Source organism: Bacillus rossius, chromosome 13 (genome assembly GCF_032445375.1).
Source record: "Bacillus rossius redtenbacheri isolate Brsri chromosome 13, Brsri_v3, whole genome shotgun sequence".
NCBI classification, from domain to species: domain Eukaryota; kingdom Metazoa; phylum Arthropoda; class Insecta; order Phasmatodea; family Bacillidae; genus Bacillus; species Bacillus rossius.
The window spans coordinates 41644873-41716961 of record NC_086340.1 but is presented as its reverse complement, the minus strand read 5'-3'; the positions used below and the strand labels follow the sequence as shown (position 1 = coordinate 41716961).

Below are 72089 nucleotides of genomic sequence, written 5' to 3'. Positions count from 1 at the left end.
AAGTCTTGGTTTCCTGGACTATCATGTTGAAGTATTTTCCTTTGAAACCATTTTTATTTTATTTATCTGTACTGTGTGTAGTACCTACACTAAGAAATCAGATAACATCATTGTACTGATACTTGCTTTTCAATTTTTCAATACGTCACAAATGCGTTTAAATAGATTTTTACAAAATATTTTAGGTTCTGATAGAACTATTACTATTTATGTTGCTGATAGAATGAAACTTAAAATTTTATTAAATCTGATTAAATAGCATTCGATTTTTAAACGTTTTGAATTTTGAAGGTACGTAACTAAATTGGTATTTTTTTAATTAACGAAGTAATTTTAAGCAGATATCTGTGGTTGAAAAAAATACTGGCTAATCTCATCTAAAACTCATTACACAATTAAAATTATACGAGTAGTGTTTCAGTTGTAGTCCAGCAGGCTATAAGAGTTTGAAGAACTTACAACATCAGTTTCCAGGGATTAATCCAAGACACCATTCTAGACCTTCATGAACGTTCGTATACAGCTTCCGAGGTTGGTTAACGCCATCCCTGTTTCGATGATTTTAACCCTGTTTTAAACAACAACCAACATTTGGAACTTAATTATAAAAAGTGAATTTTCTTAAATCATCACACACTTAAAATGTTTGTATAAGGACTGTAAATTCTTATCTTGTTTTCTACAGTTAACTCTAACTGTTAAATTACGTTATGTGAATATTAATCCCTGTAAAATTTAGTAGTTACTACAGGTGGAATTGTTTTAGTAACACAATATTAAAATCAGGTCATTATTTAATAACCTTCATTAGTATTTTATCTGTGTATTTCTTGTTTCACAAACTCAGAGGTCCAAACTTTCCGACCGTGAGCTTAGCTGGCAATTAAGTATTTTCTTGAACCCATAAATATTGTAACTTATTTGTCATTAATTGATACATAATATTTCTTATTAAATAGAATATTGAGAAAAATGATATCAATCTTAAAGATCAAACTAAACGTAAAAAATAATTGAATGGTTAAGTGACAGAAAACTAAACGAATTCCGTCTGGTTTAGATATTAAGTAATGATTTAAACTAGTTAAGCAAGTTAACATTATTTGTTTAACAGAATATATTGTTCAATTGTACTTGATCAACGTACACACAAAACTAAACCTGAAAATACACGAACTATTACATGGAAATTTAAGTCATTTCAGGGTATAATTATCACTATAAAGCATGAACATACTAGTTTAACTTAAGACTAAATCTGTCAACACTATTCATTCACAAACACTGTGAGATTAAAACTAGTGTGTAGAAAGTTATTAAACTCAAATTAATAACGTTTATTGGGTACACTAGTTAGCTTCTACAGTGTAAGTAAGGGAGATAACTAGGCATTTAAATTGAAAAAAAAAAATCTAAAAAAAGGAATTTCTTTTGTAAAACTTTACCAATTGATACTCTTTCATATACAATATCAACAAAAGTAAAATTTCTAAAAATGTGGAGGGCTATACTATCATTTGAATTTTTCAAAACTATGTATTTATGAAACCATTATTGATTAAATGGTACTTTTGGTTGATCAAACTTAAACAAATTATACTATTTCAGATTAAATATTAAAAAAGTGATTTTGAAATGTGAGGGGCGGGGGGCGTCTGGGGCTAACATCCAGTTTTGATTTTTTTTTTTAATTTGATATATTTATGAATCTATGATTGATCAAATGGTAATTTTCGTTTATCAAACTTGAACAAATTATCCTCTTTCAGATTCAATAATAAAAGTTGCGATTTTTAATTGTTGGTGGGGGGGGGGGGGGGAGGTTTGTCACCTTCGCGTTTTCTTTTTTTTTTAATTATATAGATTTATTAAAAAATGATTGATCAAATGGTAATTATGGTTAAACAAACTTTACAAATGATCCTCTTTCAGATTCATTAATATAAGTTGCGATTTTTAAATTTGGGGGGGGGGGGGGCTAACTTCGCACTTTTTTTGACGGGCTGGATCTGTTTAAATTAATAAGATCAAATGATAATTGTATGTGATCAAATGATGATAAAACAATTCTATTTATAAAGTATGTCATTTTCATACTTGGGGGGTTAACTACGCACACAGGTTGACGACCTGTAGCGCCGACGTTGTACAGAGCTGCTGTAATTAATGATGTCGCTGTTGAACAAAGTAATATAATTAAAGATTGTTTTTTCCTTTTTAGTTCATACAATTAAAGCGTGTGTTTTTAGTTTTTAAAAATATAATTTTATTCTTGATTACCTTTTGATGTATAACATCTTAGTTCTTGGTATACGGATTTTGATAAGAGTAGGTACTAACTTTTTAGTGTATTATAACAAGATGGGCAGTATTTTATTTAATTCCTTGTCGAAAACAGGTCCAAAACCGGGTTTACTATTTTTCCAGGTCTTTTTTGCTTTAATCGGAGCATTAATCTGCAAATAGCTTTATTCGATAGTTGATGTTCTTTTTTTCTTGAATGTAGAAAGAGAGTTAATGCAGCTTGTCGTCCTACATCGACAATTTGTAATTGTTTTACTTGCAGCTGGCTTTTTGTAGAATGATGTACAATAATGATTATTGACAGAACAATATAAGCATTATGTGTTCTTACGCCTGTATCAGCAGCAGTGTTGCACTGATTGTACAAAATTTATTTTACTCTTTAGACAACTAATAGCAGTCTTGAAATTTTCTGCAAATTTGCAGCAAAACCAATTTGATAGTATAATAATTTGAGTCATACTTACTACAAGCATATGAAAGCACACTTGTTATAAGCTTGTTTCAAGCACATCACTACTAGCTTGCTGCATAGCAAGCATCTCATGACATCTAGTGTCAAGCCATTTACAGCTTGTCATGGCAAGCCTGTTGCAAGCTTATGGCAAGCCTGCTGCAAGCTTGTCAAGGCAAGCCTGCTGCAAGCTGGTCAAGGCAAGCCTGCTGCAAGCTTGTCACGGCAAACCAGCTGCAAGCTTGTCACGGCAAACCAACTGCAAGCTTGGCACGGCAAACCAACTGCAAGCTTGTCATGGCAAACCAGCAGCAAACATGCCATGGCTAACTAGCTGCAAGCTTGTCGCGGCAAGCCTGCTGCAAGCTTGTCATGGCAAACCAGCAGCAAACATGTCATGGCAAACCAGCTGCAAGCTTGTAGCGGCAAGCTTGCTGTAAGCTTGTCACGATAAGCCAGCTGCAATTTTGTCAAGGCAAGCCTGCTGCAAGATTGTCATGGCAACCAGCTGCAAGCTTGTCGCGGCAAGCCTGCTGCAAGCTTGATTCAATCACATTATGGCAAGCTTACTGCAAGCTTGTCATGGCAGGCTTGTTGCTGCAAGCTTGTCGAGTGTAAACTAGTTAGCTTGAATCAAGCTTGATTCAAGCTAACACACTTGCCATGACAAGCTTGATTCAAGCTTGTAGGCTTGTCATGGCAAGCTTGATTCAAGCTCGATTCAAGTCTATTTTACTATCTAGGTAGTTAGTGGCTTGACCTAATCGTCACCTCTAATTCTAACAAAGTTGTGTGCCATGGGTATCTCCCTGCACCGGGTCTATCGCACCACAATCTTATTTACCATGCTTTTCCATTCGCGCACCTAAGTTTATAGCTACAGAAATATCAAAATGTTTGATAAAACTGATTTGCTTAACAAAGTGGTCTAGTTATTCTTATAAACCCGGCGTGTGGCGCGTCCTCCGTCTGCACAGATGACACCGGCATCTTGTTATTGATGGCTCGAGGGGAAACTGCTTTCAGAAATTATAAGGGAGCTATTAAATGCGACGATGAAGTGTCAAATACAGTTTTTGAATCCTAGCGTGTTCTAAGAAACAGTTGTATCCAAGATGTACGCAAGTCTAAATTGCTTACACGAGCCGGCTCACGGCTCAAATAAGGCGTGATTTAAGAAATAATGTTATTGCAAAGAAAGCTCCAACTGCGAAAAATGTATTAACTCTAACGATTTCAATTCTTATTTCCTAATAAATTTCATTCCTGTGGCTCCTGACATTCAAAATAAGGCAACAAAAGTCATGTTCATAATTCAGAAAGTCATTTGTAAAAAACATAATGATACAGTTCTTTTTAAGGCCCTTTCTACAATGGCACTCACGGAAACGGAGACGGATCACGTAATCAGAGACGGATCTCACGGAACAGAACTTCTATGGTAACACGCAGACGTAGATGGACCCGTACAGATTAGCTCGGCACGCCGCCGTTTCCTCATATGCTCGGCCGGGAGCGTGTGACAGCGATACCAGGAACTATTATGAGTAGGTGTATTTGGTTCATATGGTGGCGGGGAGGGGGGAGGGGGAGCCGGGGAGCCACGGCGGCCATCTTGGATACGTCACTTCCGGCGGCCATCTTGGATTACGTCACTTCCGGCGGCCATCTTGGATTTGACATTGACCTTTGGCCCCCGGCGGCCATTTTGTTTTTATCAACCATTTTGTTTTCTAGAACATCCCGACATTTCGAGTTTCATCCGCCATCTTGAAAATCTTTATTTATTATCCGATTTTATTGAAAAAAAATTATAAAAAAAATAAATAATCAAAATTTTAAAATAAAATAAAAAATATATTATTTAATAGAATTTTAATTAAAAACCTACGCATCGAACACCCCACACCTCTAAATTACGAATACACCATCTAGCACCCCACTCCTCTGTTACAATGACATCATCATCGAACACCCCACTCATTCCTGTTACAATTTTTCGTTACACCACATTCTTTAAAATAAATTTATTATCAAAATAAAAAATATATATCATCGTTGTCTGCGGAGGCAGCCATCTTATTTAGTGGAGACCGCCATCTTGATTTCATCTGATGGACGTCGTCATCAGGTGTAGGTTTATAAAGTACGTTAGTGTATATAAGGCCGAGTTTCAACTCTAAACCAACATTTTTATGAACCTTATAAGCCAAAATCCACAAAAATCCAGTAATTTTTGTTGTAACCATTATTTTTTCATAAAGTCTTATCATTTATAAGTTTTAACTAAAACTTATGTTATCAATACTGTCGTTGTGGATGCGATAGTTAAAGTAATGATAATTTTAAAAACATTTATCACTCCATCTTAGCGGACCAGAAATTTTTCAGAGTCCTAACTCACAAGTAATATACTCTTCTCATGTTTGCGTACTCGTGTTTTAAAAGCTGCATGGAAGCAGATATTTTAATGTTTGTGTATAATTGCATTTCACCATTCTGTAAGACATTTATAAGTATCAGTACCTCGTGGGATATTGGTTCTATATTAAAAATAATAAACAATATGTAGGTAAAATTGTATTTACTAAATTAAGAACATATTTTACACAACCAAAATGGAGCAAAAACATTAACTACACATCAAAAAACTGAAACTTCACAACAAAAATGGAAACTATACATCAAAAACATAACCTGTACAACTAAAATGGAAAACTGTACAACAAAAATGGAAACTGTACAGCAAAAACATAAACTGTACAACAAAATGAAAACTATAAAACACAAAACAGAAAAACTATACAACAAATGGAAACAACTACCAAACTGCCAAACTATTTAAATCAAAAACTATTTTACAAAAAAAAATTATTCGTCGCCTCCAACATATCCGTGGGGGACTGTGTGGATACCATCTTCGCAGATCAGTCGTTTGTCGTCCTCCCACGTTATGGCCAGCTTATTACTGTACTCAGTATAGAGTATGTGCTGACGGGAGCGAATTGCTCTAACGCCTGCCCTCATTGTGCGGTGGTCTTGCAGAGCATCCAGGTAATCATCGAATGTTATGTGGTTTTTGACCACACATCGCTGGATGCCCTTGGCCTTTTTCTCGCTCTTACCACCACACCTGTAGGCGTACAGTTTGGCCCGTAGGCTTACAAACTCCTCCATCACTTCTCCCCCACATTCATCTTTGAATTTACCGACAACTTTCTCGTTGATGGGGGAGAAGCATGGGTGGCCGGAAGGGTAGCAGCTGGTGTTGAATTTAGCCATCAGTGTAGGGTCGGCTTTGAGGTCTGAGTAAAAGTCTGTTGTCTGGATCTCATACACAAAACTGTCTGTATCCATATACATCAGGTGAATATTGTCATGGTAACGGGGTTTCATGGTATTGTAGTGGAAGTCGTACATGAGAGTCTTTGAAAGATCTAGTACGGCCAGTCCGGCATAAATCGGCTTGTCGAAAATGATGGTCTCGTGATTAAGGTGGACTAGAGACAAATTCGGTTCGTACATTGTGCGGTCCTTGAAGGACGGACGACACACCAACTTCTTGAACCTCTTCTCAGAACACACCAACTCCATTTTGAGCCTCCGCCTTTTATTTTCTATCAGTTTACCAAATGTAGAGTTCACAGCGAGCTTAAAGAACTCCTTCTCGAACTCGTTGGCTGCTGCTTTCCGCTTGTTGGTATTCAGCCGAATATAGGGCTCCAACCATGCCGACTGCTCAAACTGCAGGACTCGGTGTATCTTAGTCACTCTCAGCCCATGAGATACCGCTTGCTGTAGGTTTTTGTAGTGGACAATGTAGTGCTCTTTATTTTCAAGTGTTGTCATCAGCTATAATTGATTTTAGCCGGGCGGACACTGATTTACGGGGAGAAATGGCAGGTCTTTATGACTTTCGTGGAGCTCGGGAGGGTACTCCACATCACACTCAATAATGTAGCCTGTAGGAGAATCATCTGGGACAGACACGACATCAATTGATGTGTCTGCCCATTGGAAATGCCGAATGGGGAGCGGCAGAGACATCGCCCACCCGTACAAATTATTTGCATCAATGTACTCCAGGAATGTGGATGGCTTGGATGCATCATGTGTTTCTGGTACGTAGGAGTTATTGGCTACGCAATGACGTTTAATGCTTTGCGCTACTCCCCCCCTAATACCGGCCTCCACAAACATGTACATATCATAATCGGTAAGAAGCTCTAGCTGTACACCTGTGGTTCGAAGCATCGCATCGAAAGCGAACCCTGGACAAGAAATATAGTGAGACGGATCTAGGCTGTATGTCTCCAAACATATGGAACGGAAATTCTCGAATACATCCGCCAAAATCAGAACATCCGTCTTTAGGTACAAGTCAGCGTACTCCCCCAAAGTAGCACACTGAAACTTGTCCCAGACTTTCACCGCATGTGCGTACTCCATCTCTGAAATCATGGAATCAGTCAGACTATTGTAGAAATCATCGATGAATGGAAGACTAGTATCATCTAGTCGAGCAAAAGAATCCACAAAATCATACGGGAAGACACCCTTGCGGGTAACCAACTCCAACTCATCAGGCGCGAAAAACTCAGTAGTACTGACAAACTTGTCTGCAGGCAAGAACTCAGCGAGCGAAGCAAGACCCCGACTCATAAAACGGAAGGTATCGACAAATTGAATGCTGAACTTATCATGTAACTTCTTGGAAAAAGTTATCAGCTTCTCTTCCGAATTCGGAATGATGAAGATGTCTTTACTATCATACCCCAACTTCCTGATAATGAAGTTCTGATCGTATGCCAGGTTGTGGAAGAACACAATCAACTTTTTCGGTCTGCGCCTGAGAAGGTTGCAGTCATTACATGCAGGTCCAATAAATTCGCCGGTGAAGTGATTGTGGTCACGAACTTTCTTTACAGCCCCTCCAAACTTTCCTCCACAATAGCAACAACACCTTGCTTGCAGAAAAGCAATGTTCTGTGCATGTGTGAGCGGAGTCATAGGAACAGACGTAGAAAATATTTTCTGAACATCATGTCCAATCTCCACAATGCGGGATATGAATTTATCTTCTGCGTCACAACCGCGATACAATTCAGGCTGTGAAGGAAGTGAAGAAGTGAGGTGTGCAGGAATGATGGAGTTATCTGCTTTCATGTAAATGCAGTAGCTGTATGCCTTATGCTTTTGGTACTGCAGCGTGTATGCTTCATCAGGATTCGGGTGACACGTATGGATTTTCTCCAGAATAGCTTCAAAGTCGCAATATACCACGATGGGCATCTTGTCACTGTGATGAAAGTTTTTGAACTGAAGTACAGGTGGCTGGCAGTTTTCATCAAGCTGTGGCATCTCCATTCGAACAGCAGCATGTTGTTTGCAGAGCTCACTGTGTTTTTCCAAACACTGAAGACCGGTGAGCCCGCTAACCCTATCCCGATCATCATAATGCTTGAAGCATCTTTTACATACGTGGATAGCGTCATGATGTGCAGTGAGTTGGGACCGAACCAGGGAAGAAAAATTTTTAATGTAGGTGAAATGGGACGAATTGTCATTGACCAAGAGCAGCAGATCGAAATGATGTTCTTTCTCTTCAGGAGCGACTCGTGCAGGAACAACATTCAGATTTTCGTCGATACTGTAAATGTTGATGGAGACTCCGGGGTTCTGTTTTTCAAACAGCGGTATTTGCCTGATTGGAGTAGGAAACTCGATGTTATTGAAGTTGAACTTCCCCTCCAAGTCATGGTAGCGCTGGTTGACACGTTCAGGATTCCATCCTTCCACATACTTGACAAGAATTGACCACTTAAAGCACATGTGGTCTTCAAGATTTTGCGGATTGATCACTGCGTATTTGTCTTTGATGGAAGTAGGTAGTTCGATGTAGGAGCTGGCACGGAGTGGATAGAGCTTGTTTATTCGTAGTTGAAGTCGCTTAACGGCCGACAATGTCCATCCGGACCCCTTCCCCATGTAGTCTTCCTCCTCCTTGCAGATCTTGGAGATGGACTCGGCAACTGCTTCCTCCACCTCGTGAACTGCGTAGAGGGGACATTCATGGTTTTGAAGGCCCTCTTGTCTTCACTGACATCTACTGGTTTTTCATAGTTGCACTCGAGCACGATATTAAACTTCAGTGGTCCGTTCTCTTCAATATCCTCCACAAGTTGGTTTATTATTTTGTTCTTGATGGAGTCCAGGTACGTACAGATGTCCTTGGAAGAACTTGACGTATTTACTGCGACATATGTCTTCAAGTTACCCTTGAATCCCACTTCGGCGGTGATGAAGCCGTGGGTATTGGCCAAACCCGCGCCGGTCACCACCTTTGTTCGGCTGGTCGATGGTTTAGGCAGTACTGCTGGCTTAACTGCTGAAATTCTCTGCTTCTTTGTTGGAGGTGGAGCAGGCCCCTTGCATACCTTGATGTGGGCTTTCAATTTGTCAGCCCTGGCGAACTCCTTAGCACAGTTGTCGCAGGTATGTGCTATGCGGTTTGGGTTGAGACCGCAAGCCGACTTCTCATGTCGTCTAGCAAAATTAGCACGGGCGAAGGCCTTATAGCAGAAGCTACACCGCATGCCTGATGTCGTAGCAACAGCTACAGCACATGATGCAAGGTGCTGCTGCATCTTATCGCCGTTCGCGACCATATTTCCACATAGGTGGCACTGCTGGTAGTCACGATGCTGGTTCTCGGCACACTGTCGCTCGTGCCGGTAGCAATTCTTAGATGCCGTGAAGGAGGCAGAGCAGAAACGGCATTTCTGAACAGTAGACGCCATCATCACGACAATCGGTAGACTGGTCTCAACGTACGGAACACGCAACGGTAGCTCGACGCACGGAGAACTATAACAAAAGAATTAAGAATACAATGTAGCTAGATGTCAACACGAAAAAGTTGCAAACATAACCTCAAAACTCTAGCCCTTAAGCCTACTAACCTAAACTGATAGCAATGTAACTAAATAAAAAAGTTGCAAAACATAACCTCAAAACTCTAGCCCTCAAGCTTACTAACCTAAACTGTTAGCAATGTTACTAAATAAAAAAGTTGCCTACATAACCTTAAAACTCTAGCCCTCAAGCTTACTAACCTAAACTACTAGCATTGTTACTAAATAAAAAAGTTGCAAACATAACCTCAAGGCTACTCCTTCATGAAAAATCCTAAAAATGGTAGAATACTTAAAGTACTGATAAAAGTTAAAGCTGAAAAATATTCAATGCTAACTAAAAATGATTGATTACATAACCTCAAAACTACTCTAATTCACACCCCAAAAATGCTAGAATATTTTAAGTAGATACTGATAAAAGTTTAAACTGAAAAAATTTCTGGTTACCTACATATAAGTGTACAGAGAAAAAAACTAGCTAGCTGATAACCTACAAAAAAGCTGAGAAACATTCAATGTTAACGAAACATGTAACATACCTCAGAAAAATATGAAGTGGAGCTGTAGAACACGAAGTAGCGTTGGCGGTAGAAATCGTGGTAGCAGCGAAACTCACACACGAACTAGCTCACTCAAACTCTAAGAACACACTGAAGCTCCGACAGCTAATCCCGGCCTTTTATAGCCTCGGACCTGCCTGTTCTTGGAAAAACCATTAGGAACAGAGTATTTTTGTTGTATCCGCCAATAGGAATGTAGTACATGGAAGTGCCATTGTCTTCGGAAAAACCCAGCATGACTCATGTGCATGTCGTAGCAGGTCTGTGAGGGGTGGTGTTAGAAATGTAACCTGACAGCCAAACATGGGAAACGACTCTCGCATAAAACCACTAATGACCTAGGTGATTAGAGATTAGGGCGCGAGGCACTGCCTGCACCATGACTCATCACTCAGGAATGTCGTCTCGCAGTGCTGAGAGGGCCCGAACAATATACTTGACCGTGCATGTCGTAGCAGGTACATTAGTCCGCGACTTTGTGGCATCATGAGGTGCTCAGGAATGTCTGAGTCTGCCACAAACAGCTCGTCAAAGTGTCATCACGAAGCACTCGAGCTGCAGTCATGACGCGCATGCTACAACAGGCCCGCTAGTCACCGACTTCATGGCGCCAAGCTGACACTCGGGTAGACAGGTAGCTAAATGATAATACTAGTAATGCAAGGAAATAAATAATCGGGTATGTTTAATACATTTATTTAAAAGTAAGAACACATTACAAAACTAAAACATTAAAAATTTATTCTACATTTATTATGACCAACTTTCGTTTAAAAAATTTTAGCATTTCATTTCGAACAATCAGTTGAACATCCACAGTATGACACAATTTGCTGATGTTCCAGGAACAACCCTTTTCACAACCATTTAAGGAGACATTCCTTAAGCTCTCTTTTCATTGGTCAAATAAAACAAATCACTCTCTTCCCCTTTTACAATGATGCTGCTTCACCATCATTCTAAAATTCTGTAAGACCAAAAAAAAAAATTTCTTCCCTTAAACCTTACGGTAGAAATTTCATCCTAGGTTGCTGTTACTACATCTAGAAATTAAAAATTATTTTATCTCATACAGGTTTTATTTACATGTTAGACTTAACCATCCTCTCACACACACACACACACATGCACACACTTACACACATGTGTGCACATGCGTGCACTGGGATGAAATACATACTTGTCCACATAATGTACTTTTATTTACAAAGGCAACATATTAAAACACATAATATTTAAATTTTGTTTAGATTGGATGGTACCAGACACCATACGGCAAAACGAGCGGACAACACTCGAGTCTTTACTAGGATTGGGCTGACGGATTTCCTCTGGAATGCCCCTGTTACCTTCAACGACTCAGAATTAATACTTTTATCAAGGAAGCCCAACGTATGGAGAACTATAACAGAAGTCTTAAGAAAACAATGTAGCTAGCCATTACATGAAAATGTTTGCATACATAACTTCAAACCTACAAACTACAGTTTCAACAAACCAATCCTTAAGTCAGCACTACCTTGCGCGAAAATAATCTAAAAGATCACTAAAATGTTAAAGTACTGAAACTGACAAGTTACACAGAAGTAGTCAAAAAATATTCAAAGTCCTGCTAGGTAACTGGTAACTTTTACAAAATTTTAAGTACAGAGAAGCATTTAGCTGAAAAAAAGTCAAAGTCCACACAACCCCCTCTCCAAACAAATGTTTAAGCACAGAGAAGCATTAAACTGAAAAATATTCAAAAGCCCTCACAGCTACATTTTCACACAAAAGTTTAAGTACACAGAAGACGCTAGCAGAAAAAAAATGTTCAAAGTACTGATAGCTAAGAAAATTATTTAAAAGATCATATAGATAGCTATTTACAAAAGGAAAAAAAAAATGAATACACAGCCTCAAATCCACTCATTTACACGAAATCCAAAAATTTCACCCACAAACTACAACTAATCACACTACCCCTCAATATAACAAAGAAGCCACTTGCTTGAAACCAACCAAATCTAAAAATTGTTACAATTTTAGCACAATACTTAGCTCATGTGCAGGTTTTCAAAACAACTCCTGAGTTTCGGTAGGTCTGTGATGTGTGAAGTGGCATGGGGTAAAAAACATGTAGCAACCATGCAACAAGTATGATTAACCTCTAAAGCTTGGACCAAGTACAACCACTATTGGCTTTACCAATTAGAGATGGGGTCGCAAGGTACTTTCACAATCATGATTCAATAATGTCTGAGAGCCTGAGTTATCCACAACAGTCTCAAGCAATTCACGACATCGTGGACCCAAGAGTCCCTCAGCACACAGACATTATCTACACACACAGTTAAACTTCTACATGACAATACTTGAAATGGTAAATGTTATAGTTATGAAAGGAAATAGTTAGAAAAATTGAAATCTAATACTTTTTGGATTCAGAACATACACATACATGTGTGATACTAAGCATGAGACTTGAGCGAAAACATTAGTTGCTCACGAGACATCTTGTGTAAATAACTTCATACCTACAAACCCACATTAAATCCATAATTCAAAGTGATAAATTAACAAACCAACCCACAACACCATCAAATTAATCCGCACAATAGCATATTGCAGCTACCCCCACCACCCTTTGAATTCAATCTAACATAAAAATCACTCAAATACCACCTGTTTGATATTGTATGTTAAGAAATTTTGTTTTCTAATTTTTGTGGTGTGGCCACCCTGGTCAGATGTAACAAACAACAAAAGAACCTAGTGTGTGATTCAGTGCATCAAGATGGCCGACAATTGGTGGTGTATGCGCGCGTGGTCCTCCGGAACTTTTTGCCTCGTGGAACATGAATTTGTGTAACATTTTTTGGTCCTCCGGGCCGGATTTATCACCCCCTAGTAGCCAGAGTTTCTGTACTCACGTAATTTTGTGTTTTTGTTTGTTCATCGTCTCGTTTTGTGTTCGCGCGTTTACGTGTGTGTGAAACTATCCTGCGTCGGCATCTTAAGTCATGTCTCGTCACATTGCGGACTAAGGAGGAATGGAGAAATTGTAAGGTCGTTTCTTTTCTTATTTTTGGTTTTGAATCATGAGGGCAGGTTACAATACATTCGTTAAGTCCAGTGTTTTCGTGCTTGTCTTTGTGGTTCGCTCTCTTCTGCCGGAACCTACGTTGTTGTTACCGTTTGTTGAATCGTGAAGTTCTTTTCTTTGTTTTTTTGTTTTGTTGCTGTTTTGTTTTCTACCGCCAGCACGATGAGGTTTACGATGTTTTCGGTCAGCGCTAAGCTGCACGAATCTAAGGTTAAGCACATACAGTCCCGAGTGAAAGTTATTGCTACCACTTCGGATGTTACAATGGCTATGGTCCATGAAATGCAAGTTTTCGCGGAACAAATTTGTGAGATTGAAAAGGCTACAATGACTTTGTACGATCGGTTTCTTCAACAAGAACAAATGCCGCCAGACTATGACGAAAATGTGTTTTTTGCATTCCATAATGATTTTTCTGACTTAGTGTCAGATACCCGTTCGGTGACTCTTGCATTCCTAGCTAACCATGTTGACCTTGTGGCCCCCACTGCTGTTGTGTCCCACATGAATGTGAAATTGCCAAAACTCAATCTGCCTATGTTCTCTGGCAAGTGGGAGGATTGGCCTACATTTTCACAGTTGTATCAGGCAACAATACACGATAATCAGGCATTAGCCGATGTTGAAAAATTTCAATACCTTGTGGGATGCCTCACAAGTGATGCTGCTCAACTTGTAAAGAATCTACCCATTACTGGCGAAAACTACGCTATTGCATGGGAATTGTTGACATCTCAATATCAAAATAACAGAAAGCTGGCCACCATGTACATAAATAGGATTCTTGAATTACCCACTGTCAATTCTTCACATTTAAAATCACTGTTTAACTTTGTCACTGTTTTCAATGAAAATGCACGAGCATTGGATGCACTAGGCCATAGTATCACTCAGAAAAATCCTGTTCTGTTAATTATCTTGATGAAAAAAATGGATTTATCCCTGCGTACAAAATTTGAACATGCTATTAACAAGGATAATGACTCTCTCCCTGAAGTGATAGAATTGATGGAGTTTCTGAAAACGGAATCAATTAAAATGGACTCTGCCCTTGATGTTGGGTCGAAATATTTGCAACCTGGTACGTCACATAAGACAACTGTCGCACAAAATAAGCCACCTAACATTAATGCTCAGAAGTCAGTCTTTGTTGCAAATTCATCCAGCTCAGCCAGATCATGCATTCTATGCAAACAAACCACACACACAATCTATACCTGTCCTCACTTTTTGGATGCCTCATCAAAGGAAAGACAGCAAATAGCTAGGGATAAGAGGTTATGTTTTAATTGCCTGGGTATCGCTCATAGGCTGGCAGAATGTTCATCACCGAATACGTGTGCAAAGTGTGCACAAAGGCATCACACGCTGCTACATTTTCAGGGCTCTGATGTTTTAGATCAACCTCAAATGTCATCTAACAAAGAATTGACAGATACACAATTTGTAGGTATTTCGGCTGATGAATATCGGACAACGGTCCTCCTTGCCACTGCATTGGTTAGGGTCTATGGTGCTGATGGTAAATCTCATGTCATGAGGTGCCTGTTAGATAATGCAGCACAAGCATCGTTCATCACTGAATCAGCATCTCAACTGTTGTTGTTACCCAGGCGAAAGGTTGTTGAACGCATTTCTGGCTTGTCCACCAGTGCTGTACATTTAAAGGGCGTGATAGATTGCAGGATGATGTCGGTAGCACAGCCACAATTTGAGATAAATCATTCATTGTTCATTGTGTCAAAGATTACTAATGACTTGCCCCGTGTTGCAATTAGCTCAAGTATTCGTACCAAGTTGGGATCTCTCCCCCTAGTAGATCCTAACTTTGACATGCCTGCACCTATTGATATCCTTCTTGGAGCTGATGTCTACTCCCGCAGTTGTATGAGTGGACGCTTAGAGCTGGGAGCTGAATTGCCAGTGGCATTGGAATCTAAGTTTGGTTGGGTACTTATTGGCGAATGCCCAGAATCTCATCCCGTTGGAACCTCAGCCCAAGACTGCATCTCAATGTTTGTAGGAATGGAACCAGCTCTTGATTCCACCCTTAAGAGATTCTGGGAATGTGAAGAACCTCCTCATGCCCATGTGAAGTCACCTGATGATGATTATTGTGAAAATTATTTTGTGAACACCCATTCTCGTGAAACCTCGGGTAGATACAAGGTTAGATTACCCCTATCACCTCATTCTCAGAGTCTTGGGGACTCTCGTGTTCATGCAGAGCAAAGATTTTACGCGTTGGAAAAAAGGCTGGCAGGCCACTCATCTCTTAACGATTTGTACAGGACCTTCATGCAAGATTATGTAGACTCTGGTCATATGGAGCGTTATGAGTCGTCTCACAGTACTGTTGCTGTTGCCACAAGTTCAGAATGCTATATCCCTCACCATGGGGTAATTAAAACCTCCAGCTCTACTACAAAGTTAAGAGTTGTATTTGATGGCAGTGCCAAAACGTCAAATGGTTTGGCATTAAATGACATTCTTCTGCCAGGACCTAAACTCCAAAATGAAATCACTGATGTTGTTCTCCGTTTTAGGCTTTACTGTGTTGTGTTTACTTGTGACATAAAACAAATGTATAGACAAATCTTAGTACATGAAAATGATCGTCCCTATCAGCTCATCCTGTGGCGTGACCATCCGTCGGAACCCCTTTCAGTCTATCAATTGAACACCGTCACATATGGATTGTCACCATCTCCATTCCTAGCAATTCGTACGTTGCAGCAGTTAGCAGATGATGATGGCCACTTGTATCCACTAGCTGCGGATGTTTTGAAGCACCACATTTTTGTTGATGATATTATCACAGGAACCACGACTGTGGAAGAAGCATGCTTGTTGAAGGATCAGCTCATCAATCTCTTACATTCTGGCGGTTTTGAGCTCCGGAAATGGTCAAGTAACCAACCTAAGGTCTTGGCAGACCTACCTCCTAGCCATTGTGAAAACCCTCAGGTGTTAGAATTCTCCCAAGGATCTGTCATAAACGTCCTGGGCCTAAAATGGGACCCAACCAATGACACCTTTTCATATGATTTGAATATTCTTAGTGGTCAACCCACTAAACGTTTTGTATTGTCGCAGATTGCCCGCATCTATGATCCATTGGGTTGGTTATCTCCTATGGTGATATGGGCGAAAATCCTGATGCAATGGATCTGGGTTCAAGGGTTGGATTGGGACGAACTTTTACCTTCTCAAGTGTTGACCCCTTGGAACAAATTCCTAGAGAACCTCTACTTGGTGAAACAGCTTCAATTGCCCCGTTATGTATGTCCAGGGGCTACGATTGTAGAACTGCATGGATTCTCAGATGCCTCTGAAAAGGCATATGCAGCTGTTGTATATGTCAAATCAGTTGATATGGGGGGTAAGGTTTCTGTCCATCTGATAATGGCCAAGTCTAAGGTCTCTCCTCTGAAACAAGTGTCGCTACCTAGACTTGAGTTGTGTGGTGCTCATCTGTTGGCAAAATTGCTGGACTACTGCCTAAAGTTTCTTTCCCAGTATGTAGATATTCTTTCAGTCCTGGCCTGGTCCGATTCAAGCGTCACTTTAGCTTGGATAAAAACTCCACCCTATTTATTAAAGACATTTGTTGCAAATCGAGTGGCTCAAATTCAAGAATGGGTACCTCCCCAACGATGGAGACATGTCAGGTCCAAGGACAATCCGGCTGATTGTGCTAGTCGTGGCATACTCCCACATGAGCTTGTATCTCATCATCTGTGGTGGCATGGACCGCAATGGCTTGCTAGCCCACCAGATGATTGGCCTCAGTCTAGTGTCCCATTGATTCCAGATGAGTTACCTGATTTAAAGTCTTCTACTGTCACGTTACTCGCAGAGCAAGCGGCTTGTGAAGAATTGCAAATCCTGCAAAACCCCCCTGCATGGCCTAAACTTGTAAGGATAATGGCTTACGTGTTACGGTTTGTCAAATGTGCTCGACAAAAGGCTCGCACTCACGGACCTCTGTCCTCCTGTGAACTCCAGCAGTCAACAAAGGTTATTTGCCGAAATATCCAAGGTCTACATTTTCAGTCTGATGTGCACGCTCTAAGAAAAAAGGGAATGTGTTCGACAAGGCTGCAACGACTCTCTCCATTTTTGGATGATGATGGTTTGCTCAGGGTGGGCGGTCGATTAAAGAACTCCACCCTAGATTTTTGTACCAAACATCCAATTTTATTACCTAAAGACCATCCTGTGGTTGCAACTCTTGTAGATTATTACCACCTAAAGTATCTTCATGCTGCACCCCAACTTCTTCACTCTCTTATCTCCCAACACTTCTGGATTTTGTCTGCAAGGTGTTTGATTCGCTCTAGAATATTCAGATGTGTTCGGTGTTTTCGATGCAAACCTGTTAACCAATTACCACTAATGGGTGAGCTGCCATCAACTAGAGTTACTCATACTCGGCCATTTGAGCAAACAGGAGTAGATTATGCAGGGCCAATTTCAATCCGATTGAATGGACTGCGCCGTTGTCCAATTCAAAAGGCATATGTTTGCATTTTCATTTGTTTTGTGACAAAAGCTGTCCACATCGAAATCGTGACTGATTTGACTGCCGATAGCTTCATTGCAGCCCTCTCACGTTTCGTGTCGAGGAGAGGATTATGTACTGCTCTTTACTCAGATTGTGGCACTAATTTTGTGGGAGCATCCAGACAGCTGACTCGAATTTTCCAACATCTTCTGAAATCCACAGAATTACAAGAATTTGCATTGTCACAGTCCATTGTCTTCCATTTTCTTCCACCTGCAAGTCCTCACCAAGGAGGTCTGTGGGAGGCTGCAGTAAAATCTGCCAAATACCATCTTCGTCGAGTTATTGGTGAACAGGTCCTCACTCTTGAAGAGTTGATGACACTTTGTGCCAGAGTGGAGGCTGTTCTGAACTCCAGACCACTGACTCCTTTATCGTCAGATCCATGTGACATCGCTGCATTGACTCCAGGTCATTTTTTGATTGGAGCTCCACTTGTAGCCATACCCGAACCCAATGAGGACGACCAGACGCTGTGTCTTTCCAGAAGATGGAAGATGGTGTGCACGCTCGCTACCCAGTTCTGGAGACGCTGGTATAGAGAATATTTGCAACAGATGCAGCCTCGAGGGAAGTGGACCACTCAGACACCTGGACTCACTGTGGGTGACCTTGTCCTTATTGGCGAGGAACGTGTGCCTCCTCAAGGGTGGTGCTTGGCCAGAGTGACTAAGGTGCACCCAGGCAAAGACGGAGTCGTCAGAGTTGCCACTGTTCGCACACAGACGGGAGAACTTACTCGCCCTGTGCATAAGCTATACAGACTTCCAACTCAATAAATCCATGTGGGGGAACTGATTAGTGTTGTCTGTAGCTGGCTTGGCTTCAGATTAGAATAGAGGTGTGTGTCAGACATTTGTGAACTAGACAAATTTTTAATATGTTGTGGAGTGTGTGCCCTTCATGTATAAATCTGTTTGGAGACCTCATGTATGTCTCGGTGGGCGGTATGTTTGATATTGTATGTTAAGAAATTTTGTTTTCTAACTTTTGTGGTGTGGCCACCCTGGTCAGATGTAACAAACAACAAAAGAACCTAGTGTGTGATTCAGTGCATCAAGATGGCCGACAATTGGTGGTGTATGCGCGCGTGGTCCTCCGGAACTTTTTGCCTCGTGGAACATGAATTTGTGTAACACCACCAATGTAAAAATTACAAGTCAAAAAATTATGCATGAGTTCAAGTATGGAGATGATCTCATCCATGCCAGTATAGGTAGAAATAATCTGACTATGGTGGATTATTACCCCAGGATTCACTGAAAAATGCTATGTGAGAATCAATTTTATTTCTAAATAAGGTCACATTCGTCAGTTCTAAGAGTGAACATTATGGAGGATGTATACTTAGTGTTCGCAAGAGAAGTAAGGATTCGATAGGTCTCAAGAGAAAAGCATCAAATTATTGTCAGGTAAAAAAGCAGAACACACAAAAATAAATTCTGACACAGTAAAGTTGAAGAAAAAGTAGAAATTCATCGAAATTTCACGTGAAAAAATAGGAGGACTCAGAGAAAACCATCTGGGAAAGATGTCGTTTATAAACATCATATATTATCAATTTTTTTAAAAAAGTTCAAATTTAATCCTGCTTAAGCAACATGAGAGTTCTAGCACAAGCTGACTTGTGCCAGAAATCTCATGTTGCTTAAGCAAAGAGTTCACAAGCTGACTTGTGCCGGAACTCTCATGTTGCTTAAGCAAAGAGTTCACAAGCTGACTTGTGCCAGAACTCTCATGTTGCTTAAGCAAAGAGTTCACAAGCTGACTTGTGCCAGAACTCTCATGTTGCTTAAGCAAAGAGTTCACAAGCTGACTTGTGCCAGAACTCTCATGTTGCTTAAGCAAAGAGTTCACAAGCTGACTTGTGCCGGAACTCTCATGTTGCTTAAGCAAAGAGTTCACAAGCTGACTTGTGCCAGAACTCTCATGTTGCTTAAGCAAAGAGTTCGCAAGCTGACTTGTGCCAGAACTCTCATGTTGCTTAAGCAAAGAGTTCGCAAGCTGACTTGTGCCAGAACTCTCATGTTGCTTAAGCAAAGAGTTCACAAGCTGACTTGTGCCGGAACTCTCATGTTGCTTAAGCAGTATTAAATTTGAACTTTTTTAAAAAAATAGATAATATATGATGTTTATAAACGACATCTTTCCCTGATGGTTTTCTCTGAGTCCTCCTATTTTTTCACGTGAAATTTCGATGAATTTCTACTTTTTCTTCAACTTTACTGTGTCAGAATTTATTTTTGTGTGTTCTGCTTTTTTACCTGACAATAATTTGATGCTTTTCTCTTGAGACCTATCGAATCCTTACTTCTCTTGCGAACACTAAGTATACATCCTCCATAATGTTCACTCTTAGAACTGACGAATGTGACCTTATTTAGAAATAAAATTGATTCTCACATAGCATTTTTCAGTGAATCCTGGGGTAATAATCCACCATAGTCAGATTATTTCTACCTATACTGGCATGGATGAGATCATCTCCATACTTGAACTCATGCATAATTTTTCGACTTGTAATTTTTACATTGGTGGTATTTGAGTGATTTTTATGTTAGATTGAATTCAAAGGGTGGTGGGGGTAGCTGCAATATGCTATTGTGCGGATTAATTTGATGGTGTTGTGGGTTGGTTTGTTAATTTATCACTTTGAATTATGGATTTAATGTGGGTTTGTAGGTATGAAGTTATTTACACAAGATGTCTCGTGAGCAACTAATGTTTTCGCTCAAGTCTCATGCTTAGTATCACACATGTATGTGTATGTTCTGAATCCAAAAAGTATTAGATTTCAATTTTTCTAACTATTTCCTTTCATAACTATAACATTTACCATGTCAAGTATTGTCATGTAGAAGTTTAACTGTGTGTGTAGATAATGTCTGTGTGCTGAGGGACTCTTGGGTCCACGATGTCGTGAATTGCTTGAGACTGTTGTGGATAACTCAGGCTCTCAGACATTATTGAATCATGATTGTGAAAGTACCTTGCGACCCCATCTCTAATTGGTAAAGCCAATAGTGGTTGTACTTGGTCCAAGCTATAGAGGTTAATCATACTTGTTGCATGGTTGCTACATGTTTTTTACCCCATGCCACTTCACACATCACAGACCTACCGAAACTCAGGAGTTGTTATGAAAACCTGCACATGAGCTAAGTATTGTGCTAAAATTGTAACAATTTTTAGATTTGGTTGGTTTCAAGCAAGTGGCTTCTTTGTTATATTGAGGGGTAGTGTGATTAGTTGTAGTTTGTGGGTGAAATTTTTGGATTTCGTGTAAATGAGTGGATTTGAGGCTGTGTATTCATTTTTTTTTTCCTTTTGTAAATAGCTATCTATATGATCTTTTAAATAATTTTCTTAGCTATCAGTACTTTGAACATTTTTTTTCTGCTAGCTTCTTCTGTGTACTTAAACTTTTGTGTGAAAATGTAGCTGTGAGGGCTTTTGAATATTTTTCAGTTTAATGCTTCTCTGTACTTAAACATTTGTTTGGAGAGGGGGTTGTGTGGACTTTGAATTTTTTTCAGCTAAATGCTTCTCTGTACTTAAAATTTTGTAAAAGTTACCAGTTACCTAGCAGGACTTTGAATATTTTTTGACTACTTCTGTGTAACTTGTCAGTTTCAGTACTTTAACATTTTAGTGATCTTTTAGATTATTTTCGCGCAAGGTAGTGCTGACTTAAGGATTGGTTTGTTGAAACTGTAGTTTGTAGGTTTGAAGTTATGTATGCAAACATTTTCATGTAATGGCTAGCTACATTGTTTTCTTAAGACTTCTGTTATAGTTCTCCATACGTTGGGCTTCCTTGATAAAAGTATTAATTCTGAGTCGTTGAAGGTAACAGGGGCATTCCAGAGGAAATCCGTCAGCCCAATCCTAGTAAAGACTCGAGTGTTGTCCGCTCGTTTTGCCGTATGGTGTCTGGTACCATCCAATCTAAACAAAATTTAAATATTATGTGTTTTAATATGTTGCCTTTGTAAATAAAAGTACATTATGTGGACAAGTATGTATTTCAACCCAGTGCACGCATGTGCACACATGTGTGTAAGTGTGTGCATGTGTGTGTGTGTGTGTGTGAGAGGATGGTTAAGTCTAACATGTAAATAAAACCTGTATGAGATAAAATAATTTTTAATTTCTAGATGTAGTAACAGCAACCTAGGATGAAATTTCTACCGTAAGGTTTAAGGGAAGAAATTTTTTTTTTTGGTCTTACAGAATTTTAGAATGATGGTGAAGCAGCATCATTGTAAAAGGGGAAGAGAGTGAGATGTTTTATTTGACCAATGAAAAGAGAGCTTAAGGAATGTCTCCTTAAATGGTTGTGAAAAGGGTTGTTCCTGGAACATCAGCAAATTGTGTCATACTGTGGATGTTCAACTGATTGTTCGAAATGAAATGCTAAAATTTTTTAAACGAATGTTGGTCATAATAAATGTAGAATAAATTTTTAATGTTTTAGTTTTGTAATGTGTTCTTACTTTTAAATAAATGTATTAAACATACCCGATTATTTATTTCCTTGCATTACTAGTATTATCATTTAGCTACCTGTCTACCCGAGTGTCAGCTTGGCGCCATGAAGTCGGTGACTAGCGGGCCTGTTGTAGCATGCGCGTCATGACTGCAGCTCGAGTGCTTCGTGATGACACTTTGACGAGCTGTTTGTGGCAGACTCAGACATTCCTGAGCACCTCATGACGCCACAAAGTCGCGGACTAATGTACCTGCTACGACATGCACGGTCAAGTATATTGTTCGGGCCCTCTCAGCACTGCGAGACGACATTCCTGAGTGATGAGTCACGGTGCAGGCAGTGCCTCGCGCCCTAATCTCTAATCACCTAGGTCATTAGTGGTTTTATGCGAGAGTCGTTTCCCATGTTTGGCTGTCAGGTTACATTTCTAACACCACCCCTCACAGACCTGCTACGACATGCACATGAGTCATGCTGGGTTTTTCCGAAGACAATGGCACTTCCATGTACTACATTCCTATTGGCGGATACAACAAAAATACTCTGTTCCTAATGGTTTTTCCAAGAACAGGCAGGTCCGAGGCTATAAAAGGCCGGGATTAGCTGTCGGAGCTTCAGTGTGTTCTTAGAGTTTGAGTGAGCTAGTTCGTGTGTGAGTTTCGCTGCTACCACGATTTCTACCGCCAACGCTACTTCGTGTTCTACAGCTCCACTTCATATTTTTCTGAGGTATGTTACATGTTTCGTTAACATTGAATGTTTCTCAGCTTTTTTGTAGGTTATCAGCTAGCTAGTTTTTTTCTCTGTACACTTATATGTAGGTAACCAGAAATTTTTTCATTTTAAACTTTTATCAGTATCTACTTTAAATATTCTAGCACTTTTGGGGTGTGAATTAGAGTAGTTTTGAGGTTATGTAATCAATCATTTTTAGTTAGCATTGAATATTTTTCAGCTTTAACTTTTATCAGTACTTTAAGTATTCTACCATTTTTAGGATTTTTCATGAAGGAGTAGCCTTGAGGTTATGTTTGCAACTTTTTTATTTAGTAACAATGCTAGTAGTTTAGGTTAGTAAGCTTGAGGGCTAGAGTTTTAAGGTTATGTAGGCAACTTTTTTATTTAGTAACATTGCTAACAGTTTAGGTTAGTAAGCTTGAGGGCTAGAGTTTTGAGGTTATGTTTTGCAACTTTTTTATTTAGTTACATTGCTATCAGTTTAGGTTAGTAGGCTTAAGGGCTAGAGTTTTGAGGTTATGTTTGCAACTTTTTCGTGTTGACATCTAGCTACATTGTATTCTTAATTCTTTTGTTATAGTTCTCCGTGCGTCGAGCTACCGTTGCGTGTTCCGTACGTTGAGACCAGTCTACCGATTGTCGTGATGATGGCGTCTACTGTTCAGAAATGCCGTTTCTGCTCTGCCTCCTTCACGGCATCTAAGAATTGCTACCGGCACGAGCGACAGTGTGCCGAGAACCAGCATCGTGACTACCAGCAGTGCCACCTATGTGGAAAGATGGTCGCACACAGCGATAAGATGCAGCAGCACCTTGCATCATGTGCTGTAGCTGTTGCTACGACATCAGGCATGCGGTGTAGCTTCTGCTATAAGGCCTTCGCCCGTGCTAATTTTGCTAGATGACATGAGAAGTCGGCTTGCGGTCTCAACCCAAACCGCATAGCACATACCTGCGACAACTGTGCTAAGGAGTTCGCCAGGGCTGACAAATTGAAAGCCCACATCAAGGTATGCAAGGGGCCTGCTCCACCTCCAACAAAGAAGCAGAGAATTTCAGCAGTTAAGCCAGCAGTACTGCCTAAACCATCGACCAGCCGAACAAAGGTGGTGACCGGCGCGGGTTTGGCCAATACCCACGGCTTCATCACCGCCGAAGTGGGATTCAAGGGTAACTTGAAGACATATGTCGCAGTAAATACGTCAAGTTCTTCCAAGGACATCTGTACGTACCTGGACTCCATCAAGAACAAAATAATAAACCAACTTGTGGAGGATATTGAAGAGAACGGACCACTGAAGTTTAATATCGTGCTCGAGTGCAACTATGAAAAACCAGTAGATGTCAGTGAAGACAAGAGGGCCTTCAAAACCATGAATGTCCCCTCTACGCAGTTCACGAGGTGGAGGAAGCAGTTGCCGAGTCCATCTCCAAGATCTGCAAGGAGGAGGAAGACTACATGGGGAAGGGGTCCGGATGGACATTGTCGGCCGTTAAGCGACTTCAACTACGAATAAACAAGCTCTATCCACTCCGTGCCAGCTCCTACATCGAACTACCTACTTCCATCAAAGACAAATACGCAGTGATCAATCCGCAAAATCTTGAAGACCACATGTGCTTTAAGTGGTCAATTCTTGTCAAGTATGTGGAAGGATGGAATCCTGAACGTGTCAACCAGCGCTACCATGACTTGGAGGGGAAGTTCAACTTCAATAACATCGAGTTTCCTACTCCAATCAGGCAAATACCGCTGTTTGAAAAACAGAACCCCGGAGTCTCCATCAACATTTACAGTATCGACGAAAATCTGAATGTTGTTCCTGCACGAGTCGCTCCTGAAGAGAAAGAACATCATTTCGATCTGCTGCTCTTGGTCAATGACAATTCGTCCCATTTCACCTACATTAAAAATTTTTCTTCCCTGGTTCGGTCCCAACTCACTGCACATCATGACGCTATCCACGTATGTAAAAGATGCTTCAAGCATTATGATGATCGGGATAGGGTTAGCGGGCTCACCGGTCTTCAGTGTTTGGAAAAACACAGTGAGCTCTGCAAACAACATGCTGCTGTTCGAATGGAGATGCCACAGCTTGATGAAAACTGCCAGCCACCTGTACTTCAGTTCAAAAACTTTCATCACAGTGACAAGATGCCCATCGTGGTATATTGCGACTTTGAAGCTATTCTGGAGAAAATCCATACGTGTCACCCGAATCCTGATGAAGCATACACGCTGCAGTACCAAAAGCATAAGGCATACAGCTACTGCATTTACATGAAAGCAGATAACTCCATCATTCCTGCACACCTCACTTCTTCACTTCCTTCACAGCCTGAATTGTATCGCGGTTGTGACGCAGAAGATAAATTCATATCCCGCATTGTGGAGATTGGACATGATGTTCAGAAAATATTTTCTACGTCTGTTCCTATGACTCCGCTCACACATGCACAGAACATTGCTTTTCTGCAAGCAAGGTGTTGTTGCTACTGTGAAGGAAAGTTTGGAGGGGCTGTAAAGAAAGTTCGTGACCACAATCACTTCACCGGCGAATTTATTGGACCTGCATGTAATGACTGCAACCTTCTCAGGCGCAGACCGAAAAAGTTGATTGTGTTCTTCCACAACCTGGCATACGATCAGAACTTCATTATCAGGAAGTTGGGGTATGATAGTAAAGACATCTTCATCATTCCGAATTCGGAAGAGAAGCTGATAACTTTTTCCAAGAAGTTACATGATAAGTTCAGCATTCAATTTGTCGATACCTTCCGTTTTATGAGTCGGGGTCTTGCTTCGCTCGCTGAGTTCTTGCCTGCAGACAAGTTTGTCAGTACTACTGAGTTTTTCGCGCCTGATGAGTTGGAGTTGGTTACCCGCAAGGGTGTCTTCCCGTATGATTTTGTGGATTCTTTTGCTCGACTAGATGATACTAGTCTTCCATTCATCGATGATTTCTACAATAGTCTGACTGATTCCATGATTTCAGAGATGGAGTACGCACATGCGGTGAAAGTCTGGGACAAGTTTCAGTGTGCTACTTTGGGGGAGTACGCTGACTTGTACCTAAAGACGGATGTTCTGATTTTGGCGGATGTATTCGAGAATTTCCGTTCCATATGTTTGGAGACATACAGCCTAGATCCGTCTCACTATATTTCTTGTCCAGGGTTCGCTTTCGATGCGATGCTTCGAACCACAGGTGTACAGCTAGAGCTTCTTACCGATTATGATATGTACATGTTTGTGGAGGCCGGTATTAGGGGGGGAGTAGCGCAAAGCATTAAACGTCATTGCGTAGCCAATAACTCCTACGTACCAGAAACACATGATGCATCCAAGCCATCCACATTCCTGGAGTACATTGATGCAAATAATTTGTACGGGTGGGCGATGTCTCTGCCGCTCCCCATTCGGCATTTCCAATGGGCAGACACATCAATTGATGTCGTGTCTGTCCCAGATGATTCTCCTACAGGCTACATTATTGAGTGTGATGTGGAGTACCCTCCCGAGCTCCACGAAAGTCATAAAGACCTGCCATTTCTCCCCGTAAATCAGTGTCCGCCCGGCTAAAATCAATCAAAGCTGATGACAACACTTGAAAATAAAGAGCACTACATTGTCCACTACAAAAACCTACAGCAAGCGGTATCTCATGGGCTGAGAGTGACTAAGATACACCGAGTCCTGCAGTTTGAGCAGTCGGCATGGTTGGAGCCCTATATTCGGCTGAATACCAACAAGCGAAAAGCAGCAGCCAACGAGTTCGAGAAGGAGTTCTTTAAGCTCGCTGTGAACTCTACATTTGGTAAACTGATAGAAAATAAAAGGCGGAGGCTCAAAATGGAGTTGGTGTGTTCTGAGAAGAGGTTCAAGAAGTTTGTGTGTCGTCCGTCCTTCAAGGACCGCACAATGTACGAACCGAATTTGTCTCTAGTCCACCTTAATCACGAGACCATCATTTTCGACAAGCCGATTTATGCCGGACTGGCCGTACTAGATCTTTCAAAGACTCTCATGTACGACTTCCACTACAATACCATGAAACCCCGTTACCATGACAATATTCACCTGATGTATATGGATACAGACAGTTTTGTGTATGAGATCCAGACAACAGACTTTTACTCAGACCTCAAAGCCGACCCTACACTGATGGCTAAATTCAACACCAGCTGCTACCCTTCCGGCCACCCATGCTTCTCCCCCATCAACGAGAAAGTTGTCGGTAAATTCAAAGATGAATGTGGGGGAGAAGTGATGGAGGAGTTTGTAAGCCTACGGGCTAAAAACTGTATGCCTACAGGTGTGGTGGTAAGAGCGAGAAAAAGGCCAAGGGCATCTAGCGATGTGTGGTCAAAAACCACATAACATTCGATGATTACCTGGATGCTCTGCAAGACCACCGCACAATGAGGGCAGGCGTTAGAGCAATTCGCTCCCGTCAGCACATACTCTATACTGAGTACAGTAATAAGCTGGCCATAACGTGGGAGGACGACAAACGACTGATCTGCGAAGATGGTATCCACACAGTCCCCCACGGATATGTTGGAGGCGACGAATAATTTTTTTTTGTAAAATAGTTTTTGATTTAAATAGTTTGGCAGTTTGGTAGTTGTTTCCATTTGTTGTATAGTTTTTCTGTTTTGTGTTTTATAGTTTTCATTTTGTTGTACAGTTTATGTTTTTGCTGTACAGTTTCCATTTTTGTTGTACAGTTTTCCATTTTAGTTGTACAGGTTATGTTTTTGATGTATAGTTTCCATTTTTGTTGTGAAGTTTCAGTTTTTTGATGTGTAGTTAATGTTTTTGCTCCATTTTGGTTGTGTAAAATATGTTCTTAATTTAGTAAATACAATTTTACCTACATATTGTTTATTATTTTTAATATAGAACCAATATCCCACGAGGTACTGATACTTATAAATGTCTTACAGAATGGTGAAATGCAATTATACACAAACATTAAAATATCTGCTTCCATGCAGCTTTTAAAACACGAGTACGCAAACATGAGAAGAGTATATTACTTGTGAGTTAGGACTCTGAAAAATTTCTGGTCCGCTAAGATGGAGTGATAAATGTTTTTAAAATTATCATTACTTTAACTATCGCATCCACAACGACAGTATTGATAACATAAGTTTTAGTTAAAACTTATAAATGATAAGACTTTATGAAAAAATAATGGTTACAACAAAAATTACTGGATTTTTGTGGATTTTGGCTTATAAGGTTCATAAAAATGTTGGTTTAGAGTTGAAACTCGGCCTTATATACACTAACGTACTTTATAAACCTACACCTGATGACGACGTCCATCAGATGAAATCAAGATGGCGGTCTCCACTAAATAAGATGGCTGCCTCCGCAGACAACGATGGTATATATTTTTTATTTTGATAATAAATTTATTTTAAAGAATGTGGTGTAACGAAAAATTGTAACAGGAATGAGTGGGGTGTTCGATGATGATGTCATTGTAACAGAGGAGTGGGGTGCTAGATGGTGTATTCGTAATTTAGAGGTGTGGGGTGTTCGATGCGTAGGTTTTTAATTAAAATTATATTAAATAATATATTTTTTATTTTATTTTAAAATTTTGATTATTTATTTTTTTTATAATTTTTTTTCATTAAAATCGGATAATAAATAAAGATTTTCAAGATGGCGGATGAAACTCGAAATGTCGGGATGTTCTAGAAAACAAAATGGTTGATAAAAACAAAATGGCCGCCGGGGGCCAAAGGTCAATGTCAAATCCAAGATGGCCGCCGGAAGTGACGTAATCCAAGATGGCCTCCGGAAGTGTCGTAATCCAAGATGGCCGCCGGAAGTGATGTATCCAAGATGGCCGCTGTGGCTCCCCGGCTCCCCCTCCCCCCTCCCCCGCCACCATATGAACCAAATACACCTACTATTATGTTCCCATAACTCGCTATGTGGTTGCCAATATAAATATTGCGACCCTGTCACTTTGTTCGAATCATTGGAAACGACGGCGGGGTGCGAAGTGTGGTGGCTCACGGTCCTGCAAGTTGTAAAATAGCTGTCGCATGTTGCTTGGCTCTATTTTTAATAGTGTAGATGTCAGGCGGGGGGATGTCACCATTTCCCCTCAGTTAGTTGGCTAACTGATGCTTGGAAGTGTCGTGATGTCTGTATTTAGAGGCGTGTGTAGTGTTGCGCAAGAATGGCCTAATTAATCTCGTTGTTTGAGTGTTGTGTAAAGCTCCAAGGCCGCACATACCCGGCTGACTAAGGAGGCATATAATCGTGTACAGTTAGTCCGATGAGGGAAAGAGCGCATAGTATTAATAAACACTGCGATGATACCTGTAATTTTATTAAAAAGTATCTGGGGAAAACAACTAGCATGAACTATAGCCCCGCCTGGGCTAATAAAAGCCTGAAAATAAAATTTAGCGCCCCGCGTGGGCCAAAAGGAGCCGCGAGTGTGTACCCAGCACTCGGCACCGCCAGCCAAAATCCTATTCTGTCATCTGAAAAACTTTTGCCGCAGCATCGGTGCTATAGAGAAATGAGTTATTAATTTAAATTTAAAATTTAAATCGTGAAATATTAAATGTAATTTAATTTCCCGTGAGTTGCTGCTTTGGGACGCACTCAGGAGAGGACATAGCTTCATGTCGCCTGTCGCCAGCAAAAGGCAGTCAGCAGTTAGAGAAATTGCCCAATCCTTCATCACGAGTGCCTGGCCACAACTCCTACGCTTAAATTCTAACGGTGGTGTACAGCTATTAACTTTCCCCATTGGCATGGACAGTACTTGGCCGGGCAACACTAATAATGATTTTACATGCTAATATAGAGCCCCGCATGGGCCAGAAGTAATCGCAATCGTGTGCCCAGCACTCGGCACCGCCAGCCCAGGCATGCCACTCGTTGGCAAGTCCAGCTTCAACGGTGTATACTTTCACCAAGGTCATGGACAGTACTTGGCCAGGCAACACCGCTAACTATATCAAAACAAGTCAGAGCCCCGCTTGGCCAAATTACGGCTGCGTATACTCGTTTCGGTGCTGTGTGCTCTGGGATGTATGTGGCCTTGGCTTAGGCAAGTCGCGGTTTTTTAAATTGTCGCTGGACAGCTGGGTCGCAGTCGGAGATAGTATTTATAAAAACATTAGGTTGTGCCGGGAGTTGGCCATAAAAAGACCTATTTTGGCGTTTTATATATTCCGCGACATATTCTACTTTAAGGAGCTGGTGTACTTCTAAATTGCTAGTATACTAGGCGCAATCTGATATTACTCGCAGGAATCTATTTTGTGTTATTTGAAGCTTTTTTATGTGCGACTTGGCTGCATAGCCATATATTTCGCAAGCATGAAGAAGTTGAGGGCGAACTATTTGTAGGTATAGTTGAAGTTTTTTCCTTCTAGGGAATTGAGGGGCCTTAAACATGGGGTATAGGGATCTTAAAGTGCCGATTGCAATCCTTGAAACTTTATTAACCTGGTGTTTCCAGGTGAGACTTGAGTCGAGAGTTAGGCCTAAATATCTTACAGATTTTTCGTACGGAATTTCTTGATTAAATATTTTAAGTGCACGATCAGGAGCTGTATGTTTTTTAGTTAAAATGATAGTGGTTGACTTGGCTCCATTAATTTTAATGCGCCAGCGAGTGTACCACTGTTCAAGTGCTGTGAGCTGTCTTTGGACAATAGTTATGGCAAAGTTTAAATTAGAGGATTGATAAACTACCGCAGTGTCATCCGCATATAGCTGCACATGGGCATGTTCGCGTGGTATATCGGCCGTATACACATTATAAAAGAAGGGTGAGAGGGGTGAGCCCTGCGGCACCCCAGCTGTGATTTCCCGAATAGATGACTTCGCCCCATCCATCGCGACAAAGAACTTTCGGCGCCATAAATAATGGGCCACCCGATGAATATATGTGTCTGGAAAATTAAAAGTCACCAATTTGTAAATTAGGCCAGGAATCCAGACCTTGTCGAAGGCCTTTTCCGCATCTAACATAGTAGCTACTGTAAACATCGCTCGTGAATTAAAGCCATCGGTGGCATCTTCAATACGCTTGATTAAAGGATGAGATGTAGAGTTGCCACTCCGAAAACCGAACTGGTTATCTGGGATAATGCTGTGTTGGTCGGAGTGCTCTTTAAGACGTTTTAATAATATTTTTTCGAAAATTTTACTAGTGCTATTTAAAAGGCTTATAGGACGCCTATTTTGCGGTAAAGCCGCATTTTTTTCCTGGCTTCGGAATCGTAATAACTTTCGCGATTTTCCACTCGGAAGGATAAGGTTTTAAAATAAATATTGCATTCAAAATTTTTAATCAATATTCGAGTGCTGGAAGAGGTAATTTTTTGAGTGATTCGAAATTTATACCATCAGGTCCGCCTGCTTTATTTTTAGGCCGCGATTGAATTACTCGTAATAGCTCGTGAACTGTTATAAGTTCCGGCTCTATTTGTGTTGCTATTTGCAGATAATTATTTACTGCTACCGTGGTGGTTCTAGTAAACTGAGGGTCATTTACATCCTCATTTGGCGAAAATTGTTGCTGAAAAATATCTGCAATCGCGTTTGCTTTGTCAGCTGCGTCATATTTTATACCTGTGTCTGTAATTATCGCGGGAGTGGAAATAAATTTATTATTGCCCCGGAGTGTGCGCGTGAGTCGCCACATTTGTCGTGGTTGTGTAGCGACTTCTGTGACTAGATTCCCGAATTTATCTATTTTTAATTGTTTAAGTTTCCGAGTTACTTGGGCTTTAAGGCGATTGTATTTCGTCCTAGCCTGCGGTGCTCGTGTTCGCTGATAGTTATTTCGCGCCTGACGTTTTAAAATGATTAAAATATCAACATCTGGATAATGAATTCGTGTAAATTCTCTTTTGTATACTAATTTTGTGTGTTTTTTGCGCACATCTGTAACCGTGTCAGTAAACAGCTTAACCCGTGTGTCTAGCTCTTCTGGAGTATTTATCGGTGGTGGTTCTATAAAAATTGTTTCTAAATCGTCGCGAAATTTGTCCCAGTCGGTAACTCCGAAAGTTCGGCTAAAAATTGCCGCGCAAAACTGGGCATCAAAAGTTAATTGTATTAACACAGGAAAATGATCGGAGTCTAACTCATCTAATTTTTCGGAAGTAACCTGTGCTCCCGGGATGTTGGTAATAGCTATATCTAAAATTTCCGTCATGCCCCCATTAGTTGGGTAGATAGTCGGCGAATTTGGAGCAAAAATTTCGTAGTTATTTCTAGCCGCATGTTCAGTTAATATTCTCCCTGCAACCCCAGTCTTCGTTTTTACTATTTAGATCATCTGCTATGAAAAAATGTTGCATTGGATTAATTAATTAATTTAAATCCCTAAACAATAGAGGCTTGTTCGGTGGTTTATAGACTGCCGACATACAGATGTGCGCATTTTTGTTACGAATATTTATGCTGGTGGCCTCAATATGCTCTAAGCCAGTTATTTCTATAGGATGATGATTTATTCCATGCTTAATGATGATGGCTGTGCCTCCTCCGCCCCCTATAGAGTCGCGGTCGGTTCTATAGGTTGTATAACCACTTATATTAAAACGATGGTGAGGCCTTAATTTTGTTTCCGAAATTAATGCCACATCTATCCCGTACACGAATAAACATTGTTCTAACTCGTAGGATTTTGAACGAACGCCATTTGCATTAAAATTTAGAATTTGCAGTGTTTTCCCCATGTATACAGCCATTTATTGGAGCACTTTCGCAAGGGCTTCCAGCAAAATGGTCTGGCGCTGTTTTTTTAGTCGGCGCAGCGCGGATGCGGACGTAAAATGGCTCCAGGGCCTGAACAAGGTTCCAATAATCGCATAAGTGAAGAATTTCCGCGAGTTCCCCAAGGCCTGACATCGTACTAGTTTCGTTTGCGTCTGTATGAGTAGCTCGGCAATGCTAAGCTCTTCCGTTTACGTTGCTCCGTGCGACCAGTAGACGCCGAGTATTTGGATGTGGTGGTAGCCATTTTTGTTTTATGTTCTAAATACGTTAACATTTGTTTGAAAAACTAACATTTTTAGTGTTCTTTATTAATTTGTCGTTAATTTTATATATATTTGCAAATTCTGCCCGTACTTACATTTAAAAAAAATAATAATTTTTTTTTAGTTAAATAAATAATTTTTAATCTTGAAATGCACTCTCAGGCCCGTTCTACAATGGCACGGAAACGGAGACACCGAAAACGTAAACGGAGAAGGATCTCCCTGACATTTCACTGTCGCATCTGCTGCTTCCACAATGCACGGAAACGTTACAAATGGCAACCAATGAGAGTGCATTTCAAAATTAAAAAATATGAATTTAACTAAATATATATATATATATATATTGACGCCGTCCCCGTTGCCTGATCTGATTGTACGTGAATTTTAACTGTTTGATTAATTTTTGGATTTCAAGGGTGGGGTTCCTGGCCTCGTGGCTGCAGGCAGGGACGTGGCGACAAAGGGCCCCCCGGGCTGTTATGGCCTCCCAGGACGCCTGATTAATGAAACACGCACATACTTGTAGTTGTTTTATTGCGTAGCACAATCTACACGTCACACGATCACGTAACTGGCCGCCTCATCGTCGACCTAAGCTCCGCGCACGATGAACCTGTTCTGGCTTATGCGAATGTCCGTGGACGTAACGCGAAGTGCGTGGGTGATAGGTCCCGCCAATTACTTATGAAAACACATTACACTATAAGGGCGGTAGGTCCCGCGAATTTACTTATGAAAACACGTTACACTATAAGAGCGGTAGGTCCCGCGAATTTACTTATGAAAACACATTGCACTAAATCACTGTGATAAGTCCCGTGTAGGAGGATATGCACAGGCGGCTAGTCCGCGTGGTGGCGAGGGCCACGTTAAGCTGGGTACGGACACGGTGGAATCTAGAACGATATCACACACGTGGCCGTGGCATGTCCCAGTTGATGATTCGTCCGAATGTTTATGGTCGCGTTTGGCGCAGTGCCGCCCTGCGTGGGCAATGAACTATGTCCCGAGGTGGGACGTTATAGCGTGAGGCGCAGGTGCCACTAGGGGCCACCTAATTAATTACGTAGGAAATAAAAGGTCCATGGATGGACTACACACTTTATTAATAGACCGCGCGAGATCGCTAACGGCCGATTTGGGCCGACCGGGGAGCTGATATAAAAACGATTGGACTATAATTACCTATTGCAGTTACAGAATGTTGGCGCGAAAGTTGAAGGCTCCCCGTGCGTGGGCTGCCGGCCCGGGCGAGTGCTGGATGGCGACTCACAAACCTCCCTGGCCGCCGGGGCCAGGGAGGGGGGAAATTCCGCGGGAAAACTGCGGAGCGCGGGAAGATGACTTCGGCCAGTTTTGTGAATTATAACTCTTTATAAAATGATTATTGCATTAACATTGATTATTGATGGTTTTAGATTTATTAGTTTCTGTTTATATTATCCAATGCATGAATAAACAATACCCTTGCGCAGTGCCACACCCGGCCGGGCGCTTTGCACACGTAGGAGGCCGTGACTGACGTCACGCCGTTCGGGGCACTGCACTACGTTGCACGCACGGGCGCGTTCGGGGCGCGGCACTTATCAGGTGTTGAGGACACATAACGGCCTGTGCTCTCAGAGGGAGCACCGACGGCGGCGTCAATATATAGGCCTATATGTTTTAAAATCTAGGTATTTTAGATTTTTGTATACAACATGTACAGAAAAATAATTTAAATAAACTACAGTCAATATTTAAGCCCAATTTCGTTGCTGTATGTTTACTTTTTGGATTTAATAATAGTTCAAATTTATATCCAGATTTGCTGATGTATAGTATTTCAACTTCAAGTCAAACTCAGCTTTTAGCTTCGCTGCCAGGTGGCAGCATCGCTCAAAATGGATAAGCCTGCAATCTACCGTCATTTTATATGAACTAGTTTTAAAATATCAGATTCGACAGAATTCCGGATCGGTATGGTTCTGGCTTACAGGTTAGTCACTGGAATTTCACCTAAAATTTTTCGACACTTTTCCGTGTGCTATTTGTAGATGCTAACAACAAACAGAATAGTCACTACGCCGTTTCGACACAATTCCGTCATTCCTACGATTGTGCGGAATATACACTATTCCGTTTCGGTACAAATCCGGGCCACCTTTCAGAATTTATTTCGTAGACGGAATAGTCACTATTCCGTTCGATGGAAATCCGTAGTAATTCCGGAATAGTCACTATGCCGCACAGTGGGAGATTTGCCCGAAAACGTGGTCAAAATGCAAATTTCGAACTTAAAATCCCGACCAAACTGGCGATGTGGTAGTAATGTTAGAACATCCCTGCATTGGAAACCGGATATGGCAATAAGAAATTCCCACATCCTGAGGTTTCACGGCAGCTGACAAGTGAGGGTCGAGTGCGTTGGGCGGACCTAACTATGTTGAAGATAATTCCATGCTGTACTAAAGTGAATGTCGCGGCCGTAAAAATTGATATTTTTGAGTTCTGAAAAATGGATGCAATTCCTGGAGATATGGCGTCTATATCGCCGCCTTATGCTGTTATATATAAAGCTGTAATGTTTTTTTGTTTTATTTTCTAAAGCTACTTTGTGAACATAATGAAAATTTAGTTTTATCATATTACATCGAGGCTTTTAGTTGGGTATGCCACATTATGCACCTTTCTTTCGAAATAGAGCGTTTAGTTTATTGTTTTAGTAATACGAATTTACAATAACTAGCTGCTAATATGTGCTACCCTTTGTGTACGATATTTTTTCCTTCATTGCTGCACTGGTGGCGACTCCCTGAGGCTATGGCGGGTCTAAGCCGACCCATCATTGTCGACAATGTGCATAGCCCGTTCAATACCAGATGCCTTTTTTCTTATTCCTTCATAAGCTTCACTAATTGTCAGTTCATTCTCGACATCGTCATTGATGTCTGTTAAAGTCTGGAGAAGTTTACTAGTGGTGGTCTAGCCTTTCAGAAATCTTTTATGAAAACCACATGTAGTGTTGGTATAGTGCGAGTTTTTATTGATACAGAATTTTTTACTGCTGGTAAGAAACAAATCTAAAGTCCTTCAAAGTTGTTCACTAAGAAGGACAATTGTTTTAGATTTTCCAGCTGTAAAATAACCATATAATGATGGGTGGGTACACACAAACCCATAAGGAATTTATTAAGTTTATGTCTTGTGTTGTTTTACAATTCAATGATTGTTATCTAATGAGATGAAGAAACTTCCTTAATTAGTTCACGAGACTGTATGGAATGATGGGATGGAAGAAATGGCAACAATTGAGAAATTTGAGCAAAGTTTAACAGCCTAGGTCTTCAGTGCCAGTGACTGTGATTTGGGGTAGAATCGAAGCATGATTGGAATACAACAGTGAAATGGGAAGCACTCCGAGAAAACTAGCTCTTCTAGGGCCAAGTCAGTTACATTTCCCCCCTTAAGAAATTCCGGATCGACCATAACCAAGAATGAATCCCGCGAATAAGACATTATTCCTAAAGCTGGAATCACAATGCCCCGACGGGTCCGACACGACAGGCCCGACAAACTGTCGTGCAGCATCTCAGCACGACAGATTGAAAAGCGTAGGGTCACAATACCACGACAAAAATAACCCAACGATTTTCAATTTGGCCTTCGGCAAATCGTGCCAAGCTAAATACTTCAATTAAAATGCATTATAGAAAGCGCTAAAAAACAAAGTAGGCTCTTTTATTTATTATTGACAGTTGAAGTGCAAAAAAAAACATTTAGTCGTCTGCGATACGAAGTAAGGTTAATTTGATTTGTAAAACAATGAGTAGTTTATTATAGTTACAAGTAAACAAGATAAAGATGTCAGTGAGGGACAGAAAAATACTCCTGATGTTAGCTGTGCGAAGAATTAAAAAGAAACGAAAAATTAAAAGATGGATTCTAAAATAACGTCTTTAACCATAAACACGATGATATCTGTTTATGTTTATACAAACAGACTAAGGCAAGCTACAAATTTTTCAATTCCCCACACGTAAAACGAAATTTCACTTTTCAGCAAAAAGATTTACCAAGTAGGTAAATATTTTTGAAATTTAGTTCTGTGCTGTTTCCTTTCCGTTTCCGTTTTCTTTTCTGTCGGGCCCCGACACGACGAAATTAGAAATAGAATCTATTCCTTGCGGGCCGTCGGGGTGCGTATTTTGTCGGGCTGACGTCACGGCGAGCTTGTATTTCATTGGCTGTTGAACTTGTCGGGCCTGTCGTGTCGGGGCCGTCGGGGCATTGTGATTCCAGCATAAGGGTCTACTGTTGCGAACGCAAATGAGCACTGAACAAAGAACTTGTAAACGAATTCACCAAAAACAACACAAATAATTAACAATTTTTGACATCTTAATTATGTTAGAAATTTGTTGACTATTTCTTTGGTATTTTCTTTTTTCACTATAACAGAATGGCATAAAAATATCAGTGCATTTTATTACACTATTGTAATTATATTCAACAAAATGGTATTAATAATTTGTGAATATTATGTTTTTAATATTACAAATTGTTTTTAATCTATGTTACTCTTTTCATACAGAAAATAATCCAAGAAAGGACTCCATTACTGCAAACCAATTTCCCTCTTTCCCCGATCTGAACTTTTTTACCCGCCCAGTGGTTTTTAATAAGTGGCATTGCATTGCAGTCATGCAAAGTTTTCATTTTAGGATCAGGAGAAGAAGAATTGGCATATACTAGGAGGGAGCTATTCTTGATGCTGAAGGGCTTCTTAACTACAGATACAAGAACTAGTCTGGAACACCTACAGAAAGTATTGTCCGAGAAACGGGGTTGCATTATAACAATACCTGCGAGTGCAAGGCCTGCTTTGTCCACGTTTTTTTCTAAGCTAAACACTAAATGGAAAGAATCTTCAAGAAACATTGACTATTTTCTGAATAAAAATCAAGCATGGCTCAGCAAGAACATTTGTATTCCGGTAAGTAATCCCAGTTCTGGAGAGTCAGCAAAGAAACGTGGATGCCCTTCCGTGGAATTTTGTTCAAGTAGTGAACGAACGAAACGAAGGAGAACAGAGCAACTACGTACAAATGTAGACATGTCGATGTTGTCTTATGCCACTCAGATGAGCCTTCATTCGTCTGGTAATATAAATGCTGCCAACATAGTAAAATACATAACCACAACTACCCCAACAAGAGCTTCGAAATATCGGAATCGTTATATAGTATGCAAGTCGAGAAGACAATATCTGCAGATGAGGCTTTGTCTACAATGGTTGAAGCTAAATTGAGTAGGCATCAATGCAGTGTAAGTAGATCAACATCGCGAAAACACAACTGCAAATTGTATCCCAGTTATGAAGCAGTAAGGGAAGCGAAATCGAAGTGTTGCGTACCGCGTACGAGTATCACAGTTACTGAGAAAAGTGCAGAAGTGAAGTTTCAAAGTCTGTTAGATCACACCTGTCAACGTATTTTACTAGTCCAAGAATAAGTGATACAAAGTTTACATCCCGACGATGTGCGTGCATTAAGTTTAATTTGTAAATGGGAATGTGATGGGAGCTCGGGACACAGTGAGTACAAGCAAAGATTCAACAACTATTCTGATTCGGATGCAAATGTGTTCTTAACGTCTTTTGTACCATTGCAACTTGTTTCTTCTGAACTGAAATCTTGGGACGAAATTGTTATATGGAAAAATCCGAGGCCTTCATCTCCCAGGTTTTGTAGGCCAATCAGACTCCAGTTTCTCCATGAAAACACGGAATGCATTGGAAGAGAAAAAAACTATATCGAGCAGCAAATTGAATCACTTGTTCCACTGACTGTAACAATAAATCTGAATGAGATATCTGTTACATACAAAATATTATTTACCATGATGAGCAATTTTCAATAAAATTACAAACATTTAATATGCATATTATAGACTACAAATTATATGTATTTTTTGTTATTTTAGCCTCTATAAGATGAACGGCCATTAACTAATTGATTTTAACATTAAATTCGTAATCAGCGACCTCGAAAACCCCTATAATGAAGTTTGTATGACATAACATTGGTTTTTGTATTTTTGACCACGTTTTCGGGCAAATCTCCCACTGTGCGCCGGGTCGAAACAATTCAGTCGCCCCGCTTCGATCAAAGATTGCAAGTGCTTTATTTTTTCTATGGAATTTAACACATAATAATTATTGGGACGTTGTTTACATTGAAAGTTGTGAGATTATACTAACTTCTAATAGGTAAGAAAAATTCTACTTTAAGATGTAACAACGAACCATCAGTTTTTTTTTTTTTTTTAAATAATCAGTCTTGCCCGTCTATCAACTTGCTGAGTGATTCATAATAAACTGCACGTCCATCATAATCGTAGTGGTAAAAGTTAGGTAGTGGGTGTGTGTAATCTTAACAACATAATAGTTTTAATAAATGTCAATACGAGGACGACGACGCCTTCTATGGATAGACGAATCCTGTTGGCTACAGGGTATTTGAATGCTCGATTTGTTTGGCCTTATTTTCTTCAAATTAGTAATAATATGAGTAAGGTTATCTTGCTTATTCAATGGTTGGTTAGGAATTACCAATTTAAATTTAGCCAACTTAACCTAGCCAACCGTCTATAGTATTTTATAATTCTTCAGAGTATTTTACCTAACATTACCAATGGTTCCCACAATTTCCTTACATTTTTAATTTATACTACTGAACTTAACAAACCATTCATATGATTTCGCAGTATTTTTTAACAGTTCTCACTATTTTATGCTATGTATTGATGTACTTTTTGGCTTTTAATTATTACTTGGATATCGGTGCTTTTTATAACAAAAATAAAATAGTTAACATGGTTTTCACATATTACACAAGTCCCTAAATTTACTCCAAAGGGATAGTTTCTTAATTTCTACTAGTTTGTAAAAAAATTAATTTTGGTAAATATTTACTTGGGCGGTATTTCCGAAAAAAAATGTTAAAAATCCGAAAATACCTTTATTTTATGCTCTTCAACTTCCTCTTTTCATTAAAAGTGGCGGAGGTAAGAAATTCCAAATACGTTAGGAGATATCGAATTTTTAAATTTCATCATTAGAGTTGAGCGGTATTTGCAAAAAAAAAATGTTAAAAATCCGAAAATACCTTTATGATATGCTCTTCAACTTCCTCTTTTCATTAAAAGCGGCGGAGATAAGAAATTCCAAATACTTTAGGAGATATCGAATTTTTTAACTTTGCAATACAAGACCTGTGGAACCATTCGAGCGGCGCCATTTTTGTTATTTTGCCGTGTGTTCGTGAGACGTGAATACGTGAATCGTGAATGCGTAATTAATAAAATGGTTGATTAGGTCAGGTCAGTTACATTATTAATACTTTCAAACTAAGCCGACATTAAAAATTATTTTGTGAATTAATTTTAATGGCTGTTTAGTTTTAAAATATTTATAATGTAACTGACCTGACCAAACAAACCCGGACAAAGGGTGAACAGTAAACTAAAATGGTCGATTAGGTCAGGTCAGTTACATTATAAATACTTTCAAACTAAGGTGATATTAAAAATAATGTGAATTAATTTCAATTATTCCTTAGTTTTAAATTATTTATAATGTAACTGACCTTACCTAACAAACCCGTAACAAAGGATGTACAGTAACAACTGAGGTAAATTTTTTTGTTACTTATTACTTGCGCAACAATATCAAAATAACAAATAAGAATTTAAAATTAGAAACGTTAAAAACTCACCTAAGTTGGAGGCGGTAATTAAACACCGTTTTAAACAATAATTGAACTAAATAATCACGTATTAGTTAATTTGAATTCTGGCCTATTACGAACAATCACGTGACATCACTATCCAATAAAAAAAAAAATACTCGTACGTAAACAAGAAACAATGGTCCACGCACGCCACAGGAATGCGCTGGTTTTGTGCTGAAATTTAAAAATTCGATATCTCCTAAAGTATTTGGAATTTCTAATCTCCGCCGCTTTTAATGAAAAGAGGAAGTTGAAGAGCATATAATAAAGGTATTTTCGGATTTTTAACATTTTTTTTCACAAATACCGCTCAACTACATATGAAGAAATTTAAAAATTCGATATCTCCTAAAGTATTTGGAATTTCTAATCTCCGCCGCTTTTAATGAAAAGAGGAAGTTGAAGAGCATTATATAAAGGTATTTTCGGATTTTTAACATTTTTTTTCGGAAATACCGCCCAAGTAAATATTTACCTTAATTTTTTAATATTTTTATACCTGTGCTTGTACGCTGTCACCGCAATTCATTGTTAACCCCCGAAAAATATTAATATATGTTTTCCATATACTTGAGATGTTCCTGAATTAACCCTGAAAGGAAGGGTTCTTAATTCCTAGTGGTTTATGAAAAAATAACGGTATACAGCTTACACTCCATGTGTATTCACCAAATCGCCGACATTCATTCTTTACAAGTGTGGGTTTATTAATTATTTTTTGTTTGGAGAACTTTAGTCAATGTATGTGTTGTAATAATGAAATTCATTTAAATAACGACTGGATTGCAATTGTTAAGGAATTTTTAATGCTTAATTCATGTTTGTTTTGTTGTTTTATTAGAATATGTAATTGTATTATGAAATTTTTGATTTGTTTCATCACATTTAAAGTACGTATTATTTCGAGTCGTTTTAACAGACAAGTCTAATAGGAGGCTAAAATTTTAATAGAATTGTTAGCATTTTCCGTTATTTGTGAGGAATACGTGCTGTGCACTGAAGTAGCCAACATATTGAATTTTGCTGTATTTCCAAGGAATAACTTGATTACAGCCACCCTATATTCTGTGTTTTATGTGGCTGTTGTTTCATGTATTCCAGATTATCCCTGATTCCTGAAGGATTGATCCTGATGGCATCATCATGTTGGTTTGATCCTGTGGTACATGATGCTTGCGGTTTTAGTTGAGTACGTCGGAAGAACCTGCACATTAAAGAAATTTCGAAATAAAGAATTATGATTATAGATTGAAAAAAATCCTTATTCGACTTACAATCATAATTCATTATTACGTAACAATATTTTTTTAAGTACAGAATCTTCCGATGTACTGAACTAAAACATCAAGCATCATGTACTGTAGAATAAAGCCAACATGATCATGCCATCAGAATGAAGCCTTCAGGATCCAGGGATAAACTTCAATACATGAAATGAAAATTTAGCTTCTTTTTAATTCTCCATACTGGCCACAGTTATGCCAAACAAAGAGATACATGATTGCGGGTAAACAATGAATGGCGATGGCAGTGTGAAAACACAGTTATTGTAATGTAAGCTTTAAACTGTTATTTTTACGAACCAGTAGTAATTAAGAAACCATCCTGTCAGGGTGAATTTAGGGATGTGTTTAGTGTGTGAAAACCATAATTTCAGATTTTTTTTCTTTCCGTTGTGAAAAGCCCCGACATCAGAGTGTTACCAAAGCCTGTGTCTCAGCCCTGTTAGCAGCTCGCTTCAGCTCCATAGCTCACCCTGTGTGGACTGCTGTGGTAAATGGACGCCTTGTGTGTAGTAATTCATATTTTTTGTTTAAAACTTTTTAAATAGGTATGTAAGACAATCATTGCAAAGTGTACATTGTGTCTTTCTTTTCCAGCATGTAGGTAACTAAACAGACGGTCGCCAGAGTTGTGTTCATGATGTCACTGTCTCACCATGCGCGAGGAAATGGGGTCTCAGAGTCGTTGCGTCCAGTTCCTTCTGGGCCACTGCCGAGGCCAGATACAGTCGTGAAGCGCTCCGCCTTCTTTCGCTTATCACCACGCATTTGCTTGGACAGTTTTTGTACATTTTGTGTTAACTCTTGGGATTGGAGGCAAGGACCTAGTGACAGTGTGCGTTTTTTCAGTGGCACTTCGCAGTGCCCTAGCTCGCAATCAAAGCCCTGCCAGTTAGACACCTAGTCGTCCTCTCCTTGTACTAGAGTGATGACGAAACTAGTCGTGGTAGGGGTGGTTCCGCGAGCCCTCAACACGTAGACCAACTAGTAGTCCAGTAAGTTTTCGCCAGGGCAGGCTGCTCTTTCAAACAGTTGGCGCTGGGCAAACAATCATCACATAATCAGCGAAGCGACTGAGCGGTGTCTGCCATGTCTCCACTGTCAGAGACGACCCGTGTGTGTGTGTATATGTCCTTGTGCTTGTACTACAGTGTGTGCTGACTTGTGGTTGCAGACGATGGCTGAAGGTGTGTGTGTTGAGGAGGACCCAGTGAAGCCTGAGCCGTTTGAAACAGTGCTCCTGCCCGTCAAGGAAGAGATTGCGGTAAGAACAGACTGCTGTTGCTTTGAGGCTGTTAGTTTGTAGCCGGAAGTGTGCAACAATCTGCGAAAGTGAGTGCTTTTTTTTTTGTTCTATCGTGTTAAAAATACGTGTCTGGTCGTTCGAGAGAAGAATAAAAGTCGTAATTCATTTCAGACTTTATATTTGATATTTATCGGGAACAGTTTCAAATAATTTAACAATCATAAACAGAAATTTAAACACCCCTTTACCTGTGACAATCATTGATATAATTTCAAGTGTTTTTGTTTATGTAAGGCACAAACCGGGCTCTATTGTTACAATTCTTTTGTAACATCTTAAAATATTAATTGTGTACAGTAGCGTAGATGGTAGTGTATTTGACGGAATGAGTGGATACTCATTTATCATAGGTTCAAACCTCCATTATTATTTTCATTTTTTTTATTTGAACTATTATTTAAAAGGGTATTAATAATAGTGATTTTTCAATGTATATTTTGACTCTTATAAGAAAATTAATGATCAATTCAAATGTAAATTGTAGTGATATTTAAATTTAATGAATATAGCTGCACGGTTTTAAAATTAGTTTTAATATAACCGTAGACAAATAACTTTTAGTGGTGTTTTTTTAATTGAGTGAAATGTGTTTATTAAGCTTCACGAGAAATTGAAGTTACTAACATAAAATATTTTTCTATGTTCAAAATTATATATACCTAATTATTTTCAAATTTGTTGATAACAAACTTCTCAAACTATTGATCATTTGTTAATCATATTTTACCTATATAGTTTATTTTTTTTTAGGTTTCAAAATATATTTTTGGTGTAGCAAAATCACACCAAAAAAATTCATTTGCTGGTTAGTAATTCACTTTTTTTTTAATTAATAAAATTTATTTCCTCCATTATTTAGAAATCATAGAAAAAAGATTACACTCACTTCAAAACCTAAACACAAATTGGCATCTTTGTAATTTTGCGCTACACTTTCATGCAGTTTGCCTGTTCCCGTCTAACAACTGTAACGTACTAAGGAGATTATTGGTTAAGTCAAATACAGCCCATTATTGACGGATACAAACTTATAGAGACAAATGAGCACTGCTTTACTGGCTGTGAATTGTTAACGTATAAGTAATACTTTTTTTTTTACCGAGATTCTTGAGAAACAAGTATCACAAGGTGTGTCCAGAAAGTAAGTACCGTTTTCAGGCCTCAAAGTCGGTCACTTTTTCTACTAAAAGTCACTTTTTGTTGTGATTGTCACTAAAAGTCACCTTTTCCAGTAACTGGTCACTTTTTCCACTTTTTTCACATATTTGATTGGTATTCTCATGTTCTTCTAAACAAAATTACAGTAAAACCCCGATTTTACGTTACCCTTTTTACGTTTTCCCGATATTGCACAAGTTTTTTTCGGACCCGTTTTACTCATTTGATACAATGCAATTAATTCCTGTGGTTTACAATGCGCCTATAATCTGCTTCCTGCAATTTACGCTGTTCTTTCGGATATAGCTTAGTATTAGGTGTCTATTATCACTTTTTCGTACTTGTTTGCAATGTTTAGGCAGATACGTTTGTGCTGGTTATTTGTCTTCTTTCAATATATCTACAATAGTATCGGTTCACTCAAGTTAATATGGACCAACAGCTTGATTCCTGTACCAAGAGCATGTAGAGGTAGGATCTCCTTTTTTATGTCATAGTTTTACAGTGTTGTTGTGAATTTTAAAATGATAATTAATTTTATTATAGCATAATGTTATTTTCATCATTTTAACAGGTAGTTTTTTGTGTCACTTTTAGTCACTTTTTAGTCATTTTTTTAACCAGAAAAGTCACTTTTTCCACTATTTTGTTAGAATGTAACCACTTTGAGGCCTGCGTTTTGGAAGAACTCGCATAAATTTTTTTTTCAACAGGAAATTAATTTTTACATAGAAGAACATTTCTTAAACTATTTATCTACGTAGTTACCACCATTGCTCAGACATTAGTCATAGCGGGAAACCAAGTTGTTTATACCCTCCTCAAAGAAAGATGCCGCCAGTGAAGACAGCCACAGTTCCCTCCTAAGGCACACTTCAAGCTCAGGAACGAGTGGTGGTCTGCAGGCGTGAGGCGGTGGGGGATCAAACTGCTACAGACGGAATTGTTGAATAAGGTTTTGAGTGACACCAGCAGAATGGAGACGCACGTTGTCATGAAGCAGCACAGTGCCTTGACTGAGCATTCCTTGCCTTTTGTTTTTAATTGCACGCTGCAATTTCCGCAGTGTTTCGCAGTATCGTACCGCGTCGATGGTTTCACGCCTGGGAAGGAGCTCAACGAGCAGAATGCCTTGCGTGTCCCGGAACACAGTGCACGTGATTTTGTGTGCTGACAACATTGTTTTTATTTGGTGTTAGGTGAGGGTCTGTGAGTGCCTCCACTTCATCGACTGTTGTTTGGATTCTGAAGTGACATGCCAATGACAAACCCAAATTTTGTCACCGGTCACAATTTTGTTTCTTTATATGGTAAGAAATTTCAAAGCACTGCGAAGTTGTTTAGTTTTGTGGACATTGTGCCCAATTAATTAAAGAGGTTTTATTTATTAACTACCGGTACCTACTATTTACAGTATTAATTAAGTAGTTACAGAACTTAAAATGTCTGTCCACAAATTAAACACTCTTTTATTAAGTTCACAGGTTGTTCTCCCCACTGGAGCTCGGCTCAACAGTGTTTTGACCTTTTTTCCCCCAAAATGTCTTCCTTCATTTTGGTGGAGTTTTATGAAAATGATATTTTAAAACAATAAACTTTCTGAGACTATTGAAAATCTTCTGTTAAATTTTATATTTTATTAGGTTTTCTAAATGAATTATTATTTATCTATTACTTGTATGGATTTCTAAGGGATTACCTAGTTATAATAATAAGCTGAATATGCCTTTTTTCCCCCACTTTTGTGTGCATCTGTAATTTACATACGTACTTGTGTTATTTATGTTAGATTTTAACAAAACTTGTTCATTTTTATTTATATTAATAGTGATAAAACTAAAGTGTGTAATTGACTGAGTCTTTTGAACTGGGTTTTGTTGAAAAAAACCCAACTCAAACTTGGCAGGTCGAGTACAACTGCCACCCCTGTGTATGGGCCGTGGGCTGGACGGAATATGATATACATACTGTGTATGCGAGTGGCACTGTTTCAGTCCAACATTGAGCAGATGATTATTTTACCAAACGAGTTATAAAAAAATGTGGTATAGTGGATGGCAGTTGGCATGTATCCGAGGTCAGAAAATATTTTGGTACTTTGTAAAATGTAATTTCAATGTAGTTAGTGTTTGATATTTAATTGCTAGTGCATTTCAAAATGATCTGTATCAATTTATTATTTTACATAAAAATTTTTTAACAAATGTGTGTACCCTTTCGCGTGCCATTGGTTCTGTGGCAAATAGTAAGCCAATTATTGCCTTGTTTACAGAAGACGAGAATCAGTCTGTATCATTTTAATGTACAGTTTACATTACAGCCATTTCAAACACTTTTTTTTAATGATTATTTTCATACTGCTATTTCCTTATCATTTATAACCCTCCCCATCATTGAGATTCTTAGTATCAATGCAGAATTGAAAAAACTCATTTTCTCAGTGCATTCAATTAACGATTAATGTACCATGATATATTTATAGTATTTTTTATGTTGTCTAGTTGGTACGTACTTGTAATATACGGTGAGACGTGACGCATGTGGCAGAGTGAAGACGAGGCTGACGGAGAGTGGACGGCGCCCTACGCTGAGACGGTGCTCGCTCCGGCCGAGACAGTCGACGAGAACAGGGTGAAGGTGAAGGAGGATACCATCGAAGACTCCCATGCGAGCGAGCAGCTGCAAGAGGCAGCCTCGCTCACAGGTGTGTGTCCATTACAGTAAAGTTATCTTAACTCTGTATTTACACATTTACAGTCAAATCCCGATTAACCGCAGGCGGGATGTCCGCATCGTTGATTAACTGTGCCTGTCAAAAAGTAACTTTTTGTAAATATATATCCACTAAAGTACAAAATGTTGTATGTAGACTTAGCTCACAAATCCAGATAGGAAAATCATATTCAGTGCTGACGTAACAAATTCTCGTTCATTTTTACTAGTGGTGCACCGATATGGCTTTACCGATTACCGATTATGAGAGCAATAATCGGCAGATACCGATTCAGTTACCGATTATAATGAAATAATTTTTTTAAGTGTAATAATGCACACAAAATTTTTTATTCCCATGTGAATTTAATTACAAGAGTAGGTAAAATTGAGAATACAGTTATAATAACAGTATAAAAATATATAAAATACACTATTAAGTCATTGCAAAGAGTAAATTAAATTAACTTCTATTTATATTTGTTATTGTAAACAACTTGAACTACAGTCTAATAATTATAATTTACAATGGGTAAGTTTTTGTTGCGGAAAACTAGCATTATTATCGACTATCACATAAGGTTGCATCGAGAAATTACAGTTTAACAATGTAAACATGTTGCTATATTTTGTTCACTTGAGTTTATATAAAAATGTTTCCGCACTTCACTTTTTTTCTCCCTAGTCGCCATCTCACTATAATTATATAAAAATGACTCAAAACCAATTCTAGCACATATGATTTTATTAATGTTGACTGAACGTATAAAATTATAAATACTTTTTCACTTTTCACGTCACATACAAATAACACAACAACGGATAATGTTACCAAAGACGCCCATAACGAGTTTGTAAAACGCAGTGATAAACTCTGAAATGTATCGGGACCACGATTTTGAACCGCTACTACGACTCGAAAAGATCAATTCTCATAGAATACACTGCAACTGCTTGTGGTATTTTGATCGCGTGCCATCTATTTTACGTCTCTGGCTATAGGTAATGTACAAGGCCACTAAACAAAAGACAGAACAAAAGACGAAACGTAAATAAACGTGTAGGAAAAATGTATTTTTTATTGTTAGAGGCAATGAGATTAATTAAACTTAACGAAATATCTGTAATCTTGATATGACGGAGTTAGATGAATTTTGTAATATATACAAATATTACCGTATTTCGTCCTAAAATGTGTAACAAAATATTACACGGTAAAAACCTACTTAATTACGCCGGGACGTAGATAATCGGCAAAGTAATCGTTAAGATAATCGCCGATTACGATTAATCGGTAAGTACCCATAATCGCCGATTACGATTCATCGGTATCCGCATCGGTGCACCACTAATTTTTACAATAGATTAAAAGAAGCATGGTACTACTACCATCTGCATTTCTAAGCACTGATATGAGATCTCGAAAGCAGTGCACGAGAACTTAGCAAAACCACAGACTTGTAGTGCGGCATGTCACTAGCTTATCTCATTCTCTTCACCGCGAAAGCCACTGTCAGTGCTGCAGCCCTTGGCTGTCCCATTGTTGTGGACTGATTTTTCAGTGCGGCGATTGTGGTGTAGTACGAATACGAACATGTCTGGCAAACGTTCTAACAATTCAGTGTAGCGCAACCCTTGTGTGAGTTTTTCATTTTGGTTAACAAAAAAAAAAAAATTTTAACCTTACTGTGGGTGAATGAGTGTGTATGTAACATCATGAGTATGTAAAAATTGTTTAATTAAGATATCTCAGTAGTGCTTGTTCGGCTACGTCTGCCGCCCGTCGGCCAGTTGGTGCCGGAAAGTGACATTACTTGATGTGCTGGTGCTGGAGAAAGGGATAATCTTAAAACAACCACTGCTCTTTGTGTGTTCATTTGTGCGCATGTTGCCATGTCTCGAGCAGTGTTGATGGTTCTCCCTCCCATCTTCTTCATTGCGAATGTCAGTGAACTGTAATCTTCACGTGTCTATCTCGACAGATTTATACTATGCAACTGTGCCCCAACATTATTGTGTTTGCAGGAGGTTTCCCTAGCTTTGCAACATTCCTAGACAAAACTACAGCTGGTGTTTTGAAGTGCCGCTTTTGTATTCCTCCAGCCCCGCGCAAGGTTCTCTTGACTAAAGTGCATGCTAGTTTGTATAGAAGGAACTGACAAGCAACAGTAGCTTCTCTCTTTACAAAGGGGACACAAGAAAAACTACAATACTTGGGAGGGGAAATACAAGTATAAAAAATAATATCCTTCGCCTTTGTCTTTTTGTTAGAGTGGGAATAGGCATGGTCGTGAAGAATTGGGGGGTGGGGGGGGGGGGGGGGGGTGGTGATAAAAGTGGGCAGAGGACTGCCACCTCACCCCCTCCCATTTTTTATATAAGGTAGTAATAAAGTAGGACAGAAAGCAGACTAAACGACCAAAGGTCAACACCAATGCTGAATTTATTATGCGCCAGTAAGCTGAGCCACATATGGTTCTTAATCATTTTGTGTTATTTGGGAGTTGACTGGATATGTAATTCCATCTTAAATCCTTTTTGTATTCATTTTTATGTGCTTATTTAATTTATGTGAGATGTTGTATCTTGAGTGGCCAACAAAAATTTAAATATTTTGCAGGTGATTTGATAACTTGCATGGCCTTTTTAAGTATGAATACCACCCTTCTTTTACATGTTATTTTGTTTTGGGATAGAATCTTAAGTGCAAGCAACTGAGTATTATGTCATTTATCAGCAAAAAAATATATGGTATGGTTTACAAATAGGAATTTTTCAGGAATCTGTTATCTCTTTAGATTTCAACTTGTTTAGCTGTCAATTAGTAACTTTCTGTTAGTTTGCAAGCTCAAAATGGAAATGAGTTTACGTTTGTGTTTTACAAAAAAAAAATAGTCTTCGACATATCCAAATAGGTATTTAATAAGCAATGTATACAACGGTAAAGCCGGTAAGGATTTTCAGATAAATTAAAAATCTGTATTTCTGATAAGGAAATTACAGAGACATATTTTTTTACTACAATATCAATATCTGTTAGCTGCATACTAGTGTGAAATTTTGTAAGGGGCTAGCAGGCAGCTGCATTTTGGTTGGTGGGAGAGATGGAGGGTGGGGGAGGTTACTGGGCAAACTTTTACCTGTCTTTGGAATACATTTAGGAGGCAGTCGCTCTGGGGCATAGTGTGGTTAGGAGAGGGTTGTCGCACCTGCAACGAAACAACTTGTCCCACAACCCTCGCATCTTGGGTCATGGCACTTGCAAGAGGGAGGGGGGGGGATGGGATCCCACATATACTAGATACTAGAGGTGTGTGCACAAGTATTCGGAAAATTCATCCACAGGAGATATTTTTTTCCCCTTTAAATATTTTTCTATCGGGGTTCGAAAACAAATGTTTAGCACGGTTATAATTTCCCTGAGGTTGTGTTCCTTGTCTGAAACAGAACCATAATGTCCTTATCAGGGAATGGCATTGGTGGTCCCAACACCACTCACAAGACCCCTATCGAGCGGGAACCCAGCAACGATGGTACTTTGGTCAGTGATGTGGACAGTGACGGTTTTAGTGAAGGAGAGATGTCAATTTTCATATATATTTTAGTTAGATTATTGTTTCTGTTGAAGTGAAGTTTCTTTACAATCAATAGGGTAAGTAGAGGCAATGATATCATAAAGGGTAATGAAAAATGGGTCATGAAAACTGTTGGTGACAAGAAAGGGCTAACTAAAACTGAAAGTGATGAAAACTGTAGGCAACGTAAACCATAGATAACAAAAAAAGTAGATTAAAACAGCACACATACTTTCAGATGATATTATAAAATTTTGTATAATTTTGCATACTTCATATAATTTTGCATATTTTCACATACTTTCGCAACTGTGAACTCTCTACTCTTAACTTTGAATTGGGATCTTTTTTTTTTTTTTTTTTTACAAAGATCCAGTTAATTAACACTTTGAAGAATCCACATTTATTTGAGGCACATTCTTGTTTGAAACATTTGTCAATTTTCTATAATCCATAACAGTGAAGCTCACTTATTTGTGGAGCTTGAATTTAATGTTATTGTTTGTTAGGCACTGGCTGTTACTGAAGCGTGCAAGCTCTTGGGAGCAAGGAACTGAAGCCGAGAGACAGGGCCGGATGTAGCCATCTGGGCCCTCAAACTGAGACCCACTGCAGCAAAATTGAGCAGTGATAAAAATTAAAATAGAATTTTTAATAGAACGACGTGATCAAGGGTGGTCTGAAAAGTTAAGGGAGAGTTCAAATTCAGGCTGTAGAGTCCCGCTTACCGCTTGATGGTGGGGAGGGATATCTTTAAGCTACATCGTTGCAGAAATGACTGAAGTAAGATCCAAAAACCAAATAATAAGCACAGGTGAAGACCCACGGAAAACTAAAACACTACATTATCGTACGAAATGTGTTAGGAGATTTTGGGAATAAAATTCCCAAATTGACGTGACTACATTCCGTGTTTAAGGTTCCGAAACAATGCTTTATGTAAAGGCACCATAAGTTAAAAGTGTCTCGAGCAGAAGTCCCAATACAACTGCTGTAAGGTTGGCCAAGTGCCGAGCACAATTAATATCCCCGTAGGGGATGAAAGGAGGGCAAAGGGGTTGGGATTGGAATAGAGGTAACTAATAAGCCATCCCAGAAGGAGGCACTCTGATTGGATAACAGGAGAGACTGGAGAAGGGCATCCAATGGGATGGCCTAGAGGCCATCTATTGAGAGGAGCAAGGCCTCAGTTAGTGGTTCTGCCTGGGGGCGTACAGAGAAACTAAAAAGAGCTTTAGTTTGGTTCGTGAAACATCGGGCAGGTGATGTGTGCTGGCATGTGTAATGGAAAGAGTGACTTGAGGGTGCGGGGAGAGGGAAGTCGCACCGATGTCGTGGCGAAAAGAGACTAGGAGAGCTGGGAGTAGGAAGGAGATGCCAGAGTGGCTGCTTGCACAGCCTGGAGCGTGGCGTCGCTGGAACGGAAGACTCGGTGCCTGGGTCGGGGTCTCATAGTCGCACGTGATGGCAGCTGCTGACGTGGCACTACCGGCAGCATGGCACGGTAGCGCTAGGAGTGAGCGGACCGACTGTACAATGCTTCAATAATAAAGGTCACATTGGATTAAAAAATAAAAAGATTTAATGTAAGCCCCTGAACACTGATCAAAAGTACAGATAGATAAAAACGTGAGATGGTGCCGAAAAAATCACTAATTTGCGGCACACAAGGGTTTTCTTGTTGAAGTGAAAATTCTTCACAGCCGGTAGGGAAAGTCATCAAGTCATAACAAAGAGCGCAATGGTCGGGAGTGGGGTGCTCGATGGCAGATGGGTGGAGGGTTGCAAGATGGGGCTCTTGGCAGTGGAGTCGAGGTAGGGAGGGGTAATGCTGTGCACCCCGCTTCTTACTTTCACCTCAGGCAAGCTTTATGCTAAGAACAACAAAAGAAAAAATTACTTTAATTTTTCTGTTTGGTATCTGTATTGTGTTTGTTACTGCTGCATTCATTCCTGTACTTGCTTTAGAAGTGGCTTACAAACTAAACTTAGCTTTCTGCTGCAGTTACGAACACCATACACATCAACTCCTTATCTGGGATTTGAACTCAAAGCCCTCATGCATCTAATACTATTCTATTGGGGTGGCGATTTTTTTTAAAAAGTAAATTATCTTAACAGCCGGTAGGGTAAGTTGAGACAATGACACATCAGAGTAAAACCAAAAGTGCAACGCTCAGTAGTAGAGTGCTCTGAGTAGGAGAGGGAGGGGGAATATTGACCGTCCTATTTCTCGCTCTCGGGAAAACATTAGAAAAGCAAATCTGCTGTGCTGCATTTTTTGTTACATTGAAAACAACAAAGATTTTTCTCTTTAAAGATTCAATTTAATTTAATTATAAATGTGAAAATTATCATAAACAATTCCAATAGTGTTAGTGTATTTTATACGCAGTATATTATTGTGCCATTTTTGTATTAAAAAACTATAAATACTAACAGTTGACTGCTGACAGAGCTTTGTTGTTACGTTCCCAAACGGAAAGAAGAACAGTTACACTCCTCTGTGCGTTGGCCTGCTGACCCCCACTCCTCTGGACACGGCCCACTGGAAGCTACAATTTTTCAAAGTGGGATTATAAGTTTATAATCAATAAAAATATTTAATAAAGGTTAATCTGGAGCAATTTGAACTCTTACGATGAAATTAGCACAATTATTATTACTGTGAATTAACTCTATAAACCACTTCGGTATAATCTTGGCGCAAATATAACTTTTTTGCTATCTATGCCATAAATTAGACTCGGTGCATCTAAGTTTCTTCAGCCATGCATTTGCAATGTGCTGTCTTATTAGTAAAATATCATGAATATATCATAAATAAACTATATTAATGCAAATCCCAATTCCTTTGTGTACTTTTAATTTTATGTAACTAGAGTTTCAAATTAAATTTCGTTAAGCCTAAATCTACTATTTTTTTAATACTAAGACATCTTAGTTATTTTTTTGCAAGTGACATGCAGAAAGTAAAATATCAAAAATTAAAAATAGGTTAAATACTTTTAGAATAAATGTCTGAAATTTTATAACATTTCACAATTGATTCAATGGACAGTAACATGTTTACGAACTCCCTCAAAAAAAAATTGCATCTATATTAAGTTGTTACATCTTATTCGAGGAGCAATACCAAATCATTTTCATAATATATTTTTAACTAGCCGTGGCCCGCGACTTCGTCCGCGTGGGATTTATTCAATCGTTACAAATAGTACTTCATTGTGAAAATTGATTCGCAAAAATACGACTATATGTTGCACAGCTGAAACCCGCACGGTTGGTGTGCCCATTTAAAAAAATGACATTTGTTGCAGACGTTCAGAGTTATGCGCGTATCTACAGTACATATATTTTTGTTATATTTGTAATTTTTTTGTGCTTACCTATAGCTTAGCTACTATTATATACTACACCTATTTTCATTCTCTCAGTATATTTAGTATTTTTTTTTTTTGTTTTATGTATTATTTCATTATTTTTTTTTAATTATTTACATAATACATACACCCTTCTTTTTGCACTGGAGGTTACTAAAAAAGAGTATATTAGAAGGTTTCGATATAATTAATTTGATGATTATTTTATTATTTTTATCCAGCTACTATTCTATACACATATTTTTATTCTCTAAGTGTTTTTTTAATTTTTTTTGTCCATTTTTGCAGATAGAACATGTAGATTGTTGCTCAAGATTTACAGATAACTGAAGTTTAAAAGCAGAATGAGCAGTTTTTCCATCCTTTAGGAGTGTTGCAGCAATTCCTGATGAAGCAACTGCTATTGCTATCTTACCTGATTGTCTTATCTTCGCAAGTATCATATTTGCAAGGAACGTCTTTCCAGTGCCACCTGGGGCATCCAAAAAGAAAATTTTTCCTTTGTTATTATTCACGCTATCGACCATAGTCTCAAAATCATTTTTGCCATCATATCGACAGTTCTGCGTCTGAAATGAAATAAATCTGCAAGAATTGTGGATTTTGGCCTGATGGTGGTAAAAGACTACTTATAAGATGATAAACTTGGCCCTCTATTTTAAAAGTGGGCATAAAATTTTGTTCTCTAATAACTTTCACGCCAAACGATGTCATTTGAATTAGGCTATTGTACCTACGTATGTTGGTTAAAAAATGTCTAGATAGTGAATGATTATTTGTCAAAAGACTTTTTATTGGCTGTGGAGGCTCCTGAATATTGGGGAGACTGACTTTTCCAGAAACACAGCACAAACCATTAGGTTCATCGGCCCCCCAATTTTTGGCAGAACATTTAGAGCAGATCTTATACATGGCTCCGATTTGGACGGAAGACTGTTCAGCATAATCAATCTGTGGATCGTATCTGAAAGCCGATTAGTTACTGTGAGCTAAAATTTGATTGCGAACTCTAGCCGTTGACTTCTGTTGTCTTTCTCTCTGATTCCGAAGGTGTTCGGAACGCTCAGAGCTCGATTCCCTAGCGTGAACTTGTACATTTCTAATATTTTGTTCTTCAAGCCGCTGCGAACGCTCAATACTCGACTCTCGCGCGCGGACTTGAAATGTTTGCAAATTTTGTTCAGCAAGCCGTCGTGAACGCTCAATACTTGACTCTCTTGCACGCGATTGCAACGCGTATTCTCTCTGACTTGCAAGACTATTTTCAGTTTCTGATGGAGATTCTCCATCACGACGTATTTATATTGCCCTAGCCTGTAAACTATTTCTAGAAAGTTGAGATCATGATCTTTTGAGCATTTTAAAATGATAAAAAAAACTAAATACTTCATCAACTAATACTAAATTATTTGCTTACATGTTGAACAAGAATTAGCCTGTATATGAAGTGGTGATTGAAAAATTATAAAAAATTCAAAATATTTTCAAGGAAAAATATACGAAATCGCACACAACAGCTGCGTAGGGAGCCGACCGCACGAGTGAGCTGCGTGGCACTTTATTTTGTGACATTGACTCCCCTCCCTTAGGTCAAATCCTGCTGCCTGCTAGCCGAGCGGGGTGTGGGCGGGGCGCGGGAGCAGAGGCAGGCGGTGGTGGGAGACACCACGACGACGGACTGTTGCTAGTTACTGAATTACAAACATAGAAATATTAAAATATGTTTCTTAAATAATGTGGTTAATAAATAACGCAGTAAAAAGTAGCCTATGTTCATCAGGGATAGAAAAATTAAAATATGTTGCTCAAATAATGTGGTTAATAAATAACGCGGTAAAAAGTGGCCTATGTTCATCAGGGATAGAAAAATTAAAATATGTTGCTTAAATAATGTGGTTAATAAATAACGCGGTAAAAAGTAGCCTATGTTCATCAGGGATAATGTCGGCTTCTAATGGAAAAAGAATTGTTCAAATCGGTCCAGTAGTTTCGGAGCCTATTCAATACAAACAAACAAACAAATCTTTCCTCTTTATAATATTAGTGTAGATATGACCTGTTATAACTGCAAGGGGTGGAAAAAGCGGGGGTTAAAGGACAAATTAATTGAATAATTTCCTTCACTTTTAAATCTGTTACCATTTATTGTAAATCTTAAAATACTACAAAAAACTTTCTTCTGAAACAATTTTTGATAATACGAACCATTACTGCAAGGAATATAAAAAAACAGGGGCTGGAATAAAAAAAATATAACTTCCGTTCTTATTTATTTTTAACTTTTTAATATTATGTTAAACTTTTGTTGAAAATAAAGTGGTGAAAAAGTACTCAATCACTATTTAAAAATTTTGTCTGCACAGTTTTTGGTGAGGCAAAATATTACTGCTGGAGGTTGAAATAACAAAAGGGCTAAAAATTTAAAATTCCTTCCTACGTAGCTTACACTATCAGATTCGTTCAAATGTATTGGTAAACTTCTAAGCATAAATTTTTCGTACTTAATGTTAAAATTAATTTGGTGTGTAGCTAACTATTATATTTTTATTAAACTAATATTTATGGTACCTTATCCTGAAGCTGATGCAATGTGACATTTCCACAAAAAAAAATTACAAAGAGCATTTATTTTTTTTTCAGTTTTTCACTTCCTGAAATGTTTTTTGATCATTTTGTAAAGACGTGTTGCATTTAAACAAGTAATTATTCAGTATTAACAAATCCTGAGATGCTAGTTTAGGGTAGTTATACTTGAAAAATGGTAATACCAAGTTAATGGTTGTTTAAGTTAGGTTAGCTACACTAAAACTATATTGGAAATGATTGCCTAGTTTAGGTTAGCAACATAAATAATATGGTAAAATAATCTGTTAAACTGTTTCTTACGTCATATTAGCAAAAATAACTGTAAAAATGTAGCAGAGCTATTTTAACAAATACAGTAAAACCTTTTTGTTGCGACCCCATTTATTGCGACCACCTCTCTATTACAACCCGATTTCGAGGAACCGTGAAAAAATTGCCGAAAATCCGAAGAAAATCGGACAGAAAATAAGTTTCTTGTGGTGAGTAGCGTGTTACTGCGTTTCTCTTGCCGAGTGCTTCCTGTCGACCGCTGTCAGCGCTTAACAACCCCCATTCCAAGTCCCTTTGCCGGCAGGGTGCAGATAAAGGTTTTTGTGGCAACGTGTTTACGTTTAGCTTTTTGGGAGTGTCTAGTGTGGTACGCAGTTAAGGCAAAGCTACCTGCTGGATTTCTCTTGATTTTGATTACTATCGGTTGACAATACACAGCGACCGACTGGATGCACGCCCGCCTCGACTTGTTTTAACTGCCGCAGCGATGTTTATTTTGACAGCTCAAGCAATTATCTTTTCCCCGTGGGTTGATAGAAAAAGGTCGCTTCACCCAGCATAAAAAAAAGGCTACGCCACTTATTCCCCGTGCAGGAAACACACTGGCTGCCGTCTGTCTACCCCGCATTTATCTTTCTTCTAACATTCCACGTCTCGCCTCTCGCGCGAGCAATAACTAGGGCCATGATTAGATGGTGAATCGCGAAATTTTCCGCGAATTTATATGGAAAATATGAAAAAAGCGATTTTTAAGAAAAACCGCTACATAACACTGAAATTGCACAATACAAGTCTCTTATATTTTAATGTGAAAAGCTTGATAGTCAAGACTTGCCCGGGTCCTGGTTGATAAGCTGGAAGAATTTCCTGCCTTGCATTTCTACGTGCTTCCTCTAATCAGCTTTAGGGCGCCGTCTGGTCAGCGTGTGTGTTAGTGAAGCGGGATGATAAGAGCAACGCTCAATGGTGCTTCTAGCGCGGTAAAACCTCTAAGTGCAAGGCTCTGAACTGGCGCGCAGTCATCTCGTTCCCGTCAGATAACTGTGAAATTTGAGCGGTGACCGTAACATTATATGGCTGAAAAATAAAGATAAAGGTGTAATGCATTTCCCTATGATACTTTCAAGAAATTTGTAACTGGTTTTTTACACCTAAAACTTCGAAAACATGCCTTTTAGCCATTTTATCCCAATAGAACCAGTTGGGCATTAACAAATTCTCAAATGCTTTTCGTAAACAGACTCCAGTCGGATATATAGTATAGTTTGGAAATCGCGTAGGTTTTTCGTGGCTGTGCGCGGCACACGACTGTAGTTGCCATGCGTCACGCGCCGAGAATGTTGTCCGGCAGGAAGGGCGAGTATAGTTCATTTGCGGCAAAAATGAATACTTTTACGGCCCTGCTAAATTTTTCCATTAAAGAAATTTTGAAGTTTCAGTGATTTTCCAGCAGAAATAATGTTGTGTAACTAACAAACAAATTGTATCGAAACAATTAACGGTAAATGACTGTCGCGGGGGCCCTTAAACATTTTTCATTTTACCAGAAATGGACTATACAAACCTTGCTTTCGTCGCACGCAGTTTGGAGAAGGGGAGGAAGGATGTTGACAGTTTCACATGCCAAAGGACGATGAGGGAGGAGGGGGAGAGAGACACGATGGTTTGTATGCCTGGGAGGGATGAACCTTGTAGTCTGGACAAGGGAAGGAGAGGTAAGCCGTATGACGTCATGCATCCGCCGCCTGTGCTGCCGCTAGCCTGTCTAGACGATATTCCCGCGCTCCCACTTACGTTGCACAAGCTACTGCTGCCGTATTTTTAAATGAAATGTCCAATTATTTTTTTGTTATTCTTACATGAACATTATTGGAAGTATTAAAGCCGACACAAAAATACGCTGTGTGTTAAAATTAACAGATTTTAATGATCTTTCATTTGGTTTTTTTTTTTTTTTAATTTTTTTCTTCTGATTTTCACATTTTGGTCAAAATGTCCACTTTTTTGACAGTTCCCGAGAATGTATTCGTAAAATCACTGCTTCGTTAAATTCGGGGTTCTAGTGTATTTAACTACTGCAAGCAGAAAACGTACATGTAAACTAACCAGTAAAAATAAACTGTCTTTTGACATATTTTCTTTAGAGGTGGCCTGTAGGGCGACGGACTTGTCATGAAGGTTGAAGTGGGTTAAAAGCAAAGCCGTCTAGCATTGTGAGTGACGGCATCCTGCCATTGTACGGCTGGTTTCTTAGCGAGTAGCGGTTTGGGAAAAGGTGGGGGGGAGGAGGGGTTGAAATCAACTGAAAATTTCTGAAAACATCTATTACGACCCCCCCCTCTATTACGACCCTATTCCTGGGAACCGTGAAGGGTCGTTTCAGAGAGTTTTGACTGTATTTTAACCTATTTTATCGTATTATTTTGAAAAAAGGATATTATTAAATCGTTAGATACATAAGTCTTAACGTTCTACTTACACAGGAATAACAAAAATATAGCAAGCTCTTTCATTCAACTCAAGCCACACAAGTTGAGATGTACTAGAAGGTGTGCATCTTTGTGGTCACAAAACACCGGTTTTTCCAAACAATAAAAATCTTTGTCACCTCAGTCTACAAACACACCTCTAATCTAGTGATCTACACTCACAAAATCTTGCTAATGTAAATAGCCTCATTATCTGGGGTGTCAGTGCTCTGTGTGAAAAGTAGCAGAATTTTTATCAAACGAGTCCATTGGGCAAGGTTCGTGTATGCTCGTGTCTTTTCGGCTAACTTGAGTAAGTGCTTCGTCAAGCCGTAAGTACGTCAAACAAGCTCTTGCTTGAGCAGGCAGTCTTGTTCACGGACTATGAAACATGGATGTTGAAATTGCCGCCTTGAGAAACAAGACGGTGTTCGCCGAGACGGTCTCGTTGCTCGAGACACGACTATGAATACCAGCCTTGGTGTGTGTGGCTGCACTGGGATAGTGTGGACAGTCCGAGCACCATCCGGCTCCTCCTGAAATGTAGTGTAGGGCAGGGTTAGACATACCAGACTTACATGGTTTGGAGGTATACTTTTATTTCATTTTGATTATAAATGTTAAGTCATTGATCATTTTGTAGAGGCATGTTGCATTTAAACAAGTAGTTATTCAGTATTACCAGTTCTGGAGATGCTAGTTTAGGGTAGTTATACTTGAAAAATGTTAATACCATGTTAATGGTTGATTAAGTTAGGTTAGCTACACTAAAAAAGCCGTCGTCCGGGGTCTCGGGCTCGAGTCCCGGTGCGGCTCCTAGCGGGAATGGCTGTTGTCGATGTAGTGTTTCCGGGTGGGCGCCAGACTAGCTCTGTTTCTAGCCGATAGGTGGGTCGTGGGGTTGGTTGCCCTGCGTGGCCCACTAGGACCGTCGGCGGTGTTGCGTGGGATGTGAGGGATTCCCTACTTGGTGGTGGTTGGGAGTCGTATGGTTAATTGATTAGGCGCTGAATTAATGCGGCAAATGACGTGCGTCGTTTATTCATGCGACTGTGGGCTTGGTGTAATACCGTGGATTACACACCACGTCGTACAGAGGGTGACGTCACACAATACAGAAGTTACACAACTACACAAAGTTATTCTGAAAAGTTACGTAATAAAGGCGTGGCACAAGTTTACTAAAATGTTACGTGGTGGTGCGTTGCACAAGTTTACTCAAGAATGTTTCAGGTTCAAGGCGTTGCACAAAATTACTAAAATGTTACGTATTAGCGTGGCACTAGGCGGTTCTGAGCATGGTTGCACAAAAGGGGGGTGAGGACGATTGGAGGTGGGCAATCCGGTATATCTTTGTCTCGAGGCGGTGTTCGCGTCCACTGTAGTGGAGCGCGGACCGCAGCTAAATTCGTCCAAGTTCCCTTACGGGGTGTTGTCAGCGCCGGGGCGACTGGCTTTAATTCAAGTTCTGTGGTTCGGTTGGCGGCCCGTACCGTATACTGAAAACTACCCCGCAGACCAAGTGTGGTGCAGTGGGTTTTAAAAATTACACGGCCGGATTAAGTCCTGGACCGAAAATTTGGACCGGGTACGCACGGAGAGATTAATAAAAAGAGGTTTCGAGGAAGTGACCATAATTACCAGAAGTGAGTTCAATGCAGACATGATGTCTCTCCGTGGGACGTGCGTCCGCCCCGGTCCGCGAGTCGCGCTGTACTGCCGTCGTGTCATGGTGTTCGGCCGAGGCTCGGTGTCCCTCGCGCCAGGGTTGACCTCATTACGTTATTTTCCAATTTAACAAGTTAACAAGAGATTTTAAGGGCGCTAAATTCCTACATTAATTATTAAGGCTAAATTAACATTACTCATCCCTTCTACAATTTATAGTTAGGGCACTCCTACGTCGCACTTTCATTAAGCGAACGATTAACTTATACGTAATGTTGTTTATATTCTTTGTGTGTTTTATCAAAGTGATTAACTGTAGTGTCGGTCTGTTTATAATGGGGCCGGTTCTACCTTGTCTGCTGGTGGCTCGCCTGACTCGGGTGGGCCGTGGCTAGGGGTGCGTTTCGTTAGCGGGAACGTATACTGGCGGTTGCAGGTCGGGCTTTGGGGTGGCCTTCGGTCGGCCGACGTCAAAACTATATTGAAAATGATTGATTAGTTTAGGTTAGCAACATAAATAATATGGTAAAATAATAGGTTAAACGGTTTCTTATGTCATATTAGCATTCTTGGTACTTATAAATGGGTTCTAGTATTTTATGTACTGTTCGCAGGATTGCAGGTTTGAGTAGACATTGTCTATGGTGCGAAATGCTTTTTGAGATCTTGTAAGGTCTTGCTTGAACTTAAGAGGAGGATTGATTTTAATAATTTCAGGAGATGAGATGATAGGCTCAATCTCAAGAAATTATGCATGTAACAAGTATTGCTCATTTTTATTATTATTTATAATTCTGACTGTAGTTGTTTTAATTATTTTGTCTGGTAATACTATTGATACTACATGAGTTGAATGACTGTAGTGCATGTTTGTGTAATTAGTTACTGCATATCATCAAGATGTTTGTATTTAGAACTAAAATAAATCTAAATTAGTATAAATAGTAATATATATACTATTGGTTACACTCTATTCTTATACATGCATAATTGTTTTGACTAAGTTACTGAAGATTTTCAATGTAAAAATGATCCGTTCATAGTCATGTATGAATGCTGTTTACTACATCATTTTTTATTAATCTAAATTAATGCATAGTCATAGGAAATAGCACCTTATAATTTCAATCATAAAATTTTATTTCCCAATTGTATACAACCAATACAATTTTACCTTTTCATAATGTACATTATTATTTAGAAATAATAAAAATGAAATATTATTAAAATAAATAATCTGTGTCAGAATAAAAAATAGTATTTTTCACTACCCATTTTCAGCATTAGTTAATAAAAAATGCAGTGAAACATGCATTACACAGCACAGCACTTAATGTAGAATTCTGACTGAGAAGATATAAATGTAGAAAATAATTATTTTAAATAGAAAACCATATTAAAATGAATAGAAAGGTTTTATTTAGACCTAATGTCTACAGAAATAAAAGAGATGATATATTAAATGTTATATGAAAAAATGTTTACTAACAAAAAATATATGTATATTTAAGATGGCAGTATTCACTAATGCAACTAATTCTCCCTTATAATCACGTTAGTAGTTCTATAGATTTATTTAATTACATACTATCCATTTCAGATATGCATAATGCTGCTCAATTGTAGTTTCACTCAAATCTACTTGTGAACTTGTGAAAACAGAGCATTCAGGTGTGACTGCACTGTTCTGATATACACACTCGGCACACTTTACCCTGCAATAACACCCAAATGACACCAGAGAAACAACACTTTTAACTATTTGTTTGCTTATTAACAAAAACAGTACTGTTGTCCTCTCAAATATATGAAGTGGAATGTGAACATTCTTATTCATAAATACATACTTTCACTAAAAACAATCAAATTTTAATTTTTTTTGTATCTTTTTATAGGTTGCTTGAAAAGTAATGAAGTGCATCTAATAAATGAAGAAAGAACTCAAGATGAAAAGAACTTAGAAATGTTTGTTTGTATGGATGATCACTTCCTATCTCCACAGTCATGTAGCTCATTTCAGTCAAATTCATTGAGCCTGAGTTTGGAGGGAAAAGACCAGGAACCAGAACAAGTAGGGGCTCCCAAGACGTGTCGGTGTGGCAACAGTGGTTCACTTGCTGTTAAAAACATTCGTCCGTGTTCTTTGTGTTCTGTGAAGTCCACTCGCAAGAATCGAATCAAGGAACATTTAAAAACTAACACTGATGCAAAACCATTTGTATGTTCGATATGTTCTGCCAAGTTCAGTCTAAAGAGCAATATGAATAGACACCTCCTATCTCACGCGGATGAAAAGCCATTCTCATGTTCTTTATGTTCTATTAAGTTCACTGAAAAGAGTGCACTATATAAACACATGAGAAACCACACGGGTGAGAAACCATTCTCATGTCCACAATGTCCTTCTAAGTATGCTTTTAATTCTAGTTTGCAAGCACACCTCAGAGCACACACTGGTGAGAAGCCGTTCTCATGTTCGTTGTGCTTAGCTAAGTTTAGTCACAAGAGTAGTTTAAATACACACCTCAAAACTCACACAGGCGAAAAGCCATTCTCGTGTTCCTTATGTTCTGCTACGTTCGCTGTAAAGAATTCGCTCATTAAACACGTGAGAATACACACTGGTGAAAAACCATTCTCATGTTCTCAGTGCCCTTATAAGTTTACTTTTAAGAATAGTTTGCATGCACACTTAAGAGTACACACAGGTGAAAAGCCGTACTCATGTTCTCTATGCTCTGCTAAGTTTAGTCAAAAAGGTAATCTGAATAGACACCTCATGACTCACACAAACTTCTCATGTTCACTATGTTTTGTTAAGTTCACTGAAAAGAGTTTACTTATTAAACATATGAGGAAACACACTAATAAGAAACCTTTTCTCAAGTTCACAATATCTTTCTAAGTTTGCTTTCAAGAATAGTTTGTATGCACACTTAAACAGGATAAAAGTCATTCTAGTGTTCATTATGTTTTTTTTTAAAGGTTACAAAAGAGTTCCCTAAAAAAATATGAACCAACACAGTCTAATGGCGCTTGGGTATTTTTTTTACATAAGAAGTTAAATAAAATGAGATTTTTAATCCAAACCTCATCAAAAATGTTTGTGAGCAGCCATTCACATAGGTACTAATTATAATTTTTAAGATCATTTGATCATATAAGAGCACACACTAGCTGAAAAATAAGGCTGCATACAAAGAAAAGCTACATACCAATAAAAATTATATATGTGCTTTTTAATTGTTATACTTTAGTGATTAATAGTGAATACTGGTCCATATCACTAAAAAAAAAATTATTTATTGTGAATATTCCTTATATAAATTGTGTTTATAAACTTTTTCAAGAGTATTTTCAAGTGTGTTTATTATATAAGTGAGGTTATGTTATACTTCTTTAGGTGCCCTGTGAAAAAATTATGAGGATTAATTTTTATGATGCATGTGCTGCATGCAATAAAAATTGACTGGATGAAAAAAGGCTACATATAAATAAAAATTACATATGTGCTTTTATATCATATACTTTAGTGATTGATATATTAAATACTGGTTCATATAATTAAAAATATTTATTTATTGTGAATATTAGTGACAGAAATTGTGTTTATAACTTTTGCAAGTATATTTTCAAGTGTGTTTATATTAGTGAGATTATGTTCCTGTAAGTATAATTTATTTGTATTATAAATTATCAGATTTTTATTTAATAAATAATAAAAAATATAATTACAACAAAACATTTGACATATTTATTGATTTTCATTATTAATTAACAATTATCTCTATTAATTTACTAAATTAAATATTTTTACACATGTATTTATATTAATATTGAATACTAAGTATTGAAATTTTTTAATTTGATAGTATTTATACTTGACCAACCGTACAGTAGACTCCCGATGATCTGGGAGCGGGTTATCCCGTTTGTGGATTAACCGTGCCATATTTCACTTTAAAAAAAATAATAATAATTTTTGTCTTATTTCCGTAAGCACACAATTGCAATGGCACTTGTGTAGCATTAAATACAATGCAACTAATTAAAAATATGACGAATCAAAAAACAATATATTGTGCTAGTGGAAAATCATGGCAGACACACATTTAGTAAACAACAGAGTCTGGAATTATGTTAACAGGTTAAATCATTTTTTTAATATTAGAAAACATTAAGTTTATGCTTTTTAAATTCTTAATAGAACTGAAATATATATCTCCTATATCAATAGCATTATTATTTTGTAATTTGGAAAGGTTGGTAGTTCCTAACTTATGGGGGAAAACAAATGTTATGCCTAAGCCCTGTAAAAATGCAGTATGTGATTTTTTCAATTTAATTTTAGGTTATTTAATCTCAAAATGTTATTTAACATGTATTTTAATGTACTTTAAATGTATTTGGATACATATTAGTACTGTAAATTAATTTTAACAGGGTAGTGTCTTGATTGTAATGGTAGTCAACTATAACATTTGCCTATTTGGAAAAAAAATTATTTTTATTATAATACTCTCTTATGGGAAAAAAATATATGTGACTAGCATTGTTTTGATTAGCGCTCTTGTTTCACTGGAAAAATTTGGGTGTTACTTTGAGGGACAGTTGTTACAGTGTTATGTCTAGTTAGTCAGGATAAAAAATTTCAATCAGTTGTATGTACCAGTCATCTCAAAATTATTTTTGTTGCTGAGAATTGCAAACAAGCATTTATCAGTTTTTTTATTCGTTTTTGAGCAGTAAATATAAATTAGTAAATGTTATATTAATTTTTGTACTCATCATTGCGTGAACAAAATTATTAATCCTATAACTGAGACTGTATTTATAAGTACAAAAAAGCCTGGGGTGCTCTCTTCTGTCATTTTCATATTGACCATGTCAAACAAATAGACATTAGTGGCAGTAAATTTAATACAACTGATATCAAGCAACATACAGTTTTTTTTTTTTCCATTAAATTTAACTGTTTTGTTCATTGATTGATTCTTGTTTTAAGCTTGTGTACTAAAAAAATTTCTTTTATAAAGAGTTGTAGTTAGTTCTGTTGCTGTTGCTGTTGAACAGATGCCTTAAATTTAAATATTAATTATTTCTTGGTTCATATTGAATTAAATCTTTTATAAATTCCTTGAAATGCACTGCAAAATCACATCACTAAGACCCTGGAAGCACGTCAAAATTAAACTTACACTTTAATTGTCTCAACTTAAAAAAAATCAGGAGTAAATAACCTCCGGGGGGGGGGGGGGGGGGGGGGGGGGGGGGTTGAGAGGCTCTTGGAAACACTCCGAATCGAAAGAGAAAATTTTTTTTGAAATGATGTGGTTTTGTCCCCTTCCCCCTCCTCCTGAAGGGAGGCAGTCGACTTCGGGCAAATTTCCCACCATGCCCCTGACTCATGGATGTATAAAAAGCATGGTGGTTTTCCCCCTATGACCATCCCTTCTCCACCTTCTCTCTTCGGGTCAAAGTCATGAAATCATTCTATAGTCATCGGGATTAAACAAATACTTGCAAAGTTTCAAATCAATGTGTCAATTAGAAGTAGGTTAAAATAAAATCGACTTACATGATTTTATTACATAGTTACAAATGAAGCTAATAAAAGCATGTTAAAAACACTATAGCACCAAGTTCCTGCTGTGGATGCATTCTTAGGGTCAAGCCAGATTACCAAGTACTTTCTTTAAACACTTCTCCAAAATACTGCACCACACAAACTTATAATGTAAACTTGCTAGTTTTATTTTCTTTTTTATTTATTATAACTTACCTCCATTTTGTATTATATATCAACCAAGTTATCTTGTAAAAAAAAATTGTGATCTAGTTGATTTTTCTTTTGTTGTATTTCATATTTGCTGGTTCTTGTGTTGTCATGTTTTGAATGGTATTGTTGTTTGTGTTTCTCTTGTGTGGTGTAGTCCCTGCAATAGGGACTACAATATCTTTGGTACCTTTCTGTATGTTGTGCCCACCTATAAAGTTTCCAAACTTTCGGTGAGCATGGTATAATAAATAAAATAAATTAAAAATTATCTTATGAATTTTTTTTATTGTTTCAGAGATCCAAAACTTTTTACTAAATAAAAAAAAATCTATAATTCTGAAGATAAATCTTTGTTTCTTGTGGGTGGGGGAGGGGGTGTTTGAATAAGTTTTTTTCTGTGTATGTGCATCTGTCAATGTGTGTGTGACAGTGTGTATCTATCCGAGTGTTTGTTTGTGTGTGTGCATATATTATATAGTGTGTATATATTATAAAATGAGTTGGTTGATATAAGTAAGCTACTTTTAAAATACTGTAAAATTATTAGGAATTACCAATTTAAAATTTAGCTAACAACTTCACTAACCAACTTGTGCTATAAAGAAGCATTTTTTGAATTTAGTTAACATTTGTTATTTATTGCATTATTATTTACTTTTTGACCTTTGAGACCTAGATTTGGATTCGAGGGGTGAATTTGAGGCAGTCGTTGAGATTTGGATTTTATATTCTGATTCTGGAAAATTGGGATTTTACCCTTCACTAATTACAACCAAAATTTAACTAAATATACTTAGCAGTATTCACAAATACAACTAATTGTCCATTGTAATCATACTTTTGTTTATATTAATTTATTTAATTACTATCCATCTCAAATCATCAGCCAAAATGTGCAGAATGCTGCTCAATGGTATTTTCATTCAAATCTAGTTGCTTGCGTGAGTTCGGAGATACGCACCCGGCAATACTTTACCCTGCACTAACACTAAAATGACACCAGAGAAACAAAGCATTTAATTGCTTGTATACATATTAACAAAAAGACAATTTCCCTCTCAGATGTAAACATTCTCGTACTTAGATACATTGTTTTCTTAAAAAAAAAAAAAAACTATTGAATGTTTTAATTTTTTTTATTGGTGTTTTATAGGTTGTTTGAAAAGATATGAAAAGCATTGGACAGATGAAGAAAGAACTCAAGATGAGAAGTATTCATCTCAACAATCGTGTAGCTCGTTTCATCTTGTTCAATTGAAATCATTGGGCCCGAGTTTGGAGGAAAAAGACCTTGAAGGAAAACAAGTAGTGAATCTCAAGAAGTGTCCTTGTGTGGTTGCTAAAGATAGCAGTGGTTCACATACCGTTGAAAACATTCTTCCGTGTTCTTTGCAATTCACTCCTAAGGATAAAATTAAGGAAAGTTTAAAAACTTGCACTGCCAAGGATCTATTTACATGTGCATTTTGTTCTTCGGAGTACACTAAAAAGAGTCAAATTAGGAGACACATAAGAATGCATATGGGTGCAGCGCTATACTCATGCTCACAGTGTCCGTCTAAGTTTAGAATGAAAAGTAATCTAAGCGCACACCTGAGCACGCACAGGGGTGAAAAGCCATTCTCGTGTTCATTTTGCTCTGCTAAGTTTAGTGTAAAGAGTAATTTGAATAGACACCGATTATTACACGGTGTTGAGAAGCCATTCGTATGTTCCATATGTTCTGCTGAGTTTAGTGCAAAGTGTAATTTGATTAGACACTTCACATCACACACAAATGAAAAATCATTCTCGTGTTCATTATGTTCTGTTAAGTTCACTAAAAAGAGTAAACTTAATAATCATATGAAAATACACAATGGTGAAAAGCCATTTTCATGTTCACGATGCCCTGCTAAATTTGCTTTTAAGGGTAATCTGAATGCACACTTCAAAACTCACACTGATGAGAAACCATTTCCATGTTCTTTATGCCCTGCTAAATTTAGCTATATTAATAGTTTAAATAGACACTTCAGATATCACACAGGTGAAAGACCGTTCTCTTGTTTTTTATGTTCTGCTTCGTTTACATTGAAGAGAGCTCTTAGTAAACATATGATATCACACACTGGTGAGAAGCCATTCTCATGTTCACAATGTTCTTCTAGTTTCACTTCTAAGAATAAATTGCAAGAACACTTGAGAACACACACAGGTGAGAAGCCGTTCACTTGTTCTTTATGTTCTGCTAGGTTTAGTCAAAAGGGCAATTTGAATAGACACCTCATCTCACACACTGGTGAGAAGGCATTCTCACGTTCACCAAAGAACGCACTTAAAAAAAAAAACTTATAAGAAAATACACTGATGAAAAGTCTGCAGATGTTTGACAAATATACATGGTGAAATTAGAAGTGTTAATTGAATGCACACTTCACAAAAAGTCATTATTCAATTTCTTTTTTAAATCATTGAAAAAGTGTACATATGAGAGGTAACACTTTTGAAACTACTATGTCTGTTTTTATTTATTTATTTTTAAATTTTATATTACTGAAAAATATATCCTTGTTTTATTTTTTAAACCTATCATAGTTATAAACTTAAGTTTAAAATGGTAATATCTTTCGGTAAATTGGAAATAAATGCTATAAGTAATTTTTTGTATGATTACAATGTTTGAGTTACTACACAAAATAATTTTTTATCGTACATGTGAGCAACCACGCTGAGGTGAAGTTCTTCTGTGATTTGTGTTGGACATAGTCATAGGTAGCATGTGCACACGCACACATTCACTCATGCATAAGACATAAATTGTGTATGTTTAATTTATTTTGAACTAATCTGACCCTATTGCATTTTGATTTTAATAGCCTATTGAATCATTTTAATTTTTTTGCTCTAGCAATCAGTAGATAAGGGGAACTATTTCCAGTAATATCTTGCAATGACATTTTTTTTGTGATACAATTATAAAAGTTTATGAATTTACAAATTAATAATTTCATTTCCAATGGTTGATAGTTTAGATTTCACACTTTCAAAGAGTAATGAGAGAAATTAATTTTAATATTTGTAGTGTAAATGAAACTACACTTATGATAATGTTATGGTGTGGCCACTCATAGTTTCAAAGATTTTTTTCGTCAATGGACCATTTTTTTAAACACAATAAATTAAGGAAAAACATAAATTTATATCAATGTTCAACTTTATATGAACTTTACTTGTTTTACCTTTGGTTAAATACCATCTTGCTATTAAAACTAATAAAGTAAAATAGTTATAGTTGTTATGTGTTTTTTTAGTGAGGTTCTATGTAGAGGTTTGGTGTGTCAATAAGCATAATATCTGGGTAACTGTAAGCAATGCATCATCCACAATTTAAGTGTTTTGCAGTGTACACTTCACCGGCAAAATCATCTTACTTTGAACGTATGTTGGTTCAAGATATTCTATTTGTTTATAGAAAAACATTGAGAAATAAAATACTTTTAAACTAAACCAACTTTAATTTGTTATTTACAATTAAATGCTTCCTTGTTATATTACCTATGCAAAAAAAATTACACAAAGTAAAATTACACAAAGTAAAATTATTCAAATAAAAGGAAATAATGTCGCGGGTCGAAATTTTCCATTGGTTTTGGAATCATATTTTAGGACTTCTGGCGGGACTCTGGGCTGGCTGCTCTGTTCACTCGCTGCGCAAGTGACGTGATCGGGTAATTGGGGCACGGGGCTGGCATGCAGATCGTTCATCCGCGCGCCTGTCACAGTCTGGGCGCGCTGGCGCAATAGGCCGCGTGGTGTGGCCACACGTCTGGGTGGAGGGGGTAGCTTGCTCAGCTGTCCTGGTTATTTGTTTGTGAAACTTGGGTTCAGCAACCGTGGATTGTTCTGGTAGGCGGTGCGGTGCACGGAGATTTAAGCGCAAGTTAGAGAGAGGTCGGGGCTCACTCGGGCGGAGGCTATGCCTCTTGTCAGTGGTAATGAGCACTTTAGTTGGTGATACAGTCGTGTCACTCCGACAGAGGCTATGCCTGTCGTCGGATGTGGCGAGCACCCTAGTTCGGGAGTAGGGAAGTAACTACGGATGTAGGCTCACTGGTTGGGATGCTGCCCGACTTGGTAGCGAGTCGGTAGAGTCAGAGTCCGGCATCTGTTTCAGGCTACGAGAGCAGGAGAGACCCTCGTATCAGTTGTACAGTGTTTGGATCAGGAAAATGTCCAGCTGCTTTAGAGACATGAGTACAAAACTATCTTTTCTTTGAAGTAATGATAAATTATGGGTTTTGGCTAGGGACTATGCAACTACACTGATGCCTTCGACCCTTGTGACAGGCTGGGGCGTTAGACCCATGAATACCGAATTTGGTTAGACTTTGAGCTAGCCTTTGCCCTCCCAAACAATTCCAGCAATCCAACTCCAGAAACTTCACTAGGCCTACCCTGGGTATTGAATGCGAGACTGTTGGTGACAGCAAATTCTACTGTTATAATGTATTCGAATAACAGATCCAGATCTAATTAAAATGGCATTTATCTCTGATAAGGGGGAACCAATGGTTTCCTTGGTTACATGGAATTATTGACTGTTTGTGCCGGTGAACTCATTCGTTAGCGGGTTTACAGTAAAAGCTCTGAGATGTGTATCAAAAATAGATACATTACACTGAACTAAGAACTAGTACCACTACTGGCATTTATGCTTAAGTATTTACTTTAATTGGAGTTGGCCAACCGTAAGCTTCAAAGTTTAAAGATGGTAAGTTGAGCTCGGGCCAAATATATCAAGACAGGGGCACATGGAAATTGTATATTTGTTAATGTTAAATTATTGTTACAATAAGTCGCTGCAAAATAAACAGCACTTCTTGGGATACATGATTATCCTATACATGGACAGTTAGGAACTACTATTATTGACTGGATATCAGCTCGTCAAATATATGAAAATTATTGTTTAGAAAAGTAATAAAT

General features: G+C 38.4%; 1 protein-coding gene across 2 annotated transcripts; it reads left to right on the top strand.

Moving 5' to 3' along the window:
- Positions 1 to 39300: 39300 nt before the first annotated feature.
- Positions 39301 to 70610, top strand: LOC134538486 (gastrula zinc finger protein XlCGF57.1-like). 2 transcript variants are annotated; one of them, XM_063379856.1, is made up of 4 exons: positions 39301 to 39411; positions 43391 to 43480; positions 47228 to 47384; positions 68275 to 70610. In XM_063379856.1, exons 2-4 carry the CDS (start codon positions 43394 to 43396, stop codon positions 69456 to 69458), a joined length of 1428 nt encoding a protein of 475 aa, XP_063235926.1. In that variant the 5' UTR covers positions 39301 to 39411; positions 43391 to 43393; the 3' UTR covers positions 69459 to 70610. The 2 variants fall into 2 exon arrangements, with proteins under 2 accessions (XP_063235926.1, XP_063235927.1); XM_063379857.1 differs by lacking the exon at positions 39301 to 39411 and adding an exon at positions 39420 to 39656.
- The last annotated feature ends 1479 nt before the right edge of the window (positions 70611 to 72089 follow it).

What these genes read in the sequence shown, in the direction of transcription:
- LOC134538486 (XM_063379856.1), top strand. Translation starts at nt 43,394, where the DNA reads ATGGCTGAAGGTGTGTGTGTTGAGGAGGACCCAGTGAAGCCTGAGCCG. An exon ending in CCGTCAAGGAAGAGATTGCG is followed by an intron (nt 43,481 to 47,227) that starts GTAAGAACAGAC and finishes CGCATGTGGCAG; the next exon opens with AGTGAAGACGAGGCTGACGG. An exon ending in AGAGGCAGCCTCGCTCACAG is followed by an intron (nt 47,385 to 68,274) that starts GTGTGTGTCCAT and finishes GGTGTTTTATAG; the next exon opens with GTTGTTTGAAAAGATATGAA.